At 38.2% G+C, this 72,089-nt stretch overlaps 2 non-coding genes and 1 pseudogene across 2 annotated transcripts; all 3 read right to left on the bottom strand.

Annotated features, from left to right (window-relative positions):
- Positions 1-51,324: 51,324 nt before the first annotated feature.
- On the bottom strand, positions 51,325-51,398 carry TRNAV-CAC (transfer RNA valine (anticodon CAC)). The gene has a single exon. It is a non-coding gene; the product is annotated as a tRNA-Val (tRNA).
- Positions 51,399-51,664: 266 nt separating this feature from the next.
- TRNAG-CCC (transfer RNA glycine (anticodon CCC)) lies at positions 51,665-51,735 on the bottom strand. Its single transcript has one exon. It is a non-coding gene; the product is annotated as a tRNA-Gly (tRNA).
- Positions 51,736-68,603: 16,868 nt separating this feature from the next.
- Positions 68,604-69,768, bottom strand: LOC149182266 (uncharacterized; annotated as a pseudogene).
- Positions 69,769-72,089: the final 2,321 nt, after the last annotated feature.

Raw genomic sequence — 72,089 nt, 5'->3', positions numbered from 1 at the left:
TGTTTTTGATCCAGAGCGTAATTGTTGAATCCCTTTTACATGATTTCTAACAATGTTTTTGAATAAACAGAGCGGAGTCATCTTTGATGCCAATTCATACTGTATTTTGAAAAATATCTCTATATGATTATCATTCAATAACAACTGCAGTGAATCAGACAACATAATTTTTGTTAAGTATTCTATGCAATAATGAGATAATTTCTACCTTGATAACTATGGAAAACAAAGATACAATAACACAATTTCAAAGAAACTATTAGATTTTTGTTGAAAATACAAGTATAGTTATTCTAGCAGCAGACTTACAATTGCATTGTCCTCTGTAGTTTCACCATCTTTTATATTGAGTTCAAGTTCCTTGTTATTTTGTTGGAAGCCTATTACTATTGCTCCTATTGAACCAATTGCATATGTATCACTTGAGACAACAAAACTATGTATTGTTGTATCTGGATCCAGTCTGTGTTTTTTGCAAACCTATGTAATTGATTCAATTGTAGTTTTTTCCTGTAACACTATGCAAAATTTTGTGTCTACTCATTTGTAAATACCCTTGTTTCTTATCACAAAATATCTATTTCGAACATTGTTTCCAATAGTAAACATGTTTTCAAAACACTCTATAATATTGTTCCTCATGTTCACTATGATAATCAGTTGATCGTGGCTATCAACAAAATCAACATGGAGAAGTCACGCCTTTGCAAGAGAGTTAGGACTTTTAGTTTGTGTTGGCCCATAAATAACCAATATATCGCCTTCAAAAGTGATTTCATATGCTCCTAAGAATATTTCAATGATTGACAAGGATGTTGCTCCCATTGTTTTTTCTCTATTAATATGCAAAGTCAAAACAATATGCTTAACAAAAATGACATTGATTTAATACAAACATGTCATTTGACTATACAAATATTAAGTGCAGCACAAACCTACCCTTTTGGGATACTCATCTTCCACCATTTTTTCTTCCAATAATTATTTGCTAGACCTAGATGTTTCCATGATATTGTTCCAAATGACTAGACTAATCATTGCCAAAAAATGAAAACACAAGTCATCAAGTCTGAGACAAGTGTATAAAGAACATTTAAAATAGTGTATTCTGTAAAATAATACATTATACATACATGTATTCTGTTTTTATAGTACTATTAGCCATTGTTGGTGGTTATGTAGTAAATTTGCATAAGTTACAATAAAGAAAATGTTTTATAGATTTCATTGACAAATATACATATAGTTCATTTCTGGAAATGTGTTATTAAGAATTAGTATGGCCACATTTTGTTTTTTAATCAAAATAAGTTGCACAAGAAATAATGAAATATGAACTAGAATCTAAATAAAGTAATATTATTCAATATATGGAGCAAAATTCAACAAAGTGAAAACAAAAATACGTAAATTGCATGTTAAACATGACATAAAAAATTACAATTATACAAGACAAACTGAAAAAATTTATGTTGATGTTTCGAAGACTTACCAAAATTTGATATTTGCATGTTTTTGTTTTTTCCTTGTTTTGCATAATTTCTTTGTTTTTCAGAGTTTGAAAATCAAGGCATATGTCAAAGGTGCATATTTTCAAATGTGACAAATATTGTGATAAGTCAACAATGAAATTGTAGAATAATATGAACATTGGAAAAATGACTCAAGGCGACAACAATCATATGGTAAGAAAAATTATATGATGTTATGTCCAATAAGCATGGAAGACATGGAAAGAAACAACACTAGCTGAAAGGTTTGTCCAAAAGTGATCTAGTATTGAGCTATAGTCAGTGGTTGGTTTTTTTGTATGAAAATTGAAGTCATTATTTTGCATAAATGAAAGTAGCCTTTTTTGTTGATGGTTGCTTTGTAGCATTTCCAAATTTAAATCACCAACAAACACAATTGGGTAGTTGTTGCATGTGTGCTCTAAAATGAATTTGATGAAATTAATTATTTCTTCAATGTTTGCATTTGGTGCAATATATACATTTGCAACTATAATGGTTTTTTTTTCAACATGGAATGTTGCAATTGTTGATTCAATTTGGTCTTTTGTATAAGTGAAATGATTCTCAACCACAATATTTTTTCTGTAGTATGTGAGAATTCCATGTAAATGGTATAAATGTATGTAGTCATATTTTCTTGACAATAATGGATTCGATGGAGGTGATTTTGATTTTATTTCTTGGAAACAAAGAATTTCAGCAGTCATTAAATCATAATCAACAATGATATCTTCGAAATGCAAGGAAAAACTACGATTGTTCAATGAACATATGATCAAATTGTCAATTGTTTTATTTTGATATATGCTGTTGAAAATAATACTGAGAGGGGGGGGGGGGTGAATCAGTATTATCAGATCAATAAAACTTTTTCAATTTCATGCTCAGAAACATATACGCGACTTCAGTTAAGTGACCCCGCGTGTACAAGCGACTGTGTCTAAAGACACTAGCGTATATTCAGAGATCTTATGATTCAGTTAGCTTATCTTCAGTAAATGCATCAGAACATTATTAACCATATTAACAGTAAACAGGTGCAGTATAACATAACAGATCATCACACATAAGGCACACACATGAACACCATGATATAAGGTGGAAACCCAATGTGGGTGAAAACCACCTGCTGCAATTTGTTTCTATCTTCCTTTAATAAGAAACTTCTTTTACAATGTACTGGTGCAGTCCTTTACCAGCACGCAGGCTACAACCTGCAGAGGGCTACAACCCTCATATTTCTTGTACTAGCCGATCCATTTACTAGTAAGTAGGTGCCAACCCTACAGAAGGATACAACCTTCACTCGTTTTCCAGCTGCTCCTGGAAGGGAGCTACAACCCCCTTTGCTCTTGTACTGGCTGATATATTTACCAGTACGTAGGTGCCGGCCTACAATTTTCCCGGGACCACGTTTCATACATTTTCATACTGGATCCATGAAACAATCACCATTGTAGAACAACCTGCATCATCAATCTCTGAATCACCCAATACTGAATCACTGAAACCCTGTCAAGAACACAGACAACATAATAACAACCAGATCCAACTCCATCTTCATACTTCACATTGTATACGCCACTTTGACGAACCCAACCTGCGTGTATATGCTCTTTTACCAAAGGCAACCCGCGTACAGATCTGTAAATTCAAACTTAAAACTCCGCAGCTATATCAGTCATCAAAACAGACCCAGATCATAACAATAAACATGCGTCAATAGATCTAGTCTATTCACAGTCAAACCATATGAAGATAATCATTCCAAGCCTTGAGATCTCATTCCATCGTTCATCATCCTCCACATGAGTGAAACCTTGGTTCAGATCACCAACCCATAACCAGCATTTGGATCTCACACTTCCTCAGATCTTCATCACTCACACACTCCATATCTTTTCCCAATGATCTTCTCCTTATATAGCCTTAGGCCCTTCACAATACCACGGGCCAAAACCATAGCAACACAATACCATCAACCTCGAAAATAGAGATCAACACGTCCGTCGAGACACCAAGGTCCAAAACCATAGGCAAAACTTCCAAGGAATAACCGCCACGGACCAAAGATAAGTTTTCCACATACACGCTCTTTTACTGAAGCCAACCTGCGTGTACACGCGACTTGGGCTTAACGAACCTACGTGTATGAACTTTCTTGGCATGCTGTACTAAGATCTGTCCTCTGATTAAGTTGCCATCACATGTACCAACCTCTGAGCACCTGTACCAACCTCTGAGTGAGTTGCCATCAAGGACAACACTTGAATCATAATGCCAACAATCTCCCCCTTTGGACTTGATGGAAACCACCACACCAAGTCACTCTCCCCCTTTGACATCAAGGGCAAAGGGCGGACCAAGATATTCTCTTCTTTGGTATACCTTCTGCTGTCCATACTCCCCTGAGTACCTGCTGAAATCTCCAAATGTGCTCCCCCTTTGTGTATGCCAAAGTGTACCAATCTATCCATCCTGCTTTTGCTGAATTGTGTTGTTCATGCTCCCCTTGACTGTAGGCAAGATCTGCAAAAGATGTTCTTCAAGAAGAACAAAGACTTATATATTATAGAAGACCTTCCTATCACCAAAAGACTTAATACATACATTCATCACCCAATCTAGTGGGGATATACCAATATTGACTCATCCACCTAACCATGTGGAGATACATTAAGAGTTTACTCATGATAATACATGAACATTACATCATTCATCCCAGGCATAGTGGGGAAACCAACATAGGCCGTTACATGACCTTGACATCATAAAAGAGATACATGACATAGTGATGAAATATTTAGACCAAGACTTATGAAGGCCATCATGATCTGTACCATAAACATCAGCCTGCAATACCATTCCTTTGATCGAACAGGAAGATTTAGCTTCATAGACTTTATCAACAACTTCTAACCATAATGCCAACAATGCATTATTTGAAGTATATGCTCCCCCTGAGCAAGTATTAAAACATTTCCAGACATCCTCAGCAGACTGTAACTGTTAACCAATAGAGCATATACTGGACTGGATCATATCAGACCCCTTTTCTGAGTCTGTCCCTACTGCTTTTTCACAAACTGACATATACGCGACTTTGCAGTGTGAAACTCGCGTATATACGCGGCTATACTTCATGAAACTTGCGTATGAGAATTAGAACACTGAAGTTTTACACCTTCAGCTCCCCCTGAGTCTGTTATGTCTATGCTATGCTGAGTACCCTGTGCTGTGCCACATTTTTCTGACTGAACTTCCTTCTTCTTCCATATCTTCAAGCATGTTGATGATTTCTTCTTATCATGAGCTTTGTTCCTGCAATCCTTTGCTCTATGTCCAAACTTGTTACATGCATAGCATCTTACATGTTTCATATTCCTCCTATAGCAATCAGCAGCTTTGTGGCCAAACATATTGCAAGAAAAGCAATATCCATTAAAGTACCTTGAATGTAATGATTTTTCTGCATGATGGTCTTGAAACCTTCTTCTTCTACATATGGCTGCAACATGTCCAAGATTATGACATACATAACATTCAACATTATTCATGGGAGGAGTAAAAGATTTTCTTTGGGGAGCCTCTTTCCTTGTTTGTTGATGGAGTTTTCCTTTCATCTCCTTGATGAGCCTTTCAGACTTTGCATTAGAGTTTCTTGTCTTACTTTGTGAACCAGATTCACCTTCAATAGACTCATGAAATCCAAGTCCAGTTTTGATAGCAGGGGACCTTTGACTACTAAGAATATCATCCAAGACTTTAGAGCTATCTTGAAATCGTAAAAGCTTATCCTTTTCTTCTAATTTACTTTTCAAGATATTTACCTCAACTTGATGTTGTTCTTCTTTTTCCAGACATTGCTTCTTCAAGGTCTCTTCAGCTTTCCTTCCTTCATCCAACTGATGCCTTAGTTCGAGGATCTCGTTCTCTTGCTCTTTATTCAGCGCTAGCAGCATTTGTCGAATTCTGGATTCACATTCCAACTGATCTTTTAATATGATGATTTCTTCTTTGAGGGCATTCTCCCTTTTGCTAGGTAGATCTATGATTTGATCTGGTGCTTCATTTGCTTGTCCATCTTCAATCTGAGGTGATTCAGGATCTGAGTACTTGCTTCCACTCAATGGCAGGTTGTCATTGTTCCTTTGAGCTGTCTTCTTCTTCTGACGTGCTTTCTTCCCCATTGCTCTACGAATCTCCTTCAAGCGATCAAGCTTCTCTGAAGGACCTGGCTTTGATACCAATTGTTGAAAATAATACTGAGAGGGGGGGGGGTGAATCAGTATTATCAGATCAATAAAAAATTTTCAATTTCATGCTCAGAAACATATACGCGACTTCAGTTAAGTGACCCCGCGTGTACACGCGACTGTGTCTAAAGAAACTAGCGTATATTCAGAGATCTTATGATTCAGTTAGCTTATCTTCAGTAAATGCATCAGAACATTATTAACCATATTAATAGTAAACAGGTGCAGTATAACAGAATAGATCATCACACATAAGGCACACACATGAACACCATGATATAAGGTGGAAACCCAATGTGGGTGAAAACCACCTGCTGCAATTTGTTTCTATCTTCCTTTAATAAGAAACTTCTTTTACAATGTACTAGTGCAGTCCTTTACCAGCACGCAGGCTACAACCTGCAGAGGGCTACAACCCTCATAGTTCTTGTACTAGCCGATCCATTTACTAGTAAGTAGGTGCCAACCCTACAGAAGGATACAACCTTCACTCGTTTTCCAGCTGCTCCTGGAAGGGAGCTACAACCCCCTTTGCTCTTGTACTGGCTGATATATTTACCAGTACGTAGGTGCCGGCCTACAATTTTCCCGGGACCACGTTTCATACATTTTCATACTGGATCCATGAAACAATCACCATTGTAGAACAACCTGCATCATCAATCTCTGAATCACCCAATACTGAATCACTGAAACCCTGTCAAGAACACAGACAACATAATAACAACCAGATCCAACTCCATCTTCATACTTCACATTGTATACGCCACTTTGACGAATCCAACCTGCGTGTATACGCTCTTTTACCAAAGGCAACCCGTGTACAGATCTGTAAATTCAAACTTAAAACTCCGCAGCTATATCATTCATCAAAACAGACCCAGATCATAACAATAAAGATGCGTCAATAGATCTAGTCTATTCACAGTCAAACCATATGAAGATAATCATTCCAAGCCTTGAGATCTCGTTCCATCGTTCATCATCCTCCACATGAGTGAAACCTTGGTTCAGATCACCAACCCATAACCAGCATTTGGATCTCACACTTCCTCAGATCTTCATCACTCACACACTCCATATCTTTACCTAATGATCTTCTCCTTATATAGCCTTAGGCCCTTCACAATACCACGGGCCAAAACCATAGCAACACAATACCATCAACCTAGAAACTAGAGATCAACACGTCCGTCGAGACACCAAGGTCCAAAACCATAGGCACAACTTCCAAGGAATAACCGCCACGAACCAAAGATAAGTTTTCCACGTACACGCTCTTTTACTGAAGCCAACCTGCGTGTACACGCGACTTGGGCTTAACGAACCTGCGTGTATGAACTTTCTTGGCATGCTGTACTAAGATCTGTCCTCTGATTAAGTTGCCATCACCTGTACCAACCTCTGAGCACCTGTACCAACCTCTGAGTGAGTTGCCATCAAGGACAACACTTGAATCATAATGCCAACATATGCTATATCCAAGCACATAAGAGGCATTTGGTCTAAGTCTATTTAGCTCAATAACAAGTTTATCATTGAGGGAAAAGTTACTATTTTCCCATTTCTTTAATAAATACAAGGAATTAATATCTTTGACACAAGAAAGTGCAGTATAAACAAGTCCATGTTGCCTAACTCCTTTTAGGTCAAAAGCCAATTTGCCCATTGTTAACTCTTGTTAACATGCCAGTTGAACATGAAATTGTTCTCTTGTAAAACTAATTTTGTTGTCTCATTCATTATTCCTACAAACTCTAGTAACAGGTGTCCACGTATACATTATTCCATCCTTGTACAAATGTGCCATTTTTCCCATTGAATAGTGCCAACAGCTGGATCAGCAAATTCAATCTAAATTGCACCATTTTCAAATGTCATTGACACTCTATAAATTTATTCAACACCATTCACCAATTCATCCTGAATATTGTAATTTACGTCAATTAGTTCAATAAGCATATTTTCTTTGAGCACAATAGAAGATGGCAACTGCATTTTGATCTATTTATTGCGATTTATATTTGTTGATTCAATTGTTCTATCATATGCATTTAATATAATTGCTTCTTTGTTGATGAGAGACAACATTCTTTCATTATGTTCATGTACATTCTTGTTTAAATAAAACAGGTATGGAAAAGTTGGATCATTTGGTGTCGATCTATAACAATATTTGTTCAAGAATGAAAAATCATCATCAATATGTGAACATGTCCTGATTCTATTTAAGATGGATAAAAAAATTTAATGTCTTGTCGCATTACTTGTTTTAGTTCATAAGTTTTCACATTTTCTTTCCAAAAGTTGTAAGAATCACTAGTTACTTTAAGATGCAGTTGTTCAAATATCCAACAATCATGTACAAGTTGTGCTTGACATAGGTCACCATAGAATATTATGTCAAGGTTCCCAAACAGGGAAGCTAGAGTATGCATAATTTCACGGAGTCACTTGTCAATGTTATAAAGCAATCGAGACCCAATTAATGAAGCCTCATCTATCAACATAAATTTAAGTTGTTTGTATTCTTTGCTCAATACATCGAGTGTGTTAGAAGCCAATGGAACCATGTGACATGGTGAAAGTGGAAAATGCAAAGTTGAATGGATTGTAACACCATGTGCAATATATGCAGCTTTTCCAGTAAATGCAAGTATTATACCTTTTTTTTTCAAAGGGTCACTTTGTAAGTCTTTGTTATAAAGACGTACCAGTGCATGGTAAAGTGCTTATGTAGTGAATGTCTTTCCTGTACCTGCACCTCCAGTGATGAACAAATAGAAACACTTACCAGGATTATTATTTTTCCATAGAACTATTTGTTTGATTATTAATTTTTTCTCTTGATTTAATTGTCTCATAATTTCATGGTATGCCAATGTGTCCAAAACAAAGGGATGCTTAATGAATTCATTATTTTTTTAATATTTAGTTTGAGTGTTTTTGAATTGAATTTTCTCTTGCAAATATTGTTGAATGCCATATTTTTCATTAGAAAAAGCCCTATTGTTAGTTTCTAATGGCAAGTGAAGCATAAATATCTCGACACTTTAGGATGCAATTGTAGTGGAAGAAGCTTCAATATCACCCCATGTTGTGACTAAACGGTAAAATTGTTTTTCTGTGACATTGATAATGTTTTTATGCAAAAATTATGGTTTAACCCATGTTTCTTCATTTTTCTTTAATTTGTATTCAAACTCCCTGCATGGGATGTAAAGCATCATCCTTTCTCTTTTGTTACATAGTATTTTGTCACACCTCCTGAACTTCCCTGTGACATAACCCGAAGTGCCAGAAACATGACCATTATGCAGTGTAATCATTCATATATGCAGTTCAGATCCTTCCTAATACATTGATTAGAAAATGACTTGAGCTTTCCCTGAAAGAAATAGCTCTAAAACCCTAATTTGAGAATCATCACGCTTATGAGACTAAAAACAACGATGATCCCATGTTGCACTACACTTGACCCGCGATGGCATCACTCTGTTCACTTATACCCAAGATGATCCCAAAAAGGGAGTTTTCCCAAAGAGGATGAGAATCTTTGTGATCTAGAAGCTTCTACAACGATGAGCTGGAGGTTGTTTGGCATAGATGAGATTGAATTCTCCCAACGTGGCCTCTTGGTCTTATCCCTATGAGCTACCTCCTTGAGATAAGGGCCTACTCATATCTTTGGAGTGATCCTAAGTCCCTTTCCCAGCATATATATTCATCCTCTCCCATTCCCAAATGGTTGGTCTATGCCTATTTGCACCCTTATGCTAATATTGTGCATATATGATACTCATTTGGCTTGGAGAAGGAGTGCTTGTAGAGCTTAGATTGGACTTGGATATTCATTCAAGGAGAGCCTATCAACATAAAGGCTTGGTTGTATGCTTCCCTTTATTTTCTATTAATATATAATGACTTCTGGTTCATTTTCCCTAAATGTGTATGCTCATGTATCAATTAGCTTAACATTCCTTGATCAGTTAAGTAGGTTACTTTTGAATATGATATTTCTATTTGCATGCCTTGTTGTGTCTTGATCTCTTGTGCAAATGCATAAATGTTGTGAGCAGTGGGAACGAGCTTGTGACACAAGTGATTCAAGGTCTTCAACGAAGGAGATTGAGATAGCATCAAAACGAGGTAGGCCATCTTATTCGTCTCTCTTTTCAATTGTAACTTAGGAAAGTGTCTGGTAGATTGTCACTTCGGTTGCTAGACCCACTCATTGGGCTAGAGGGATCATCTTTGTCCACAGAGAGGATTTACCTAGACAACAAAATGGCGACTTTGCTGGGGAGAGCTATAACCCTTTCCACTCAATCCTTCACCTTGTTTTTGTGATGAGTTTGACCAATTGTCCATTCCCGGACTTGTTTGCTTCTCTATAACTATTTTTACTTTCTGGTAATTGCTTGAAGGTTCTTATTTTGTGCTGCTCTTGAAGATTTTTTGGTTTTATCTCATCTTTCTCAACCATCACAGTTTTCTCCCTCATAGTTGCGATGACATTGCGGATGTTTTGATAACATACGCGATTATCACTAGTTTTTCCTTGACAGGTGCAATGATCCCAGAATTAAAAAAAAAAAAAAGGTTTTTCTTCTTGATTTCAGTATTTTTCCTTCTAGCAGTGGTTTGTCAGTGTGATTATAGTGTCATTATCTTGCTTGACATGTTTTTTTGACTGCAATTGCCTCTTGATTTGGTTTAAGTGTGTTTGAAGCTTGATTTGCTTTCTAGGGTTCCTAGGGTTTCTAGGTCACCCTTCATTCACTCATTGGTCTTCTCTTCAGAGATCAATTACCTTTGTTCAAAGAGTTCTTTTGCGTTTGGACATCTTTTGCAAGTCACTTTTGGTTCTTTGGTATAAAGTTGTTTTCATTAGTGTTGAATCAAGTAGATGCTTTGAAAGTCACTTTAGTTTTGTTTGGCAAGCAATAGATTAAAAAATAGTTTGTTTCCATTGAACTGAAAGGAAGTATTTGATTTGAATTTTGTGTTTCTAAAAGAGAAAGTGAAATTGTTTATCTTTTAAGTAGTTTTCAAAGCATTTTTTGCATTCAAAATCATTAATGTGAAAGAGATTTTCATGATTATTGAGTTGTTTGCATTTTATTTTTCTTTTTTGCACTAGTTTGCATTGATTTCATCTTTAGTGAAAAGAAAAAGATTTTCATTTCTATGGCATTGCATTTGTTAGTAGAATGAAATATTAGATTTCATTTTATTGCATTGAAAAGTTTGTATTGATGCTTTTGGATTGTTTGATGCATTGATTGGTTGTTTCTCTTCCTTTGTTAGAATAGCCTTCATTGAATGAAGAGTTTCATTTTCATCATTTAGTTGCATTCTAGGAACAGGTGACATCGTTGAGCCCTTGAAACTGAAACTTAATTCAAAGATAAACTTAAAATTTACCTCAATGAATCTAAGGAGCATTTGAAACATTAACGTTCATATTTAGTGGTCTAGGATAGAGACGTGTTTCGATGTCTATAAACCTTAGCAGTTGGTGTTGGCAATAATCTTGCATTAGACAAGCATTATCATGGACTTGTGCTCCCCATACCATCAAGTATATAAAGGGAGACCCTCATAGGTTGCAAACCTTTATCCATAAGAAGCCGAGTTTTCCGCCATGTGAACGTGATGCATTGAACACAACATTCGGGGAGATTTCCTACACGTACGCCAAGTCCTTAGTAAATTTATTTACTGAGGTGTATATATTGTAGTCACGGTTACTTGGTACTTGTTATCACCCCAAGAAACTCTCCTAGGTTGTAGCTCGAAGATGCTCGGGAACATTACAAACTCAACTTAATGTTGGAAATGGATTAATGGAAGATATGATGCTTGTTCAAGCCAAATAACCACTTCTACTTTGCTTGACTCCAAACATGCGTGAACACCCCCAGACTACAAGGCTTTAGACCACCAATTACTCACAGTTTAAGGATTGGGTGAATATGGAGAACACTGACCACACCAACAGATGCACAGGACCCTATGATGGTCGGTTGCAACCAGTAAAGAGGTCTGCAAATCTAATTCCTTAGTGTATAGACATGATGACAACTCTCTGTCACTAAGTGAAAAGAAACCTGAATCACACATTCACTAATACATACAAGAATTTAACACAGAGGTAGGATGACAGCTCTTCTAATGCCAAACATCAAGTGTTCAGGAAAACTGCATATCAGGCATGGCCTAGAACAGAAGAAAAATGGAAAGTGAGCAATTAACAGAAAAAGAAGCTTGTATTAGCTAAAAATGAAGATGAGACGGTGCAAGTATCAAAGCAGTTACAGTCTTCAGAAGTTGAAACTTACATCAAAGCAACAACCATCAACCCTGATTACATTTGGTTTTTGGGTATATATAGAGTTTCATTACAGAGGCACTAGACCATTCTAGGTATGAGGGGTCATAATTGACCACCAACCGCTTTAACTGCCTGATGGAGTCTCTGGTGCAATCTGCCTGCTTCAGTGAACGAATTTGATCTTCTCGAGTGCTCTGATGTCCTTCTCGGGAAGGTGGAGTGTTGTATGGATGAAATTCCATAACTGTTAAATGCATTTATCTGCTCGAGGCTCGTCCTTTTCCTTCTCGACCATCCTCCCTGATGAATGTGATTGTTGAGGAGCTACTACACCGAGTACAGGTAACTGGCCACCTTCGTCCTTCGGGCGCATGGGACAGTTCCAGGACGTGGATAGTCATGACGAATGGAGGAGGAAGATCGGTCGTTAGATTGGGTAGATCGACAACGGTGAGTGCTTGGAAAGGACTACTGGGAGATATGTAAGCGAAGTGGGTGAAGGTCGTTGGATCATGGGCAGATGGATCCAACAGTCATCAGGCGTCGAAGGTGTGTAGAGGTTATCAGGCGGGAAAAGCGGTTTTGAGCGGTAAGCGGTATTGTTCGCACAACTATTGAGGGTCGGGAAGTAATCATACAAGCACGAGCGATCCCACTCGGAGGGTGATGCATGGTAGTAGAGGGGTGGGAAAACCACTTTTCATCTCGCTTTATCGCGTGATTATTTTGCAGGCATAGGAGAAGAAATCGACGTCCGATCGCGGTGGAGACGATCAGACGGTGGGGACTCAATCGAGCAGGTTCTTCATTGAATGCAGCGGGGACCGTTGGATCGAGGTACATTGATCGATGGTTATGATTATGGCGGAGGGTTTGTGAAGGTGGGTGGTCGTGTGGGCGCGGGTTCATAGGTTTAAGTGCTCGGGGCTTAAGAAAATGGGGTTTTATATGTTTTTTTTTTAACAAAAGGGTGTAGGATATGGGGATGAAAGGAGAGTGCAAGAGGTAATGGAGAGGGTGAGAATGACCGGTAGAGGCCTCCTTTTAGCAAAACCAAGGACTGAGCTCACTTCTACTCCTCGAATATCAACAACCTGTAGCAGAGCTAACACTGGCTCCTTTTGGGGATGAGATCCTCTCTGTGAGGTCTCAAGAACTTGCAGATCAATGCCTTTCCTATGAAAACCAATTAGAAAAATTTCCTAGTGTTACATTGGTCATGGAGTCTAACTGAGCTTACACTAAAGCTGATAAAACAACATATCTACAATTTTAAGGCCAAAATACCTTAGACAACATAAATTTTCAGAAAACGCCCATTAACTGGGCCATCAAAAACTATCTCCCCTTCCATACTTTGCAGTATGAAGGTATTGCTCCCTTGGATCTGAGAAATGATAAAAGGCCCTCTCCAGAAAGCATCAAACTTCCCATGGTTGCCTTTCTTCTCTTTCAGTGCATCCCACTTTAGAACCAAGTCTCCAACCTGAAAATTATCTGTTTTGGCTCTTCTGTCAAAAATTTCCTTGATCTTCTTTTGATATGCTGTAGACTTCTCCACCAGCTGTTCTCTGATCTGATGTACCTCTGCTAAATCAGTGATCCTCTTTGCCATGTCTTCTTCTTCATTCTTCTCTTCTTGTAGAAATTTTTCCGCTGGGATAGTCAACTGTATTTGGAATACAGCTTCAGTGCCATATACCAACTTAAAAGGAGAATTCCCTGTGGATTTTTTGGTGGTCACTCTATCAACCCACAGTGCATATTTGAGCTTATAATCCCAATTTTTCTTATTGTCTTCCAATAGCTTTTTAATTATCCTTATCAGGATTTTGTTGGAAGATTCTGCTAGACCGTTGCCTTGAGGGCAATATGAGGTGGAATGAACCAGCTTAATGCCCATTGAGTCACACATGTCCACCAATTCTTTTGCCCTAAAGGCTGCTGCATTGTCTGTGATCAATTTGTGTGGACAACCAAATCTAGTGAAAATATGCTCTGTCAAAAACTTCATGACCACATTATGATCAGCCTTTCTGGTAGGGATTGCTTCAATCCACTTAGTGAAGTAATCCGTGGCTATTAATATCCATCTGTGTTGGCCACTGGAATGTGGATTGATTTCTCCGATGAAATCCAAGCCCCACTGCTGAAAAGGATCATTTGCATGTATTGGTTTCAAGGGCAGGGACTTCAATTGTTGTTTCCCTTCAAATCTTTGGCACCTATCATAGGATTTAACAAATAAAAAGACATCAGCAAACAAGGTGGGCCAATAGTACCCAGCTTTGAGGATTTTATGGGTTGTAGTTTTCCAATAATGGTGACCTCCACATATGCTGGAATGGAACTGTTGCATGACTTCAATGGATTGTTCTTTGTCCAGACACCTCAACAGCATTCCAGAGGGGTCCCTCCAATAGAGCAGAATTTCATAGATGCAATATTTTGGTGCCCTGAGCTTAACAGTTCTGGCTTGGCTTGAACTATGGCCTGGATGAATTTCCAGCTTCAGCAAAAATCGAGCTATTGCATAGTACCAATCACAAGAAGCTAGATTTTCTGCCAATGATTGATTTCTTTCTGGTTCTACTGCTTCTTCTTCTTCTATCTGACCATTTTCTGAAATTGTTCCCATGAGATTTATGTCCAGTGTTCTGCAATGCTCTTCAACCAATAATTTGGCAAGGCCCTGACCTCTGACAAGCTTGGTGGGCTTCAATTCTATATTAAATTCAATTAACTTTGCAATCCATTTAGCCCTTCTTCCATCAGCATCATGCTGCATTAGCACATCTTTTATTGAAGCAGAGGGTACATATGCAATTATCTTGGAATGCAGAATGTAAATTCTGAAAGCCTTCAAAGATTTGATAAGAGCATATGCTTGTTTTTCAATGATATCATACTTCAGCTCAGCATCCCTTAATGTTTTGCTGAAGAATGCCACTGGATGCTCTGAGCCTTCTTCATCTGCTTGCAATAAAACTGCTGCAAGGGTGTCTTCAGAGGAAAATGAAAATATATGGAACTCCTTGTTGTAATTTGGACTATTTAAAGTAGGAGCTTCCATAATAGCTTTCTTAATGGACTCAAAGGATCTTCTTGCTGCATCAGTCCATTTGATCTCCAACCCCTTTCTCAACATGGAGGTAATATGCTTTACCAGTTCTACAAAATTCAGGATGAACCTCCTTAAAAAATTTATCTTGCCCAGAAAGGACTGAATGTCTTTCTTTGATCTCAGGACAGACAAGGTCTGTATCGCTCTTACTCTTTCTAGGTCAATTCGGACACCTGTAGCAGAAACAACATGTCCTAACAACTTGCCTTCTTCTAAAGCAAACTGTGACTTTTTAGGATTGACTGAAATCCCAAACTTTTTGCACTTCAGGAACACCCTTTTAAATGATGCAAATGGTCATGACAGCTGCTGGAGTATACTGTTATATCATCTAGGTAGATAAGGATAAACTTATCCTTCTCTCCCACAAATGTTATATCCATAGCTCTCTGAAAGGTGGCTCCAGCATTCATCAGCCCAAAAGGCATCTTAGAGTACATAAAAGTGCCCCAAGGAGTGGTGAATGCAATCTTTTCTTGGTCATCTGGATGTACGGCAACCTGATTATATCCTGAAAATCCATCCAGGAAAGACATCACTTTGGCCCCTGAGACTTTCTGCAGCAAATTCTCCATCTCGAGCAGAGGATAGTTGTCTTTTTTAGAGCATTTGTTCAAGTTTCTGAAATCAACGCATAACCTGATTTCTCCACTTTTCTTCCTCACCACTACTAGGTTAGCTACCCATTTGGAATATCTGAGAGGAACTATGATTTTGGCAGCCCGTAACTTCTTTATTTCTTTTTCAATCAGAGGAAGGAGCAAAGGATTTATGGGCCTCAATTTCTACTTAAAAGGGATGGTGTCTTTCTCTAAAGGAATTTTATGCTTGATGATCTTTTTGTCATATGTTTTCAGGTCACTATATTCCCAGGCAAAGACATCAGCAAATTGCTTCATTAAATTGAAGTATTCAACACTTTGGGCTGCAGATAGATGGGTGGACAGATTTATGTATCTTGGTTGATCTAAACTCCCTATATTATGCTTACAGACTGCAGATTGGTCTTCTTTTTGGGCAGCCTTGTAAGGCACATCATTCTGGTTGAACAGCTTTTCTAAAGGAACTAGACCCTTAGGTATATGATTATTGGGCAGTTGGACAATGCTATCTTTACCAATTTTGTTTCTAAGCTGGGACTAGGGATTTTCTTCCAAGGCTTCATTCTCTTGGTCAATTTGTATTTCAGAAAATTCATTAATGACTTACAGAAACCTATTCACTTCATCATCATCTTCGAAGACTTTCCAATGCTGGATATTATCAGGTAAGGATGGTCTGTATTTCATTTGAACTTCATAAACTAGTCTGGGAGGCATGTGAGGAATAAACATGCTAGCAGACACAACAAGGGAATCGGCAAGCTGATTTTTCACTCTAGGGATGTATGAGATACAAAAGTTATCAAAAGAACCTTTAGGTCTCCATACCTCATCTCTGTATGCTTTCAGCCTTGGGTGCTTTGCTTGCAATGTTTTATTCACTTGCTGAATGATAAGATCAGCATCTCCAAACACCTTTATGTTCCTGATTCCTCTGTCTTTAGCTGCATTGAGACCCAATATAAGAGTTTAATACTCTGCTATATTTTTGATGACTTGAAAAGCCAACTTAAAAGACAGATGTGTGCTTTCCTATTATGGAGATATCAGCACCACCCCTGCTCCTGCGATTTCCCTAGAACATGCTCCATCAAAGGACATTTCCCAAACCATACTTCCTTGCTCTTCCTCGGCCTAATTCACTGGTTTCTTGATCTGCATGGAGGCCCTCTGTGATTCTTCAATTTGGAGAATACAAGCTCCAAATTCAGTTTCAACAACATATATGGGATGATTAGAAGGATTCTTCTCATCACTGATGATGCAGGCCAGCTGTGCTTCTCTGTACAATCTCCTGCTTTCCCCTCCAAAGACTGGGACAGTGGCATAGGATAATTCATTCTGTAATGTCCCACCTAGTCTCTTAATCCATCCTCTAGACAACAACATGCCTGTTATAGCTCCAAATCTCACTCTTATGGTTTGTGATGCTGCACTTATGGCCTAGGGCAACCCCTCCTTCCAGACCTGGTCCAACAATTTAAAAAACAGTGTTTTATTCCCTATACGCGACTTTGCCCTGTGTTAAACGCGTGTACACGCGGGTCTGTCATACCCAACCCGCGTGTATCTATTAAAACACTTAAAAAAAATATAATTTCCTCTTTTTCGGGCGGTGATCGCGGGTTTACCTGCTGGATCACCTGTTAGTGCCCGTGGCCCAACTGTTCCCAACCAACTCCTAACTAAAAAACTACTTTGGAGAGGGTATAAAAAGACATCAAAGGGAAGGCCAAGGGGAGAGAGAAAGGAGAGCAAGATTATTATGCTGAGATTTTTCCCTTAGACCAGGTCTGAAGTCCTTGGTGCATTCTGCACTTCCCCCATTTTGCATAGGAGACCCTTGTTTCCATGTGTATTGGTGATCATTCATCCTTGACATCATCATTGAGTAAGACTTGGAAGGAGCTCTTGTTGGAGGCTGGAGGCTGGAACGAATCTGGGAGGAAGCTTGCTTGGAGCCTGCTGAAGGTGTTCAGGTGATATCTTTCCGATATATGTACTTTATTTGCCTTTATATATAAAGAAACACGTCTTTGTTCCCGAATAATCTTTCTTTATGCTTATGAGATTCTTGTGTTGAATTCTTATGAAAGTGGTTACTTAAAGATTTTTTATAACTAACTTTATAGCATAAAGATGATTTATATATAAACTTCTATACATGTACTGTTGTATTCTTTGATTTGTTTGTCTTGCAGGTCAAAGAAAGAAGAAGGGAACTCCAAGAAGGGTTTGCACCCTAACGGTCTTCTCGAACGTAGGACCTTAGGTATGTACCCTAAACATTAGAATTTGCTTAAAAGTAAAAAAGATGGCTGTGTGTGTGTGTTTCTTTGTATAAGCAATTTTCAGTCTGGTAGAGTCTTAGCCCAAAGGACCCTAGGGGTATTTTCCCTTCAACCAGAATTGGCGACTCCGCTGGGGACAACACTCTTGTTGTTCCTAGTTTGGGTAGTCCTCAAGCCAATCAAGGCTCAGTCCCTCTGCTTGTTGGTTCTGACTGTCTGATATTTTCTTGAACTCCAAGCTTTTCCAGTTTTTCAGTTTGTGTTTTTTATTTTTCTTGAAACACTTCATATACGCACTTTTTCTGGATTACAGAAGCGTATATACGCAAGTTTCACTAAGTAAACCCGCGTATACGCAGGTTTCCTTAGTTACAGTCGCGTGTACACGCATTCTGCAAGTAATTGCAGGCGCGTATATTCCATAATTTTCAAGATTTATAATTTTTCTTTTGGCTGAATGTCTGTCTGGTGGTTTGGGTCAGTTTAAAGCAGTCAATTCCCAGTGACAGTTCTCTGTTTAACAGGGGGCATCTTGTTTCGAACTCTCTCTAGTTATAAGGAGTGCTAGTCTTGTTTTTCGTTGATTGCAAGCATCATTGATTTTTGACACACAAGGTTTCTGTTTAAGAATCTTGATTGCTCTGTTTCGGCAGAGTGGGAAGATTGTCTTCAAATCTTTGTGTCCATTTTGTTTTCATGACATTTATGTTTGCTTAACGAGATCATTTTTATGACCATTTACTCCTTTGTATCGGGAAATTTGTTTGTTACCAGTTTCTTGAAACTTGTCTTTTGATTTCTTGGACTTTCATTGCTGCTTTTGATTGTCAAAAGCGATTTCGAACACATTTTATTTTTGTTGAGTTCTCATCATTTCATTGGTGTCAATTCACAAAAGTGTTTGGTTGCTTGTTTATCAATCATTGGTGTCAGTATTTTTGAGAGTTTTTCCTTTGAAAAAGACTTTTTGGTTTGATTGAAAGAAAATCTTTTGAAAGTTTTTGAGTTTCGCTTTCTTAAACTTGCTTCTCATCTGATTTCCTTTTTTGCGAAGTGAAAGTGCTTTGTTTTTTATCTTAAAACTTGTTTTTATTGTTTGGACGAAATGATTAGTAACAAATCATCTTCTATCTAAGCATTTCAGTGGCAAGACAAAATTTGGTAAAGCAGCAACTTTCCTTCTTTGTTTTTAGAGTAGTCTTTGAATCGTGCATCCACATTTAGTTCTTGCATTAGGGAAAGATTTGCATCTCTTTTTAGGCATATTTAGTTTTGTTAGTTTTTGTGAGTGTGGAGTCTGAAAAGAAAAAGAAATTTTTTTTTGTTTATATTACAAGTGCCTTCTGAACCTCATAGAAATTGCTATTCATCGAAAACAAAAGTGCATGTGCATGTAGCTAGGTTTTATTAATTTCTTTTGCGTCCATAAAACACCACAAGTTTCACCTCCATTACCTTTGACTTAAAGAACAGCCTAATAAAATCAAGCGCTTAATTAAAATCCACTAGAACTTTTTGTTTTAGTTATTACACCAACAAGTTTAGGATTTTAGGGCCTTGGATTAGGCGAGTGGAGAGTTAACTCTCCAAGGCCACACAAAACGTCAAACATAAGAGTCTGATTAAAGAGAGTAAATCCAATAGCGTTAGGGAGACCAGGAAAGCTCCGGATCTGGGAGTTAAGCACGAGGGTCTGTGAAGACAGGGAAGAGAGATACCCCCTCTCCTACTTGTCCGAACTTACCTCACGACTGTTCCGCCTGGCTTCTGCGACGAGTTGGTACCCATAGTTGCCTCTCCTAGGGATCTGCATAGGTGGCTGCGGAGGGGAATCCCGTGGCACCTGAGGTCGACGTTGTATCACTCTCGACAGTACTTCCGGAGGGCACCCTTGCGAAGCTTGGGGGCTTGCACCGGCGCAGACTGTTGTTAGGAGGTCAGCGTAACTTCCTCTGATACCTTCGCTGATAGGACTGGGCCCTCATCATCCCAGACTATCCTCGGAAGGCCCTTTGATTCACTTTCTCGTATTTTGGTGTCCGGTCTCAATCACCCGGAGCGGAAATACTTGAAAGTTGTTTGACTGGCTGTATCTTTAGGAACTTTATACTGTGTGCTCTGTGCTCCTAGTCGGCTTAGCTTTTAATTTTTTTGAGTCTTTAGTTAGATCTTAACAAAAAAATTCAAAGTGGCTGACCGGTCTCCAAGACGGTCTCGAAGACTTCGTGGTCTCTCGCCACCTAGTTTAGAGCCTTCTCCTAGAAGGCGCAGAGGGAATACTACCGGTAGGGTCCGTCCCACGCCGGCTGACGCATCGGGGATTGATCCTCCTCTCGGGGATATTAGCGGCCAAGCAAGGCCTGGTACTTTTGAACAAGAGAGGGACGCTTCAGTCTTTTCTCAAGTTCGCTTTCAAGCGGAGGATAACGTAGAGGTAGAAGAACTTTCAGAATCATTAGTGATTCCAAATTCTCCACTACCATCTAGTTACCCAGACGTATTGCAATACGTTGGGCCTCCATTATATAGACCAGCGAGTCCAGGTTACGCTACGCGCTTACCATTTATGATCACTACTGGAAGCATGGCTTCCACGAGTGCTGCGACTATGCAAACCCCAACATCGGTGCAAGGGGGAGGAACCATTTCCATCCCCTCCGCTTCCTTGTTTGGATCGTTTGCTAGCACATCTTTGGTTGGGTCTACCTCCATTCCGTCCACAAGTGGAAATGCCCAAACCAATGCTTTTAGTACTGGTTCCTTCCTTTTTGGCACCCAATCACAGGGTATTCCGTCAGTTCCGTTCAGTGCCGCTACGTCCATGATGGGCGGATCGGCTTCATTTCAGGGTTTTCCTTTTGGAAGTGGTCATATTCCACATTCCAACCCAATGGTAGGATCCATGCCTTTTTCTTCAATAGGACAAAGCAGCAATCCTTTCCAAGGTTGGAATAACCCTGGGGCCAGTAACGCAGGAACTGCGAATCCATTCATTGGCCAACAAGGAAGTAGGCCGTATTCCACGGTTAGCATGTTTCAAAGTATTCCTCCCCTCGCTTCGGCTTGGAACCCATATCAGGGGTTATCGACTCCTTACAATTCTTTAGGAGGAAACTTTGCAAGCTATGGAGCTTATACGGCAGGAGTTGGTCAAACTCCGAATTTTGCTGGGCCACAAGGCTTGCCCTTTGGTTCAGCTGGTTCTACTGGTCACTTGGGGCAGCCTGGTGCCTCTCAAATCCCAGGACAATCTTTTCAGAACTTGGGGAGTTCTGCCCAGTCTGGGTGGAATCCCCTAGGTCCTCCTAGGCTTCCATTTCTGGCAACGTTAAACTTGCCAGATCTCACTAAGCTAACGAACGACCCTATCAGATACAATCCGGCCTGGCCTCCGGTCCCAACCAAACTCCCTTCGGACATCCCAAAATTCGAAGGGAAGAGTGGTGAAGATCCGGGCGATCATGTAACCACATTCCATTTGTGGTGCTCATCTAACTCCCTCATCGAAGATTCGGTTAGGTTGAGACTTTTTCAGCGCACCTTGACTGGTAATGCGGCTAAATGGTACATAGAGTTGCCAGGGGGCAGCTTTACATCGTTCGCAGACTTAGCTAATATCTTCTTGAATCACTTTCAGTTGCCTGTCCGCTATGATGCCGGAACTGAACTTCTGGCTACCTTTCGTCAAGATAAGGCAACCCACATTTCTGATCACATACAGGAATGGAGACGGAGAAAAAGGCTCATTAAAGCCGAAATCCCTCCGGAGTACCGTCTAGAGTGGTTTTTGAAGTCTTTGCAACCTGAGATCTCCAAGGATGTCTCCATGTCTGGGGTCTATTCTGAGGAGCAAGCCATTTTCAGGGCCCAGCAATTAGAACTGATCTACTCTCAGTCTGGGATCCTCCAAAAGTACTTGCCAGATGCTCCCGGATCTAAGGTTGATTTAGCTAAGCCAAAGCCAGGTCCGCATGCGGATGGTATCGTGGGGTCTGTAGACTCGACTACAGTGAACTTGTTGAATCAATTGCAGCAGTTGTCATTACAAACTGCTCCTAACAACCAAGTCACAATGTCTAATCCTCCTGCTTCCCAAAATTCTTCCATTAACGCCGTCCAATCCGATAACCCCAAAGGAAATCAAAATTCCAATGGGAAAAAGAAAGGACGTGGTAAAAAGAAGAACTCGGATGGGAAGCCCGATGCAAATAAATCCGGCAACAACGCTGGTGGTGGTAAGGGTGAGTCGAGAAAGAAAGTCAAGTTTCCTTGCAAGTTATGCAGTGGAGACCATCTAACTCATCTTTGCCCTAGAATCGAAGACGCTCAGCGCTTGTTAGCACAGCAAGGGACTTCTAGTTCGCAAGCTGTGTTGACTAACCCGTTTCCCCAAGGGCAGCAACTTCTTGCTGGCGCAAATTCGAATCCTGGGACCTCCTCAGGGGGCAACCAGGAAGGGGAAAAAGCATCAAATGTTTTTATGATGGGTTCAAACGTTAACGTGACTACTCGGTCACGTGATTATGGTGAAGCCGAAACATCTAAGGATAAAACGGTTCCCGGAAGTAATGACCTTCATATTGAGCGACCTCCTGTTGAGACTGTACCTAGGATACCGAAAGGTTCCGCCAAACGCGCGACAATTAACCCCAATGCTAGAGCTGCTCAAAATTACTCCATTGTGGAGGATTTGGCTCAAAGCCCATGTGCTATGTCCGCTTTGGAAGTTCTCCAGTCGTGTCCGTCTCAGAGAAGTGCTTTACTCTCCGCCATTGGAGCAGTCGATCCAGCTAACTCTCTAGTGCTCTCTTTTGACATGTCAAGTGTCAAAAAGAGACTCCCTCATCATATGGCTTTTCAGGTAAAGTCAACATACCGGAAAATCAATATTTTTCGCACCGTTATAGATGAAGGAGCTTCCACATGCGTCATGTCCATGTCATGTTGGAAGGCTATTGGTTCACCTTCGGCTGTTCCTTCACCAACCGTCTTAACTGCATTTGATGGCCATTCTCACAAGCCGCATGGGATTATCCCGGCCTTTCCTATATGTGTTGGAGGGAAGGTCGTTAATATTGAAGTGGAAGTCGTAGATGCTAACCTAGATTATAATCTCCTATTAGGAAGGAACTGGGTGTACGAGATGGAAGCCGTTGTATCGACTCTGTTTCGTGTCATTTGCTTTCCTCATGAGGGGAAAATCGTTAAGGTTGATCAATTGGACTATTCTCCAATCGATCCTCAAGCAACCTCCGACTCTACTGTTCCTTTGGTGGATAACCCTCGCCCGCCGACTGAGAATTTAGGAGTAGGGATGTATTCCTCATTGATGGGTACGTTTGATCTTCCCTCTCCTTTTGCAAGAATCAATGCTATTTCATCATCCAAGGAGTCTTCTCGAGAAGAGTTCTTCCGAACTCATCATTTTTCCGACCCTTGGACCTTGCCTTCACCTACGACCACATTAGTTGAACGGCAAGTTAATGGAATGGCGTTTCCTATATCTGCAGCTGAGCTTAGATATCAGGCTATCGTAGACTCTGCAGATAACCATTCTACTCCTTTTTCCGAAGAGGAGTTAGATGGTCATGTGGCCCCCGCTTGGAGCTTTGATTCTAACTCTGCCTTGGACTGCTTAGATTCGGTTCTACCTTCTGAAGAAGCAATCCTCGAAATTATGATGGGTATAGATCGACCTTGGGAAGATTTACACCATCGCTCATATTTTCTTCCTCCATTGCAAGAAGTAGAATCTAGATTCTCCGAGCTCGTTGGTAGTGATGTTTGTACGGTGTCGAACCCTTTGGCTCCAACACACGTGCGTGCCGAAGGTAATATGTCGGTAATCTCAAAAACGATACCTATAAACATCTCTAAGGATCCTAACATCATCGAGAATATCTTCATCGGAAGTGAGTGTTCCCCTGAAGAAATTCAAATTTACACCGACCTATTCAAGGAATATCGTGATGTATTTGCTTGGTCTTATGAGGAAATGCCCGGCATTGATCCTTCTATAGTCCAACATGAGATCAAGACGTACGAAAACGCAAAACCGATTCGTCAAAGGCTTCGGCCGGTTAACCCTAGGAAAGCAGCGGCTATCAAAGCTGAGGTTGAGAAGCTGCTAAGGGCGGGTTTTATATACCCTGTTCCTCTTACGGATTGGGTTTCGAATCCAGTCCCTGTGGACAAAAAGCAAGGAACAATCCGCGTATGCATCGATTTTAGGGACTTAAACAAGGCTTGTCCAAAAGACAATTACCCCACGCCATTTATTGATCAAATTATTGACGAGTGTGCGGGTAATGCGATTTTCTCCTTTATGGATGGTTTCTCAGGTTATAATCAAATCTCTATTCGTCCTGAGGATCAGCATAAGACTGCCTTCATATGTCCCTGGGGTACCTTTGCATATCGAAAGATGCCCTTCGGTCTTAAAAATGCTGGAGCCACCTTTCAGCGGGCCATGTCTTACGCTTTCCACGACATCAAACATATCATCGAGGCATACTTAGATGATCTCGCTGCTCGTTCTCGAAAGAGAACTGATCATCCTAGTCATCTTCGATTAGTCTTTGAGCGATGTCGTTTTTACAAAATCCGGTTGAATCCTAATAAGTGCGTTTTCGCGGTTACATCAGGTCGGTTGTTAGGGTTTATAGTTTCCAATGAAGGGATTCGAGTTGATCCCTTCAAGGTTGAGGCAATAGTTCAGTTGCCTCCCCCGTCTTCAATTCGTCAACTTCAAAGTCTTCAAGGGAAGGCCAATTTCTTAAGAAGGTTTATAGCAAACTATGCCGAGATCACTAAAGGGTTCATGCGTTTGCTACGGAAAGGAGTTCCATTCCTGTGGGACGACTTTGCGCAGCGGTCGTTTGATGCTTTGAAAAAGGCATTAGTCTCTGCCCCGCTTTTGAGTCCACCGGATTACGGTAGAGACTTCCTTTTATATCTCGCTGCAGCAGAATCTACCATTGGTATGGTTCTAGTTCAGGAAGACGATGCTCTTGTCGAGCACGTGATTTATTATTTGAGCCGAGGCTTGATAGGCCCTGAACTCCGCTATTCTCCAGTTGAGAAGTTGGCCTTGGCAGCAGTCCATGCTGTCCAGAGGCTCCGTCATTACATTTTGCTACGCAAAACTTTTGTCTTAGCGGCGGTCAATCCATTTCAATTTGTCCTCAGTAGGCGAGTGATTGGGGGCAAATATAATAGATGGATAGTCATTTTACAAGAATTCGACCTCGAGTTCTTGTCCGCCAAGTCTAAGAAATCTATGGTCTTCGCGGAGCTAATTTCTGAGCTTCCTTGTGGAGAGGATGTTGTTTATGAGGAAAGTTTACCCGACGAACATATATTCCTCATCTCTTCACAAGACCCTTGGTATGGAGATATCATTGTTTATCTCCAGACTTCGAAGTTTCCCTCTACTTCCTCCAAGGATGAACGTCGCAAGTTACGTCACCTGGCTAAAAACTATGTTATCATTGGTGACACTTTATACCGTCGAGGGGTTGATTCAATTCTTCGACGTTGTTTAACCTTAGAGGAAGCAGAGTCTGTTCTTAATGATTGCCACAGTGGAGCTTGTGGTGGTCATCTATCCGGGCTTGCTACAGCCCAGCGCATCTTACGTGCCGGCTACTTTTGGCCTTCACTCTTTAAGGACTGTGTGGAAGCGGTAAAACGCTGTCACCCGTGTCAAATTTTTACTCGCAAGATGCGCGCGCATCCAGCTCCCCTTTTTCCCGTTGTCACCGTCGGTCCCTTCACTAAGTGGGGTATTGATTTTACGACTTGTAATCCGCCTTCAGCGGCAAATCACAAGTACATTATCGTGGCTGTAGACTACTTCACGAAGTGGGCTGAAGCCATGCCTACTTATAAGAACGACAGTGACACGGCCGCTTTGTTTCTTTTTAATCAAGTTATCTCAAGATTCGGTATCCCAAGAGAGATTGTCACTGACCATGGCAGTCATTTCCAAAATCAGCTAATGTCCGAATTGGCTTTTAAATTAGGTTTCCGTCAAGAGCATTCGTCTCCTTACTATCCTCAGGCCAATGGACAGGTCGAGGCGGTCAATAAAACTCTTAAGACGATACTCCAACGGACAATCGATAAAAATCGGTCCAATTGGCACATTATGTTGTATCCGGCTCTTTGGGCATACCGAACCTCCGTCAAAACGGCTACTGGTTTTACTCCTTTTCAGTTGGTTTACGGGATGGAATCTATCTTTCCGGTCGAATGTGAAATTCCATCTCTGAAATTGGCTGTCGAGCTTCTTCCTGAGACTTCGAGTCTCGAGGAGCGCCTAGTTCACCTGGAACATCTCGATGAGCAGCGTCGAGATGCCGCCACGATGAATGAGGCCCATAAGAAAAGGGTCAAAACTCAGTATGATAAGTCTGTCCGTCCTCGTGTCTTTTCTGAAGGTGACCTTGTCTTGGTCTATGACCAAGATAAGGACGCCTTGGGGGCAGGCAAATTTAAGCCTATGTGGTACGGTCCTTTCATTATCAAACGAGTCTTAGAAAAAGGATCGTATGAGTTAATTGATTTCGAAGGAAACAAGCTGGCGGAGCCCCGAAATGGGCTCTATTTAAAGAAGTATTTTGCTTAGTTTTACCAGGCAATGACTTCTTTGTATTTTATGTATATTTGTACATATCTTATCGAGCGTTTTCTGATATCAGCACTTTTTGGTCTGCTTTGGCAGGTGTTGATGGATGATTTGGTTTATTTTGGATTCGCCGATGGTGCTAGTCGGCACACTCGGAATCTTGCTTCCGCAGCTTGGGTACTTTATTACCCAACTGGTCAGTTGATAATATCGAGAGGCGTGTGTATCGGTCCTGCTTCAAACAATATGGCCGAGTATACAGCTGTTATCAATTTATTATCCGAGGCAATCTTTTATGGGATCGACTCGTTGGTAGTGTATCTTGATTCTCAATTGATAGTGTCTCAGTTAAATAACATTTATCGGGTTAGAGATCCATCATTATATCGCCAATATTTAAGGGTGAGGTTGTTGCAAAGATCATTTATTTACATTAATTATTTGCACATTCCAAGATCTCAAAATTGGTTAGCTGATTCTATCGCTAATCAAGCATTAGACTGGCATATCAATCATTCATCATCATAAAATCATGCATCAAAAAGTCAAACTGTATATATATATATATATATCGCAAAGCGTCTCGAGTGTACATATGTGTGTCCAAAAATATACAAAATTGGGACTCAAATGCCCATAATCATGTCAGGCATATCTAATGCCTCGGCTCTGGATGAGCAGCTAAATAACTAACTATAGCATTGGCCACGCGCCGAAAAACGCGAACCCAGTCACGTGGCATCCCAACCACATGACGCTGCATATCTGGAGGAAGGTCCTCTATCTCGGCCATCGGTACTTGATAGCTCAATCTCGCCAAGTGTCGCTGGACGTTGGCGAGGGTCCTTTCCGCATCCGCAGCCGCCTCTTCGGCTCCTCGGCCATGCCGTCCGTGCCGTGGGAATCCATCTGGTCGCACAGGCCCAATGTCTGGAACATGATCATCATATCAGTCATTTGGATCTCATCAAAAAAAAATATTTTTCAAAGTTCATCATTATGCTTGAAAAATCCTAAAAATCATAAAATCATAAAAATCAAAAAAAATCTTACCGATCTCGCCCCATGCTGCGTCTGGTGGTAACAATAGGTCAGGATCTCCTCGGAAATCCAGTCCAGCATAGGGGTAGTCGTCTATGGCGATGATCTGTTGCTCCCACCAAGCAAAAAAGTCATCGTCGAATGCATTCCTGGGCACTTCCCCACCCCCCAGACGTTTCATCAAGTCAGCCCACCGGCCCATGCGTGGATCACGTGGACTACTGATGGGAACTGCTACCCTGGGGCGGAGTGCGGGAACCTTCTCGAAGAAAAACGTGCATAAAATGGTTCCGTACCCAAAGTTCTTGGTCTGTCCCTTCCTGATAGAAGCAAGCTGCTCCTTCATGTTGGCAAGTAGAGGAGTACACCAGTCAAACACCGTGGTGAGACAGTCCACTGCTACGCTCATGTTTACCCGTGATGCCTGATGTAGCGAAGATGACCCGTTCACTCGAGCTATGGTGAACAGGATTATCCGCAGTGACAAACTCGCCACGTGTGGGATCGAGATCTGACTCCCGACCTTCCGATGACCTGGGCAGTAAAGTTGTACATAGTCGTCTACGCTGAGACTATTCCGGGTCCTGCCCCGGGAGTGGACTACCTCTCCCCTTCGGGAAAGGCCCGTGATGAAATATATATCTTCCACTTCTATCCTGAGTGGCATCTGATCAATCATAAAAGCTTCTTCCTCGACATCCCAATAATCAATAAGTCTCTCGAGCAGACGCACATTTGCTTTCATATTCGGCAACTTGAAGAATTTTAACAATCCGCATCCCCGTAAGGCATCTAATGCCTCATCATTGTCCATAACTTCATTATCTACAGCTGAGTGCTCTCTTTCACGCCATGTGAGAGTCATCCTGGAAGAAAAAATCATTTTCATCCATTAGTTTTTTGTGTAGAAATTTTTCGCTGCGCACACGCGGTTTACCCTATACACAGTCGCGTGTAGGGCCGTCGTATACGCGATTTATATACATCCAACCCGCGTGTATGCCGCAGAGCAATTTTTTGCAAAAATCTAACGGTGAAACATTAATTAAACTTCCTAAAAACTATCACAATTGATTGCAAGACAAGTTTAGTGCTTACCTGGAAGTTTTCGGCAAGTTTGAACGGTTGAATAAGTCACGGGGAAAGTTTGCTCCTTTTGCTCCACAATTTGCTCTCCAAGTCAAACGGTGAAAATGGTAAGTCCAAAATTTCTTTTTATAAGTTTTGAAAATGCAAAATTTTTTCAAAATTTTATTTTGTTTGGTTTCATGTCACTTTTAACTTGGGAGCTTGGAATGTCGAGATTGAGTTGTTTTTCAGGACATTTTGGACATTTTTCGACGGTTCGAGACGGTTCCATGACTGCTGACCCGTCATGGCAGGTATCGTGTTCTCACTGGCATATAGGTTAGGGACACCATTTTTCCGTTGCATTATGCATACTAGCCTCCATTTGACCGATACATCTGTCGTAGGGTCGATCCCATCATGTTATGGTTCGCAAGCCATTTTCACTCGCCGATTCTTTAAATCATGACATGACGGTAGAGCCATCCTTTTACATGGGCATCCTAGTTAGCACCTCACTGACATTTGTTGCCCATGCTGCTTCGTTTTGAGTAGGCTCGGGAGTCCTCTGTAGTCCCGCCATGACTTATGCGTTGAAGACTCATTCTTCTTTGCTTCTTCGCTTCGTTCTGGCCTTATACCCTAGAGGCTCCTATATGTGTTGAGTTGTACTTCTGCATTGCATGTTGACCATTTGCACCTTTTGGCCTATAGCCGGCTTCACTTGGACTCGTGTTTAAGCCCACTTTTGACCATGACGTCTGCAAAAATCAACCTTGCATCCCCTTGACCTCTGCAGCTTGACATACCCAGATCCGTGGAAGGAACATACCTCTGAGTGTCAATGACCAGTTTTTCACCTCTTTGCATTGAGCATAGGAACGTTCCTTTCCCAGGAACTAGAGCATCTGTTTCACCGACACTCGTTCTTTCCACTGTACCATAGCATTCTTTTATTCTTTTTCCGGCTTATCAGAAAAAGACAAAAAAATTAAATATTCCAAAAAGAGCGGGAACAGGGACATTATTTCCATTTATTGTTGGCAGCTAGAGTCAGTCGTGTCGCCCTTGAACAAAGCACTCAAAACAAAGTCTCCTCCGCTTGGGTGGGATTTAGTTTGACTTAGGTAAGCCATAACCTTGTTATCGAGTCAGTTCTCCCCCGATTGGTTATCTCTTCCAATCATATGGAGGGTTCGTTCGTGCCTCCTGCATGACGAACTTATACAGATTCATTATATGCTGCCACATAGTCACATTGAGTCGTGCTTTTGTTCAAGGGAAGTTAGCCTGAGTCGGCCTTTCTGCGGTGTCTCTTGACTCATTTTTCAGTCGGCCATCCCTGGTTGTCAGTGTCATGTCTATCATCACATCAGTTATATTGGTCCTTCACTCGTGCCGGTTTGAGAAGGTCCCCATTGACTTCTTGCTGGCGGGTCTTGTCCTTATCGACGACGACACATTGCTCTGAGGGCAGACCTAGAGACCGCACCCTGGCCCTATTTTCATTATTGATAGGTCACCTTGTGCTCAGCATCGATCAGTATCATGGGTCTTTGACTGAGTGGTTTCCCTTGTGTTCGACATCAGCATACATTATCACACATTGGGATTCGTGCAGTACCTTGGTTTCCATTTGACCCTATTGGTGGATACCTCGCCTCTGTGTCAGCTTTCATTATTGGTTGGTTCAGAGGGTTTCTGCCGTGCGCTAGCCACATCTTGTGTACGCCGGAAACGTACTTCGGTTGGGTTACTACATCTTTTTCGTCCGATTCCTTCCACATTATTGGCCTACGGGTTACACTCGCGCTAGATTGATGGAGGATGCCTTAATGCCTTCCTTCTAGCGGATCTTTCCCTATCGACTCCGACTCATTACTCTGGGGCAAAGATCTAGAGTCCATTTGGCAGTACCTTGGGGTTTGCAGTCATTAGTGGCAGATTCCTCGCTATCGACAGTGGGAAACCATCATTGTCTCCTGATTGATAGATTCTTACAGGTGTTCGACTTCAGCTCATCTATTCACACTTGTTAGATTGTACTAGGTACCTTGACGCTCATTATCATTATCGGTGAGTAGTCTCGCGTTTGTTAACGGTATACATCAATGACCGGTAATCAAACGATTTCTCACATGGTCGACTTCAGATCATTTATTCCCATGGTGTAGAAATGTACCACAGCGGTCGGTGAAGACCTCAGGTTGTATCAGCATTCATTGGTTCACTTGACAGTTGCTCCTGTTGCTGCTAGTTGATACCACTCCACCTTATATGTTGCAGTCAGTCATGGCGACATTCTATATGCTGGCACCTGAGTTTGCAGTGTAGTACCATCCTATTCCATCATGTTCAGTTGGTACCTTATGGGATCAGTCTTTGATTTCAGTGATCCGTTGCATCTTTCAGCATCATTGACAGTTTTATATGTGACATTCAGACATGTACTTACTCATTATGATCAGATGATCCATTATGTATTTTACAGTCATTTATACTTGTATACTTAGTGGATCCGCTTGTACTTGATATGCGGACATGCTTTACTTTTCCTGAGCATGGGTATGCCCGCCTCAGACAGTGTTTCTTTCTGATCTCCTTTCGGTGGCTTGGCAGGCTGAATTCTGGTGAAGTCCTCCTCGGTTTTTCGGAAGAGTTCCTTTCCTTGTACTTACTTAATGTATTTCGGCCATCATGTTCCCCTTCTGACCTCATACATTAGGGGGCATCTGTTATAGCTCCAAATCTCACTCTTATGGTTTGTGATGCTGCACTTATGGCCTAGGGCAACCCCTCCTTCCAGACCTGGTCCAACAATTTAAAAAACAGTGTTTTATTCCCTATACGCGACTTTTCCCTGTGTTAAACGCGTGTACACGCGGGTCTGTCATACCCAACCCGCGTGTATCTATTAAAACACTTAAAAAAAATATAATTTCCTCTTTTTCGGGCGGTGATCGTGGGTTTACCTGCTGGATCACCTGTTAGTGCCCGTGGCCCAACTGTTCCCAACCAACTCCTAACTAAAAAACTACTTTGGAGAGGGTATAAAAAGACATCAAAGGGAAGGCCAAGGGGAGAGAGAAAGGAGAGCAAGATTATTATGCTGAGATTTTTCCCTTAGACCAGGTCTGAAGTCCTTGGTGCATTCTGCACTTCCCCCATTTTGCATAGGAGACCCTTGTTTCCATGTGTATTGGTGATCATTCATCCTTGACATCATCATTGAGTAAGACTTGGAAGGAGCTCTTGTTGGAGGCTGGAGGCTGGAACGAATCCGGGAGGAAGCTTGCTTGGAGCCTGCTGAAGGTGTTCAGGTGATATCTTTCCGATATATGTACTTTATTTGCCTTTATATATAAAGAAACACGTCTTTGTTCCCGAATAATCTTTCTTTATGCTTATGAGATTCTTATGTTGAATTCTTATGAAAGTGGTTACTTAAAGATTTTTTATAACTAACTTTATAGCATAAAGATGATTTATATATAAACTTCTATACATGTACTGTTGTATTCTTTGATTTGTTTGTCTTGCAGGTCAAAGAAAGAAGAAGGGAACTCCAAGAAGGGTTTGCACCCTAACGGTCTTCTCGAACGTAGGACCTTAGGTATGTACCCTAAACATTAGAATTTGCTTAAAAGTAAAAAAGATGGATGTGTGTGTGTGTTTCTTTGTATAAGCAATTTTCAGTCTGGTAGAGTCTTAGCCCAAAGGACCCTAGGGGTATTTTCCCTTCAACCAATGCCAAACTTGGGAGGGACATCTGCTACCACAATATCCATCATCATGCTCTTCATGGGAAACTGAGTTAGGGTAATGGTCAGGTCTTTGATTAATCCTAGACATTTTACCTTTCTTAAATCAAATGAGAATAAGTCATGATATGGTCTAGTGATATCAAGGCCTAACTCCTCCATGATAGCTTTAGGCATCAAATTGTGGCTCGCCCCTATGTCTAGCAGGCAATTGTGGAGGATTTTGTCATGAATGGTCAAGGAGACATAAAATGATGGAGAATTATCATCAGCAGGTTCAGTCATCGGGCTAAGCACAACTACAAGCTTATCATCTTGCAAATTGACATAGTCAGTGGAGGTTTGTGTGGCTTTCAGCTCAAGAGCCTCAAGGATAGGCTTTCTAAAAACTTCACTCTTCACTAGTTCTATCAGAGGTACAGATATTTTTAACTTCTGGACTTCTGACTCAAAACTGAAAGGGGAAGGGGACTTATCAGGACCTCTTACCTCTTGAGCTGGTGCTTTGAGGATGACTGGATCAACTGCTGGTCTCTTTTTTCTGACATTTTGTTGCTCTGTCTGGACAACAGCTCTTTAGGCAGGATTCTCCTTGACATTGTTTGCTTTTGACCTCAGATTATACCTTTGCTGTTCACCAGTCTGTAGAACAGCCTCTCTGTCCCACTCTTGACTGGTTTGGTCCTGTAGAAATGATTCTTCATAAGCAGCCAATGTCAAAAAGGTAGCGCTGCCTTTATCTTCCATGCAATGTATTTCATCCTCTCCTTCAAATTTCTCTTCCTCCATGACTATATTCTAGAAAGGAGCCTTAACCTTTTGTTCTCCACTTGCTTCTTTACCCCTTTGAATGATTTGCAACTGTTCATTTTCTCTTTTGAATGGATTTGGATTTCTTGGAGAAAATGTGTTTTGAAACCTTGCTTTCCCAGAATTCTGCTCAACTTTCAGCTTAGATATCTCAGCAGCCAATGACTCTATCATTTTAGTGATTTTATCTAGCTTGGGTTCTGAGGATGAAAGAGAGGAAGAAGAAGCCTCACCTCTCTACCTCCTTCTATCAGCATGACTTTTAAGCTTTTCTGCAGCCATAATATTTGATTCCACCTCCAGTGCTGCATCTTGCATATCAACTAGAGTGGCACATCTTCTTTCTCTCAAAAGCAGGCAGAAATCAGAGTCAAAAGCATTAGCATAAGTGAGTTTGGCAGAGGTGGGGGTAGGATTTACTTTAGCTGGTATCTTACTATACATACGGTTAAATCTTTTATTAAAATCAGGCAATGATTCCCCATTTTCCTTTTTTAGGTTTCCAAACTCTGTATGGTAATAAAGCAGATCTTTCCTATCTCCCCGTTGTTTCAGGAATGCATCATCCAATGCTTCAATGTCTGCTATGGACCTATGGTGCAATTCTTTGAACCACTTTCTAGCCTCACCATCAAGGCTCTGGACAAACACTCTCATCCACACATCATCCTCACTGATATCAAGGTTATCAGCATAACTATAGAAAGATTCAAGGTGTTCTTCAGTTGTTACTCCCTCTGTACCAGTGAATTTGGGCATATATTTCTGATATTCTCGTGCAGGCATGGCATTCAAAGGAACGGGAAAGTCCAGGGGTCCATACCTAGCAGCTATGATTATTTCCATCTTTGTGGGAGCTTGCTGGCCTGCCATGACTAGGATATGTGGAAGGATACTGGCAGATTGAATGGTAGGAAGTAATGAAAATGATGACAGACACAAAGGAATATGATGGATTGTATGGGAGGATTTCTTTGGACTGAGATCTAACGGGGAACTGACTGAACAAGGAGCTTTATGAATCTCTGAAGGTATTTCTTTACTAACAATGCTAGGCTCAAAATCTTCAAACTGTATATCCTCAGCTATAATATTTTCTTTCAGAGATGCATAAGATTTCTTAGGCTTACCTAATCCTGATGCTCCTTTCTATGATGTTTTCCCTCGCTTAGCAATCTTCTTAGGGTCAGGCACTAGGTCAGCTAGTGATTTCTGAGGATTTTTCCGGGTATGCCTCACAAACTGAGCTAGAACTGTAATTGGAGTTGTCGCCAGGTAGGTTCTCCAGTAGAGTCGCCAGATAGATGATTACAACCAGAAATGTGTCCAAACTTTGTCCATCATCAAAGCATGGAATTGTGTCGTTCTCCCAGGGAAGCTAAGCTTCAATCTCCTCTCCCCGGCAACGGTTCCAATTAATGTTATCACCCCAAGAAACTCTCCTAGGTTGTAGCTCGGAGATGCTCGGGAACATTACAAACTCAAATTAATGTTGTAAATGGATGAATGGAAGAGATGATACTTGTTCAAGCCAGATAACCACTTCTACTTTGCTTGACTCCAGACATGTGTGAACACCCCCAGACTACAAGGCTTTAGACCACCAATTACTCACAGTTTAAGGATTGGGTGAATATGGAGAACACTAAGCACACCAGCAGATGCACAGGACCCTGTGATGGCCGGCTGCAACCAGTAAAGAGGTCTGAAAATCTAATTCCTTAGTGTACAGACAGGATGATAGCTCTCTGTCACTACGTGAAAAGAAACCTGAATCACACATTCACTGATACATACAAGACTTTAACACAGAGGTAGGATGATAGCTCCTATAATGCAAAACATCAAGAGTTCAGGAAAACTGCATATCAGGCACAACCTAGAACAGAAGAAAAATGGAAAGTGAGCAATTAACAGCAAAAGAAGCTTGTATTATCTGAAAATGAAGACGAGATTCTGCAAGTATCAAAGCAGTTACAGTCTTTAGAAGTTGAACCTTACATCAAAACAACAACCATTAACCCTGATTACATCTAGTTTTTGGGTATATATAGAGTTTCATTACAAATGCACTAGACCATTCTAGGTATGAGGGGTCATAATTGACCACCAACCGCTTTAACTGCCTGATGGAGTCTCTGGTGCAATCTGCCTACTTCAGTGAACGAATTTGATCTTCTCGGGTGCTCTGTTGTCCTTCTCGGGCAGGTGGAGTGTTGTATGGATGAAATTCCATAACTGTTAAATGCATTTGTCTGCTCAAGGCTTGTCCTTTTCCTTCTCAGCCATGCTCCCTAATGAATGTGGTTGTTGAGGAGCTACTACGTCGAGTACAGGTAACTAGCCACTTTCGTCCTTCGGGTGCATGGGACAGTTCCAGGACTTGGATAGTCAGGACGAATGGAGGAGGAAGATCAACTGTTAGATTGGGCAGATCGATGACAGGAAGTGCTTGGCAAGGAGTACTAGGAGGTATGGAAGCGAAGTGGGTGAAGGCCGTTGGATCATGGGCAGACAGATCCAACGGTCATCAGGCGTCGAAGGTGCGCGGAGGTTATTGGGTGGGAAAAGCAGTTTTGAGTAGTAAGCGGTATTTCTCGCATCGCTATTGAGAGTCGGGCGGTAATCGTACAAGGGTGAGAAATCCCACTCGGAGGGCAACACGTGGCAGCAAAGGGGTGTGAAAACCACTTTTCATCATGCGTTATCACGCGATTGTTTTGCGGGCACAGGGGAAGCGATCACCGTCCGATCGCAGTGGAGACGATCAGATGGTGAGGACTCAATCGAGCAGGTTCTTCATTGAATGCAGTGGGGACCATTGGGTCGGGGTACATTGATCGACAGTTATGATTATGGCGAAGGGTTTGTGAAGGTGGGTGGTCGTGTGGGTGCGAGTTCATAGGTTTAAGTGCCTGGGGCTTAAGAAAATGGGGTTTTATATGTTTGCTTTTTCTTAACGAAAGGGCATAGGATATGGGGATGAAAGGAGAGTGAAAGAGGTAAAGGAGAGGGTGAGAATGACCAGTAGAGGCCTCCTTTTAGCAAAACAAAGTATTGAGCTCACTTCTGCTCCTCGAATATCAGCAACCTGTAGCAGAGCTAACAATACTCCTTTTTTCCTAGAGTCACCTGAGTAGTCATTTTGATCTTTTATGACTCCTTAAATTTGAAAAGATCATCGAGCACTTGTCCTTTCAAGCTCACTAAACCATCGAAAGTGACTAGAGTCACCTTTTCGTCCTTTTCTTGACTCTTAAAATATGAAAAGGAAAAGTTTTTGTTTCTAAAAATAACTTCCCATGATAACATGTCAAACCCATGCAGTTGCTTCTTGGCCCAATCTTGAGTAAATCATTGTAAATTTTATTTTTAATCAGCCCTCAATGAATCTCCTTTCCTTTTCTGCTCTTGAGAGAAAGTCATCGTGGTTGAACCATTGAGTTCACCCCAAAGTTCCCCTTCGTTGTCTGATACTGAAGGGTCCTCCCAAGGAGTTCATTCGGAGCTTCCTTAGTCACTTGAAGATCAAGGTTTTGAACTTGGGATTATTCCAAGTATCCAACCCCTGTCTTCTCATCCACCACCATCATATTCCTGGTCACCTCAAGAATCTGATCCTGAGACCCCTGATAATCCTATACAGACCCCTAAGAGTTCGCAGACCCCTGAGAGTCCACAAAGGCTTGTTATTTATCTACCGAATCCATTATTCGATATTTTTGTGATATCTCCTCAACGTCCTTACAGTCCTTACAACTGGCCTGCTGTTCCTTTGGAGTTATCTCCTTATACATCAAGATCAAGGTTTTGAACTTGGGATTATTCCAAGTATCCAACCCCTTTCTTCTCATCCACCACCATCATATTCATGGTCACCTCAAGAATATGATCCTGAGACCCCTGATAATCCTATACAGACCCCTAAGTGTTCGCAGACCCCTGAGAGTCCACAATGGCTTGTTGTTTATCTACCGAATCCATTATTCAATCTTTTTGTGATATCTCCTCAGCGTCCTTACAGTCCTTACAACTGGCCTGGTGTTCCTTTGGAGTTATCTCCTTATACATCTTGAATTCCTCCTTGCCAATTGTTTCCACCCATGGATTCAGAAGGTGAGATCCCAACCTCTTCTCCGGGTCATTTAGAAGTTTCCTCTACTCATACTCCTCATGTCTTTGATTAACAAGGATATGAATTTCCTCCAGAAGGCCTTCCTTTTATAGGAAGAGTTCCATCTCACACACTTCCTGAAACCAGTGGGCCTATGTTTCCACTTGGTTATACAACCCTAGCCCAGTTAGTTTCAAGAACTCCTAGTGCTTCATCTTTGTATCAAAATCCCATTTGGTCTTCAAATGATATGCCTATATCCGGTCTGTTTAATCCAAATGCGACCTGTCAAATTTATATACAAATCATTGTCACGTCAGTTCCTGTTCAACCTACGATTCCATCACAACCTACATCATCGTTTCAACTGTCCCTTCCGGTACAACCAACAATTTCAAATTAGGTTTCCATTATTTCTTCCACCCCTCCGTCAAGTGGACAGAATGTACCACCACCTTGGGGGGGGGGGGAATCTGAACGTTCCTCTTGTGTCAGTTGAAACCCATGTGAGTGGATTACAAACTCACATGGTTGGAGTCAATCAACATTATTCTAGTGTTATTCCTAACCTTGTTGGTCCATCCGGGTTGGATAATATCCAGTATCAGTAGCCTTATACGACTCAGAGTCTACTCCAATAGCCTTATGTCCCATATGGTTCACAAGCCCTGGTCAATCTGTCTTATACTCCACAAGAAGGAGCTTATGTATAGCCTGGTCAATCTATTATTCCTAGTGGATATGGTCAGATTCAATTCGGAAATTACCAATACCCTCAAGGTATATCCTAAGGAAATGTCCAACAACCCTTGCAATAGCAAGGGCAACCCTTGCAGCAGCAAGGGAAACCTTTGCAATAGCAGGGGCAACCTTTGCAGTAGTCTCAACAGCCTTTGCAACAACAAACTCAATTTGTTCAGAAGCCTACTCAACCTTTGTACTCGCAAGGCCAACCTTTGCAGGATCAAGCTTCATATGCGTATCAAAAACGCTAGCCCTTGCAAGCACAAGGTCAACCCTTGCAGCAACAGGTCCAATCTCTTCAGGTCCAGGGTCAACAGGTCCAACAACCTTACAATCTGTATGCCGCGTATAATTCTTATCAACGGCCTGTGGTAGGTCAATATCAAACCTACCCTGGACCAAATCCACCTTATGGTCAAGGTAACCCTTAGTGGGGGAAAAATAAAATCCCGTATGGTCAAAATCCTCCGCTGTGGGGCAGAATCCTTACCAGCAAGGTTGGAAACTGCAGTTCATACCTCCTCAAAGGCCCTACATGCCTCCGACCTCATAGTCAGCCTCACCTCCAACTTGCTTCTATGAAGACCCACAAAACAAAAATATGTGTACATTAAAAAATCACACCGTTGGAAACTCATAATACTCGTAACATTAGTCTCAAAAGTTCTCCAACATTGTTGAAAGTTGAATTTTGGTGTCAATTCTTTTTTGTTTTTGTTTTTCTATTTGGCAACTATCTGAGACTATAATCTCTCATTGGTTAAACTATAAGTTTTATCCCAATAAATTTAGTGTTTTAAAAACAAAGTAATAAAAGCAATGTGTCGTATGACAATGGACTGAATGCAAAAGGAATGAGAAAACTCGCATACGCGGGATGGAACTATGAACTACAAATTTAATAGTCTAATAGAGCTTATTTATTTATTTCATATATCTATTGGTCAAGGGCCTTGTGGAAACGGGAAGATTGGTCAACTTCCGACGTTGCAAGGATTGGTCAACTTCCGACGTTGCAAGTTTTCTTCACCACCTAGATATTTATGCCAATATAACTTGACTTCCTGGCTATTTAAAATACCACGATAATGAGTTTTCATTGAGACATTGTTCATGATTCTACTAAAATAGAAACATGCATTAACTTCTGACATCGCAAAATTTAGAAAGTTAATAATTAACACACCCTTGTGTCTATGCGTCACGTCCGACTAAGGTCAAAGTTATTTTCTTCCCGAGATAGATGTTTATATCAATAGAACTTTGACCCCCTTGACTATAAAAAACAACACAATATGTAGTTGAAGCCTCCACCTTGCTCACGATCCCTCTGAAAATGAAAAGTTCCCTATACTCCCAAATTCCAACTTTCGTAGTAAATTCTAGGAACTTTAACCACTACAGAAAATCATGGAATTGAGATCGGCAGACAATTTAAAACCAGAACATATGGAATCGTGGTCGGTACCTTGCTCATAGGACTTCAACAAATGCAAACATGGGCCAACCTATGAGCTAGTTTTCGTTAGTCACTACTGCTTTACTCCTACAACATTGCATCCAAACTATCGAAACTCGAGTCGAAAATTTATTTAACACTTATGGCCCATTAAACCAGAGTTTTCTCACAGAGAAAACTCAAAATATTACGAGATTTTCGTCATTAGAATCCAACAATCTACTTACCCAAACAATTGTTATTCTCTAAATTATAAAGTCTCACCTAAAAATTTTGTGAAACAGTGAACCATTAGAATTCCAAGTTATGCAACACAATGATTAAACTAAAAAATAATGTTCATGCATTTCCTTGACAAATTTTCGTCGAGGAGGTTGGCAAACGTGCATCCTGCCACAACCAAACACCTTCAACATTCAACACAAAAAGTTTACTTCTCACATCCGTCAAAGTAAAAAATAAAAAAACTCACTTGGTAACAATGAAAACTTGACAACGAGGAATTATGTCGCACAGAAAACACAGGCACGAAAATAGGAAATCTAGCCTCAATGAGTGCCACAACACCAAGAAAAAAAATAAAACAACCACTTTGAACACTCCACTTATCGATAATCGAGTAACAATAATAATAAATTATCCACCAACACTCTTAAAACGAAATTTACACCACTAAAACTCAAAGCATCGCAAATTAACTCCCAATTATATTCAAGTTACTTTACTTCTGCCAAAAAAATATTATTGTAATTTCTAGAATTAAAAATATTATTGTAATTTCTAGAATTGTCGTTCTTATAATACTATTATAATGTTATTATTATAACAATCAACAATGCCCATCATCGCAAATGCCATTGTAATGTGACTATAATATGGTTGTGCAAAGCTTCCAAGATGATAAAGTAGTTAACCTAATGTTTAGGTCACACATTTTACTTTTCATGTTTTTCAATCAAAAGTTGGAAATAGTCGAAGAGAATCACTCGTGAGGTCTTAAATAGTGGAAAAGAATAAACACCGTGACCTTTGTGTTGCATGCATTCACCACCCCGAGGATTTGAATTGAACTAAAACTCATCATGTACTAACAATATTGGTAAATATCAGACCACGAAAGTGTATGGAGGTTAGATATAGTAATTGACGGTAACTGGAATTTATTAGGAGCAGCATGAACCAGGTGAATGCAGGTGCTATAGGTGGAAAGGGGAGCGTCGGATCATGATCTTGAGAAATCTTACCGAGGGTGTTTACTGCGGATTCAGTGTGGCTACATCTGAAACTGGAATTAGGGTTGCTGAAGAAATTATATTTTTAAATTTGAAAAACAAATTTATAACAATTACCACCCTGACAAAGTGAATATCAAATATTCCAATTCTTCACCGAATTTATAATTTCGTATTTATGTATTTTTTCGTTCCTTTGTAATAGATTCATTTGGTGCCATCATTTTTTTTTAGTGAAATTGTAGAGTTTTGATTTAAATAGTTTTGATTGAAAAAAAATAAAATTGAAGGCCTTATCGTTAGCAAGGCTGCATCCAAATGCAATTCTGTCATAGTTTAGAGGCTAAACTCATAAAGTTTCACTTAGCAAAATGGCATTGAAATGCAATTTTCTCATAATTTAGAGACTAAATTTATAGAAAATAACCCACTTTAATAATAACTTATCTAATATTAATCTCAACACCTGTAGCAAAGACTTAATTTAATTTAATCTAAATTTATTTTGATATCATTATCTGAAATAATCAATATCTTTATAACTATTAAATATCAAAATTAAAAAACATATTTCATAATTAGACTTAAATTTACATTTTTGTTATAAACATATTAAAAAATAAAATTACAAAATCAAAAAATTATTTTAAAATATATATATATATATATATATATATATATATATATATATATATATATATATAATTGATGTTCCTCCTTTAAATTCAACCATATTTTTTAGTTTCATAATATAAAAATCTTTTAAACAAAACTAATTTTCACAATATTTTATTTATATATAAAAAACTCAAATAAAAAAACATAAAATATTAATTTTACAAAAAGAATTTAAAATTTTATATTTTTACTAAATATTAAATTTAAAATAATATAAATTATTAAATTATTCTTCAAATTTTATTAAAATTTAACAATGAAATTATCTCTTCAATCTTATCTTTTTGGTTAATGTTTAAAATTACGTAAATTCTTGAACAACTTTTAAAACCTCTAACAAATAAGTTAGGGTTTATACAACTAAAAACCTCATGAAGAATAAAATCCACACAAACCAACTAATATATATCTCATAGCAAAGTAAAAAATATATAAAGAATATAAGTATGGTTTGTTTTATAATTTATATTAATTATTGTTAATTAGTTAAAACATAAAAAATATAAATATGGTTTATTTTATAATATATGTTAATTAGTTAAACTTAAAGGATTTATATTTAATATTAATATTAAAGTTTGTAACTTTATAACTTATTACTTAATTTAATAAGAAGATGATACATTAATAAATTATAACTTAATAAATTAATAATAAGAATAAATTTATATTAATAAGTTTCATATTTTATATAAAATAAAATGTTTTCTTATTTATTTTAATCTTATTAAGGAAGCAAATTCATGATTTTAGTGTTATTAAAGAAGCAAAGTCATGATGATGGGTTAGTTTTAAAAATAGTTGGTAAGATCACAATTTCATTTATGATTTTGTATAAATCAAAATTTTAAAGTATTTGGTTGTTGTTATTCTAAAACAACAATAACAACATAATAACAATAATAATCCTTAAGGGATAGCTCAATAGATTGAGTTCCTATTGCTAAGTACTTTGTAAAGTAGGAGATCACAAGGTCAAATCTCCTCGACATCCTTGGCGTTAGGCCTGATCAAATAAGTCGATGGGTAGATCCTTTCGGGTGGATCTAACTGAATTATTATCCGTGGATGTAGCGGTCACTCAGTGACTGTGAACCACAATAATAATAATAATAATAATAATAATAATATATTATTATTATTATTTAATTTTAAAGTTATGATGAAGATGTATGACCTTTTTAATGTTTATAAAATAAGATATTTGCTCAAAAAAAAAAAATTATTTTCATAAATTTGAATTTATAAGTTTTTGAAAAAGTATAAATAATAATTTATTAAATAATAATGACGATATAAAACAAGTTTTATTAAATGATATTAATAATTATAATGAGATTAATATTGGTTGTCTCAATATGAAATATTGGACCATGGTCAATGATGGTCGAACACCAAAATGTGTCTCAATATAAAAATCAACCATGGTCCAACGTCGCATTGTGAGAAAGATTGTGTCAATATGAAAATCAATCAGGTCAACGATGGTTGATCATTCTCAACCATGGTCATTCATTCTAACAAATATTTTTTCATGGTCCAATTTTTCATTGTGACAACCATGGTCAACCATTGTCCAACATCGCATTGTGACAAAGATTGTCTCAAGCTGAAAATCAACCATGGATAACCATGGTCCAACATTGCATTGTGACAAGTATTGTTTGGATGTGAAAATCAATCATGGTCCAACATGGCATTATGATAAATATTGTGTCAATATGAGAATAAACCATGGTCAACGATGTTTATTTAAGAGTTTATAGTATTTATTTTAGGGTTTATAATATTAATCAGTTGGGCTTAATATTATTTCCTTGGTTTTATAATTCCCTGATTTTTTAGTATTAATCTCTTAGGTTTATTATTTTTTGGGTTTATAATATTAATCCCTTGAGTTTATTAATCTAAGGGTTCATATTCTAGGGTGTAATATTATTCATAGGGTTTATAATCTTAATCCTAGGGTTTAATATAAATCCCTTGAGCCTATAATCATGGTCAAGAATGGTCCAATGTCAAATTGCGACAAGGATTATCTCAATATGAAAATCAACCATGGTCAACCATTGTCAACTATTGTCAATCATGGTCAACGATGGTCCAACGTCGCATTTGTAGAAGTTCTTGTAGATTCACAAGCTCATGTAATCAGCTAAAACAAGAGACAATAATCTACTTCTAATTTCAGCCAGCGGAAGCCAATAGATCGATAAAAATAGTAATTGACAAGAGGAAGATAAGCAATGGCTAATAACACAACAAGTGTTCAGGGAAAGCCTCGACTAAAAACCCCCACTATCTGTATTGCATTAAATCAGAAATCCAACATGATAATACAATGCTTGTTCTCACAGGAACAATCCCAACACTTAGTATGATCAATCTCCCTACTCAAAAGCAATCTCAAGCCAACCTATAGCCTCTTCTGCTGCTCTCCAAGCCCCCGATTCCTTTCCTATCGCTGAATATCCCATATTAATGGGAATCCAGTGCTTCCAAAACTATGCAATTCAAACTAGGTCCAGTTCCTGATTGCATGGATGATCTATACAACTCAGTAAATCATATAATTGATAGTACACTCTCCCTGCACTCTAGTCTCAACTGGGTCTTTCTCATAATCGACATGCTTGAGTTTCTGATGAGGGAATCTTCAGATAACTAGAGGGACACTTGTGGATGCACTAGTGCACCAACTGACTATTAACTCTCTATTAGTTCCAAAAATAGTTTGGAACTAATTTAACTAAACATAACTCAGTAAAATGAGTTATCTAATTACAACTCACAATTAAGCTCATCCTGGACCCCTAAAACTTAGGGAGAACATATACATGACTCCCAAAATACTTCCAACTCAAAATTCCTAAGTTAACTAAGTTAGCTTAACTTAGTTAACTATTACAAGTTGCTATGAGTAAAGAATTACAATTTTAATTCACAATTTAATTCAAGGACAAATTAAATTCGAATTTCTCGATTCTATTTTTAACATTTCTTGTTGCTATTTTCAACAGAATTAAGACAAAAATATTCTCAATATGAAAATAAACCATGGCCAATCATTTTCAACCATGTTCAACAATGTTCCAACATTGCATTGTGACAAATCTTGTCTCAATACGAAAATCAATCATGGTCAACCATGGTGAACTATTGTTCAACGTCGTATTGTGACAAATATTGTCCCAATAAATCAACCATGGTCAACCACATTTATTTTAGTGTTTATAATATTTATCATAGGGTTTATATAGCTTGGTTTCTAATATGTATCTTAAGGTTTATCGTAGGATTTTCTCAATATGAAAATAATCATGGTCAACCATGGTCCAATGTTGGATTGTGACAAAGATTGTCTTAATATGAAAATCAACCATGGTCCAACATCACATTCCAACAAAGATTGTCTCAACATTTAAATCAATTATAATCAATCATTTTTAACCATGGTCCAATGTCGCATTGTGACAAGGAGTGTCTCAATATGAAAATTAACCATGATCAACCATGTTCCAGCTTCACATTGTGAAAAAGATCTTCTCAATAAGAAAATCAACCATGGTCAACCATGGCTAATCATGGTCAACCGTGGTCAATAACCATGGTCAAAGTGTGACAAATATTGTCTCTTGGTCCAACATCATATTGTGACAACCATGCTCATCCATGGTCTACCATGGGCCAACATTGCATTGTCACAAAGATTGTCTCACTATGAAAATGTACCATGGTCAACCATGGTAAACCATTGTCCAATGTCGTATTGTGACAAAGTTTGTTGGCAACATGAAAATCAATCATGATCAACCATAGTAGAATGTCGCATTGTGACAAACATTGTGTCAATATGAAAATTAACTATGGTCAATCATGTTTATTTTATGGCTTATAATATTATTTTAGGGCTTATAATATTATTTTAGTATTAATCCTTTTAGTTTATTATTCAGTTGGGTTTATAATATTTACCTTAGGATTTATATACATTGGGTTTAAAATATTAATCCCTTGGGTTTAAGATTATTCCCCTGATTTTACAATACCTTGGGGTTTTAGAATTAATCCCTTGGGTTTATAATATCAATCCCTTGGGTTTATCAATGTAAGGGTTCATATTCCTAGGGTAATATTGCTCATTAGGTTTATAATATTAATCCTAGGGTTTAATATAAATATATTGGGTTTATAATATTGGTCAACCATGCAGAAATATGGTCCAATGTCACAGTGTAACAAAGATTGTCTCAATATGAAAATCAACCATGGTAAAATGCCACATTGTGACAAAGATTGTCTCAATATGAAAATCAACCATGGTAAAGCATTGTCAACCATGTTTATTTTAGGGTTTATGGTATTTAACTTAGGGTTTATATACCTAGAAAAATCATGGTCACATTGTGACAAAGATTGCATCTTCGTCCAACGTCACATTGTCACAACCATGGTCATCCATGGTCTATCATCGCATTGTGACAAAGGTTGTGCCAATATGAAACTCATCCATGGTCAATCATTTTTCGATGTCACATTGTGACAAAGGTTGTCTCAATATGAAAATCAATCACGGTCAACCATAGTCCAAAGTTGAATTGTGACGAAGATTGTCTCAATATGAAAATCAACTATGGGCAACCATTGTCAACCATTTACTAATGTCACATTGTGACAAACATTGTCTCAATATGAAAATCAATCATGGTTGACCATAGTCCAACGTTGCATTGTCACAAAGATTGTGTCAATATGAAAATCAACCGTGGTCAACCATGTTTATTTTAGGGTTTATAAATTTATCATAGGGTTTATATACCTTGATTTTATAATGTTTATCCCTTTAGTTTAATATTATTCCGTTGGGTTTTTAGTATTGATACCTTGGGTTTATTATTCGTTTGGGTTTAGTAATATCAATCCCTTTGGTTTATTAATCTAAGGGTTCATATTCCTAGGGTATAATATTATTCATGAGGTTTATAATATTAATGTTAGGTTTTAATATAAATACCTTGGGTTTATAGTTATGGTCAACCATGTGCAACCATGGTCCAATATCACATTATGTCAAAGATTGTCTCAATATGAAAATCAATCATGGTCAACCATGGTCAAATATCGCATTGTGAAAAAGTTTATCTCAATATGAAAATCGACCATGGTAAAACATGGTCAACCATGTTTATTTTGGTTGAACCATACTCAACCATGATCAACCATATTAATTTTAGGGTTTAAACCCAAGGGATTAATTATTATTCATTAAAAAAATATATTTAATTAATTAATATTTTTAGTATTGTTATTTAATTAAATTATTTAATGTTATTTTATTATTCAATATTTTTTTACAATTATTTAATATTTTTAATTATTTAATATTTAAAATTATTTAATAAAAATATTAATATATAGCAATAATCTTAAACGTAATCATTATTATTTAGTAATAACAATACATATTTAAAAGGATTATAACCATATTTAATAAAATTTAATTATTTTGTTAATAATAATAATAATAATAATATTTTTATTGTGATAATTTTTTCAATATTATTTTTATTATTATATCTTTATCAATGGCTTATTAATTAAATGTGGTTGTGCTAGTATATTACTCTTTTAGGTTTAATTAGTTCATATTTTGGAATTATTAATTTAGATTTACTATTGTTTACACCTAAAGTAATTAGGTTTTATTTATTTAAATGGTTTTAGGTCATCATTATTCCAGGATTTTAAAAATATCATATTTTATTATTTTAGGTTTATAAAAAAATAGATTTAACAAAAAATAATTTAACATATTAAATATATTGAGTGAGCTTGTATGCCTCTTTTGTGTTAATATCTAGTAAAGGTAAATTGTTAAACAAAATTTGAATTTTAACTAAATTATACATTTCAAATAAGTTGAAGCATGTAGCTTATCTCAACCACATTTATTAATGTGGTTTTGCTAGTTATTATACAATTCTAATATTTAAATAATATCATAGAATTTCAATGTAAAAAATAAGATTTTTTATTAAGGAAAACATATTAATTAGGGTGATAGGTTTTTCTTTTGAATCTGTTCACTGACTATTTAATCTACCATTTTTACTAATTTGTGACATTTGTCCAATAACTCTAGCTTCACAATCGAGTGACATTTGTCCTTACACCTACAATTTCCCCTCACTCCATTACTAAATTTGTTTACTAATGCATCAGGGTTTCTCTTTTTGTTTTTACCAGGATTCAGCCCTGCAGGCATGCAAACTATTCATATTGTCTCGTCTCAATGGCTATTAGTTGGTTATGGTGTCTTTACTCTCTTTAGGGCAGGTCATTTCTGACAATTTTCTTTTCAGGATGTGTTAACCTATGGGTTGCTAACGATTTTTCCACGGCCTTAAAATTTGTTTTAATGATTATACTCATGTAGAGTCAATTTTCATGACAAGAAAAGGTTTTGTCCTGCCCTACTGAAGTACAGTCCTCCTTTGTACAATATGCATTTTTTATTTCATAGGTTTCCCAGTTTATTTAGAATTCTTAGCCCTCGAATCATTTGTGACTCAGTTTTTTTCAACTCGTGTTTCATTACCCCCGTTGTTGCAGGCTCCTTGGATTCCTGGAATGGATTCACCTGTAAGCCAATTTCTTCCATTCAATGTTACTACGGTGGCTCCAACTCCAGGTTCCAAAATTTTCTTTTGATTGTTTATTCTCGTCTTTTCACTCCAGGTCAACATCAAAGAATGGTCGAACCTAGCCCTTCCGCCAACACAAGTGTGAAGCCTTGCTCATTTGGAATATTTAGTATTTTCGACCAGAAATTTACCCTTAGGGTTATGTCCCCAGTTGCAATTTTTGGTTTGTTTCTTGTAGGAAGATATTACGACCACTTGGGCCTCTGCCTGTACTATGTTTTTTTGGGCTCAACAATAATGGTGGTAAATTAATAGATTTTGTTTTCTTTACTGTGAAAGAAATTTTGAAAATTTTGCTACGACTAGTTTACTCTATGGACTGCGCTGTAACTATCTTTCTATAAAACAAATCATTCCTTGGTGAAAACACATTTATTTTGTGTAACAACATTTTTTTTAAGCAACTATTGACAGTCACATTGCAACTAGGAAGAGTATTCTTTCTCACAAAATTTTATCCAACAAATTTTTTTTCATTATTTTTCTTTTTTTGTTAACTATATAGCAACAACCTTTTATTTTATTTTATTTTTTATTTTTATTTTTTTCTCACAACCATTGACATTCATGTTGTAACTAATCAAAGAAACTTTTCTTCCCTAGATAGAATAGTTGGTTTAAATTTTTTTCCAAAACTTTCATATAACTTTTACTACTTTCTCATAAATTTCCTTGTAACTATAATGTGTCGAGGAGTTAGAAAATCACAGTCTCATAATATCAATCTTCTTTGGGATGAGTAAACTCTACACTAAAATCCAAAAACTAAGAGCATGAGAGAGCGTGTGTTTCCTCTTAAGAGATCGCAAGTTCAAGGCCAAAGGGGGTAGATTATGTATGCTTTCGTAGACTTAGTAGTCAAATGATTGTGCAGAGGTGGGTTCCTTATCCCACAAATAAGAAGGTCTCATACACCAATATAGTGTCTAGATTCATACACCAATTTGGTGTGTGGACCTTAAAATTGTATAAATATATATATATATAATAAATATTTTTCATATTACTTTATTAAAATGTGAAAAATGATTTTTAAAATATAAATTATAATTATCTATCTAAATTGGATGTATATAATTATTTTAAAAAGTATATTAATTACACCATAGTTGATATTTGTATATATATTTTTAGGTAATATTAAATGAGATTGGTAAAAAAGGGTAATGTTCTTTGTGTTGTATTGGCTTTCTATGGTTGCAATCAATAACCACTTTGTTTAACTGTTGTATAAAAATATGTTCTTCAAATACTCTATTCAATTTCAATAACCACTTTGTTTAACTCTCGGATAAAAATATGTTTTCTAAATACTCTATTCAATTTCATTGTTCATTAGAGTATTGTTGTTGTGATTCTATGGTTATGGCATGAGTAAAGGATTATTTCATTCAATTTCATTGTTTATTAAAGCATTGTTGTGATTTATGGTATGAGTAAAGAGTGGGTAGAAAGATTAATTATATGGAAATTATGAGAGAGAAGTATATATAATTGAAAGATAAATAATAACAAATTTTATTTGTATTTTTTTAAGATTTTTATATTCATATTTTATATAATATATTGCTAATTATTTAGATGAAGTATATATTGACCATATTCCCTTGAGAATCAATATAAGCCTTCAACTTAAAAAATAAAATAAAAATTCAACAAATCCTAATCACTTTAATTTGAAATAAATCTTCTGCAATTAGGAGAGATTCATTTTCCACGAAGGTAGGAAAGATAGAAATATATTTTCTATATTATTAAATTCATAGAGATGATTTTAGGTTAAAGTTTACTGATCCCGATAAAGATAAAAATCATAATTAATTAATGAACAAATTTAATATTTCCATTATTTAAATCAGTTATAAAAAAAAAAAAATCAAATTTATATTCATTAAACATCACTAATCTCTATATTTTCACTCATTTAATAGATAAGAATTTTAACTATGAATTATTCTCATAATATGTATTTGATATGGCAATGGGCTAGTTCATGATGCATATGATTTCAAAGTATAAAGTAAAAAAAAAAAACATAAATACACTCTAAATTTGATATAATACAATTATTATTTCAAAATAAATTACAATTATTTCAATTTAGCGTTTTTGTGAACAATTGAGTATTATTTACTAGCACAACCACATTAATAAATGTGGTTGATATACCCAATATAAATTAGGTGCAAATAATGGTAATTTCACACGTTTCCTTTCTGTAATAAACTAAAAAGAAACTCCCACTTCCACGTTGTAAGCATCTCACTGTTTATCACACAACCACTGTTTATCATACAACCTGTAGAAATAACCACAAAAACCCAATTGGAAAATTAGAATGACCTGATTGATGAAATAAATTATTTTTAAATTAAATTTTTTATTGAATAATGTATTAATTGAAAAATATTATTTTAAACCAAATTTAATTTCCTTAAAATTCCTAGACCCAATTTCAATATAAACAATGCCTAGCGTTAATTAAATGGTTTAGAAATAGATATATCTGACAGAACGCTGTATGCACCGTTACGTAACCTGTGCGCACACAACCCAATGCGCTGTTATGTCTGAACCTAGGTTCGAACGTTGGACCTATCGAAAGTATATTAGTATTATTTATAATAATCGTCCATTTTTTATATTTTAAAATTTGTTGACAGTAAAGGTTGGCATTGATTTTAGAAATAGACATATCAGACAAAAAGCTGAATACCCCGTTGTGTATAAGACCAGGTTCAAGCTGAATGCACTGTTATGTCTGAGCCCAGGTTCGACCTGGGGACCTATGGAAGATATATTAATATTATTTATTATAATAATAGTCATTGTTTAATATTTTAAATTTTATTGACAACAAAGATTGGCATTGGTGAAATAGACAAAAAGCGCTGAATGCACCGTTACGTATAAGACGAGGTTCAAGGTGAGCGCACAACAAAAGCGACTGCATATTGACATGTCTGAGCCCAGGTTCGAACTGGGGACCTTTAGCGTGTGAGACTAACGTGATAACCAACTACACCACCCAGACAACCTTTGTAAATAATTTTTTCTAGGTATTCTACTTAAATTAGTATTTATATTATCAAATGAAATAAATTGAACCAAATTTCGCACGAAGTGAGGGTTTAAGTGCCAATACAAAGATGGTCAATTCTGGATCCGTACGCCGCCGATCCAATTCTTCTAATCGTCCAAAATAAATAATATTAAACCCGTACATTTGTTAATTAAATTTAGAGTCGCACTGGAGAAATTATGTAGAATACAACTCTAGTTAAATCTTTTTTGCTTCACTGCGCATCCAGGGAATCGAACCCCGGTCAGTACCGTGGGAGGATACTATGATACCACTACACCAGATGCGCAATTGACATTATAACGGCACTGTATTTTGGTACTCTAAGTTCTTCGTGTCTTAACCAATCAACTCAGATCATTTCATTTCATTGTATATTCTTCATTCACTTTATCCATATTTTCATTCAAATTTAAAATTCAATGCAGAGTTTCTTACTTTGAGAGTGGAAGGCACTCGCCTGCCCTCTCCGTGGGCCTATTTTCGTCTTCCACAGTTTCATTCAAACTTCTGTGTGCAACCTTCTCTAAAGTTTCTCTCGATATAAAATTTAATGATCAATACGTGTTGCCAAATTAGATGTGTTGGGCTGATTTGTCTTCCTAAGGTCTCGAAAATTCAAACAAATCTCTAGATTAGAATTTGGTTATATTGAATGTGTAGTTTTTGTTTTTTGAATAAGAAAAAAACCATCCTACTCTCATTAAAACAAATATAGTTAAAATTTCAGGAATATTCATATTTTTAAGTCCTTGTAGCTATGTCTCTCTTTTTGTTCGTCAAAATGAGAGTTAAAGATTTCACAAAAGATCGATGTTCTACGCTCTTTGTTGCTTACTATTCTACTGAATGTCGTTCTATCCTTGTACATTTTTGTCAGAAAAAACTATAATTGTTCTGTTCTAAAAAAATCCTTCCAAAACCAGAGATAAATAAAAAATAATAGTTCTAATACTAAGGAGCAAGACAAGATCTGTAGAAATAACATTCAATTCCAAACTATCATATTTTTATACTCCCCATGTGGAAAAGGAATCCATTTTCAAAAGATAAATAGTATATCTTTCTCTGTAAGCAATAACATTTTTCTTTTGAAAGGTAGTCTACCACTTGATTTTGTTCTTTATAGACATGTGTGATTGTTAAGCTCTCAAACGTCCGCATCATAGATCTAATGAGCTACATCTAGTATGTAAGGGAAGGTAGCTCAAAATTATATCTCAACTACACCTAATCGATGGTCACCTTGAAGTCGCTAAAGACTTTTAAAACCTCTATAGCAAGCGAATTTGCACAAAGTAATGCCCCACCATAGAGTAATAAGTTTTTTTTCTGTTGTTAGTCCATGTCCCACTGAACCAACTGAAATGATAGCAACTACCTAGCGATAATACTAAATACGCCCCACCGCCGCAAACCCCATTTTGTGATGCCCCGTCAAAAAATACTACAAGAAAGTGTGTCCATACCTCCTTAATTAAAAAATGTCTCCTAGGAGGCCCCTGCAACTTTGGTCCAATCTCCAGAAAGTATGAAGTAATCCTTATACATGTGCCTTTAATATCTCGATACACTTTCTTAGCTCTTCTTCCCTTTTCTTCCTTATCTCTTGCCCTACATTTCTTTCCTCTAGGGTTTCTTCTTTTTCTTCACCTTCTTCCTGCTCATCCACTGGGTCTTCTTGATGGTTGTCTTTATGTCTCTTTTTCTCACCATCCTTCTTCTACTACTCTTTCTTCTGCTTGAGTTGGGCTGCTTTGGCTTCCAAGCTTATACTCCCTTGGGAATTTTAAGCCCACTCATCCTCTTTCTCTTGTTGTTCACTTGGTCCTAACTCACTGGTAGCATTGTACTAGTTTCTGACTTTATCCTCATGATTATTCTTGGTATGAACAGAGGACCAATTGAAACCTGCTTTCTTACAATGTGTCACCACAATCCCCTTTTGGGCTTACCTACGGTGATCTAAATCCATGAAGAATAATCATTTCATCTCTTCATCTTATGCTTCATCCGCTTTGAACTTCTTGAGGATGTATGCTCCAATAGTCAAAGGGAATGTGGGCCAAAGCTTTTTCTTACCTTTGACCATTGTTTTAGAAAACCCTATAGTCAACTGATAGCAAACATCTTGCAAGAGTAGCTTTTCTATCACAAATTTTGGGAGAGCATGAGGGTGCTTATAGGAGCCAAACAATCTGATGAAGGTGCCTTATTCAATGGGAAACCAATCTACTACTTTAATGATCAGTTCCTTAGCCATATTAGCATGCAAGGAGCATCTTCTCTAAAGAGTATCTAGTACAAAGGAGCAATAAATGAATCCGAAGTAGTCTCATGCATATTCTTGTAGCCTGGATCCCAAAATATTTTATAACAAATGTGAACACGCTCTAACATCTTAAGGGTCTAGTTTTGTCTCCATCCCTCAACATGACACCTTAAACACACTACATCGAGGAGGTATGATGCCATGTAGAACTCTGATGGTTAGTCCTTAGGGTTCTTTGTTGCTTATATGTTTGATTTCAAAGTTGATGCCATAATACTTGCACAATTGAAAATAGTCCCTCTGGTATCTACCATGTACATGATAGGGACCCAGGTTCCCAAAAAAAGTGTCAATATCTGGCATGCCATATAATTTGTTCATCATTGTTGCCATGAGTTGATAAACTCTTCAAAGTCCCTTCGTTCTATACACCTAGTCTACCTTGACTTTGAAATTGGAGGGTTCTTGCCACCAAGACTTTAGAATTTCTTTGGTTGATAGCTTGAAGTCTGACAACCACCTAGTGTTGAAGGATTCTTCTTTCTCTGTTATCTTATAGTGGGCAACAATATCGGTGGCAGTGAAAGAAGTGAAAGCTTCACTTGTGTGCCTACTTATAACCCAACGTTTTACATCAGCGTTATGTTATATCCATTTAATGGTCTCTACACATGGGAACACTGGTGGATGCACAACTACTTTATGGAGATAAGAACTCTTGATATTGATATATACTCTAAATTCCTCTTGGTCCTGGGGAATGTCTCTCTTCAAGAACATTGAATAGGTGTTGCACCACTAGAGCTTGGTGCTCTTATTAATATTACATGATGTGTCTCTGTAGGTTGGTGGCAGAGGTGGGCTTTCTACAATTTCTTGGATACTACTTTCTGCACTCTTGTGAGACACTTTGACTACTGGAGGTGCCATCTCTCCAGAGAAAGATGATATTGATATACAATCCAAATCGATGTCACCTAGAATTTTGAACAGGCAATCCCAAGATGAAAGCGATGACATAAATAATATTGGCCAGAGCAATAATTATAAACCAAGTTTTATAATGTGATGGGTAGGACAACTAACTTGAGTCAGAAACTGGTTTAAGGGAAGGTCATAGGGTCACAATTTATGGAGGTCAGTAAGTCATAAGTCGGGAAGTCGCTAAGTCACAATATTGCTAGGTCACAGAATTGCGGATAAATATATGGTGCAACTTTGCGACGTTGTGACTTAGGGCTCTTTAGGAGAGTGACAAGTCCAAATGGTTAAACAGTTTCTTGGGTGCCTAGGTCGTTGGGTCATGAGATAAAGGCGATCTTGTTTTTTAGAAGTGCAATCTATCTTCTCTTAGTAGCTGGGTGGTGAAGTCGCGACTTGAGATGGAAAAGGAGGATTCTAGGTTTGGATGCAAAATTCATAAGGGCACAAGGTATCAAGGGCGATTGAAGAGTGAGGCAATGATCTTCAAATATGATGTGGGACACCAGAAATATGGTATTGAGTGAATGAATGGAGGATTGGAGAGTTTAGGATGATTCTTTCCTTGAAATGGTACATTGAGATGAGTAAATCCTAGTTAAAATGAACTGTGCAGGGTCATGTGGAGAAAGAAGAAAAATGGCATAACTAATAATTGTAGGGTAGGCAAAGAGTCGCTTACCTAAAGAGAAGGAGTCCCACACCTGCCAAGTAGCCAAAACAATCTTCTTTAAGTGCTTCAATAAGACGATGAATGAAAAAATTAGGGCATGATTTTATATAGAAAAGGTTGCAAGTGTGCGTTAAGATAAGGAGGGTCGCAAGATAAGGAGGGTCGCGGGTGAGAATCCCTCGTACAATAGGACCTAGAAATTATGTGACCATGTGAATAAATGTCCTAATGAGGTCTAAGTCGCAAATCATGCTAGGTTGCAAGGGAGAAGGCCAAGAATAAGGCGACTATGCGGCGTTGGGACTTGAGCCTTAATGAGTAGTACAAATCGTGAGGTCACAAGGTCGTGGAGTCGTTGAATTTAATATGTCCATATTTATGCATTCTGGTGAATTTGTGACTCAACGATTTGGGTAAAATGAGATGTGATTGAAAGGGTCACAAGTCGCATCGTTTAAGTTGAATATAGGGTCTCCAAATCTAACTTGTGACTTTGGGAGAAACCTAAGCTAGAAACCTGTAGACTGAAATTTTCCCAAGTGCTAGAGGTAAACCTGACTCAGTACTGAGGGTGTGAAACCTCAATAGGACATAGATGAAGTTAAAATTTTAGTGATAACGGGGTGCTCAAAAAATTTTAGGTGGGTCAAATTTTAAGGTTGTTGTAGTGACTACAACACTTTGTTATGAAAATGACAAAGGAGAGGAACTGAAAAAGTGTGTATTCCTTCTACACCCTTTACAGCTTCCAAACCAATTTTGATTTTATTCCCATTACCAGCCTCCCATCTCATATTTCCAAAATGCCATTGTTTGTCTTCATTATGCTCCTCCATATATATGATTCTGCCTTCTTCTTCAAAGCCCCCTCTTTGATCCAATCCCCAAGCTGTCTATTTTTTAAATATTTCCCTTTTATGACCTATTGCTAGATGTCTTCACCTTTTAAATCTCTCCATAGGTTCTTGACAAGTAAATCCTTTCTAAAAAAAATTGTGTCCTAAATTCTCCACCCTCCATCATTATCATGTTTCAACAATTCTTCTAAATGAACTAGGTGAATCTTCTTCGTAGAACCAAGCCCTGCCCAAAGGAACCTAACTATAATAGAGTCTATTCTCTTTATTATGTCTTTAGGAAGATATAACAAATGCATCCAATATATAGATATACCCTAGAGGACCAACTTGATGAAAATTAATATCCCTCGCAATGTGAGCCATTTGTGTGACCAAAGTGACATCTTGAGCTTAAATTTTATGATCAACCACTCCCATTCCTTAATATTATACCTATTTGGTTTCAAATAGAAACCCAAGTATTTGAAGCCTTCTTCCAAAGAGATCGAAACCAGATCAAATATTTTTGCTATGTCCTTAATCATTGTCTTCCCCTTCTTTGTTGAGATTAGTATAGATTTCCCTTTGTTCATAAGGAGGCTCAAGGCTTCTCCAAAACTGGTAAGTATTTGATGATATGATATACACACCAAGACAAAGACCTTCCCAATAAAAAGAACATCATCAATGAACATTGTATGAGTTATATATTCTTCGTAATCTTGCAATCAAAGGTAATGTCTTTAGTTCATGCTTTGCAGTTCCCTCCACTTAGATCATCAATCATCAGAAGAAACAGGAGAGGGGACAATGCACAACCCTATCTAAGACCTCATGATGCCTTAAAGAAACCTATTAGGATCCCATTAATCATAATAGAAAATTTCACTAATGTAATGCATGCCATAATACAATATACCACCAAGACTCCAAGACCGATCTTATGAAGGACCAACCTTAAAAACTCCCAGTCCACACTATAATATGCTTTAATCAAATCAATCCTCATTAAACACACCTCCAACTGGCGCGATTTAATAGAATGAATACATTCTTGTTTTAAATCCACAACGTCATAGATTTTTCTGTTGTCTAAAAAGATAAATTATTTCAGAGTAATAAACTTAGATAGGGTGGCTTTTATACGATTTGTAATTAGTTTTTAGATCATTTTATATATAGGCCTATTATCACAAAAGAAGATGGCTTAGACACTTTGAGGATTAGAGAAATGAATGATGCATTTAATCATCCCATAATCGAACAATGTTGTCACAATTCATCTACCATTTCCAAAAGTCCATTGTCCATAATGTCCAAAAAGTGTAGAAAAGGTTCTATAGACCATGCATTTGGATCGAGGCTATTTTCCTTGGCCAGTGATTTCAATACCTCGTGTACTTCTTCCTTGGTAATCGGCCTCTCCAACTGTTTACTTTCTTTAGGATCAACCATGCTAGGAAACAAGTTAATGAGATGCCCATGTGTGTCAAAATTATCCCCTTCTATCTCTTTGTATTGTTGGCTGAAAAATGACACCGCCTCTCACTGAATTTCATTTTGAGTTGTGAGTATATGCCCCTCACCATCTCTAATATTCTAAATAGAATTTCCCTTTTTCCTTTTTGAAGCCTTTTTATGGAAAAACCAAGAATTCATGTCCCCATCCTTAACGCAAATAACTCAGCTTTTTAAACCCCATTCCTCCTCTTGTAGCTTCAAAATTTGTTCCTTTCTCTCTTCAAGTTTCTGTAGCCTCTATTTTGTTGTTTCTGAAAATATTCTGAAAGCATCCGGTCACTTAAAGCTTAGATCCTTTTATCCAAATCATTCAGCTTTGTGATAAGACCTTCTTCTTCCTCCTTTCCTAGAGTCTAATTTGTTTCTTTAATAATCTCAGTTTGTGTCTAAAAAACTTCATACTTGATTCCTATTGATATATATACCACTTTTTCCATATACTAGACCAAATCCTTGAAATCTTTTTCTTCTAACCATGAATGGTTAAACTTAAAAGGATAATATTTTCAGTCACAAACCCTAGTCCATTTAATAAAAATTGGTTTATGGTCTAAAATTAAGGAGTTATGAATCCATGACTGCAAATTTTTCATACAACCAATTGTGCACAAAAAATTGTCCAACCTCTTAGATATTCCTTCTCTCCCTACTTTCCCATTCCACATGTAGGCCTCTTCGTGAAAGGGATGGTATCCTATAATAATTATTGTGCAAAATACTCCTTAAAATAACCTCACATCATATCCTCTTTACCTTTGTAATCTAAGACCTTGTCAACACGCATCATAATTGTAAACACCCCACTTATCTTAGTGAAGTGTCCCCTAAATTTACCAATTTCCCTAGCACAATTAAAGAGATGGTATAATTTTTCTTTTTCTTTTATTGAGTTTCTTCCAGTTGGACTTCAAGTTCCAATACCACTTTTTTGGGAATTTTGTTAAACAAAATTTGGCACAACCTTCTTTCACCTTACTGTCTTACAATTCTACTTATAACCATGCAATTACTTAGATCTCTTTATAAGGGACCCTTTTACAATTCTACTTATATATGCATTAGTCATAGTTCACCTAATTACACCGAAGGTGTCCCTATATAGAATTGGTTGGGAAAATACTATTCACTCTAGCTAATGAGAGCCCTTCATTTTCATCATTCTAGCCAATAACAACCCTTCATTTTCGTAAAGACTTCATCCAAACAATTTTGAACACATGGCGATAGCGATGGAGTCAGTGTCATTGCAATGAATTTTCTCGGGTTCTTTTCATTAATGGCCACCATCCATCGACAAGGACGAGACTTCTACATTGTCAGTGACTCGAAGCAAGCACGGTGAAAACGGTAGAGGTATTTCAATCGGGCTGAAATAGAGAGGGTTTCGTTTGTTCACTGGGAGTAGCCTCGATCACTAGCTTCAACGCCCAGGACTAATAATGCCAAGTTAATTAATGGAGATAGCGTGTGATTTTTTTTTTAGCAATTCGAGCAACAACGAGATGAATTTTTCTTTATTGTTTTGGTTGTTGGTGGTGTGCAATGGCCGCTTATTCTATGTTACAGAATATAGTCTATGATATCGATCCCAGTGGAACCATGGACAACATGAAGGCCCTCTTGGTTGTGATCAACAAGGCCTTCAGCAACGCGACCTCAGAGGTGTCAAGATTCATCTTGAAAGAGGAAATTACCTCATCAGTGAACCTATGCACCGTCTAAGTGAGAGGCCGAAATCCTTTGCACCGTCTTTGCATCTTCCATCCCCAAATGTGCACAAATGTAGTGTAGTGTGGTGCCTATTTCAAGAATGCTTGAAGATCACCCGCGACCCAAGAAAATGGGAACAAAAACCAAAATATAAAGCGGAATATAAAGCAAGCAATTCTGTGGTGAAATTACTTTACTTAAATATTGGATATAAATGAAATAAATCACGAAAAACCCAGAAATAGAAGAATTTCGACTATCAAGGTGTGCTCGCTGAGCGGGTGCTATCAAGGTGTTCTTGTTGTGGGGTTGCATGCTTCTGGTGTGGATTGCTTCTTTCATTCAACCTTCACCCATGGGGAACCTTGCTGATGAAATTAATAAGGGTTTGTTTACCACCAGTTGGATCCCCTTAATCAAAGCCACTACTAGCACCAACATCAAGAAACCATTCAAAAGTTCCATAGGATTCCCCATCTGCGGCTAATACATCATAGCAAGCCAAACATAGAGACACACTTGCTGCTATTCTTCTCTGCCAGTCATGCTTCTGTAAAATGCCCAACAAACCCACATTGTAGAGAAAAATTTGCCACAGATAAAAAATTGTTGTCATGGAGAATATCCAATTGACTCAAGCCTTTAAGAAGTTCGCTCAACGAGGAGAATAAAAGGTGTGTACATACAACATATTAAATGCAAGATTTTCCAAAATATGAACTCTTCCTTTTGAAGAATTCTTTTACTAGAGTTGTCTTATGATGTAGGAGCATGTGACTTGGAGGGAAAAATCTTCAAACTTATTCAAAAAATCCAAAAAAATCTACAAGCAAAGGAGTGGGGTCCTTTAGCCATCAATTTTCATGCTTTTCTATTTTAGGATAGAGATAGAATCTAGGACTAAGATCATATTGTTGCATGGATAAGCATTGTTGCATTGTTGCATGGATAAGATGTAATAAAGGTTCTCGAGGGGGATGTCTCGCAGAACTGTTAGTCACAATAAACAAGCTTCTATTTTAGAAATTGGTCGCTAAAATAAAACCAGTAGATATGAATTGGCATGCTATTGTAAAGGGATAAGGACGAGTGGGCTTTATATCTTATTATTTCTATAAAAGAAAGAACAGGACATCTCTGGGGAGGAGTTGATCCCAGAGACGTGGTGACCTCTGAAAATCATTTATGTGCCTCTGAATTCTGTTTATCTGTTTACTAGCATTTATGCATGTATCAGTTTTGATTCTTTTGTTCTGAGCCTTATTAATGGTGATTCAACCTTTCTTTTCCAATTAACACTTAGATTAAGCATGTTGGGTTGTTTTCCCTTTCATATCAGTGTGCCTATTCCTCTTACATGCATTGTTGAGTTCTGCGGCAGAACCTCTGGTTTACACAGGAAAATGGCGAAAAACTTAGCCGAGATGAAGTTCCAGACCTGAAATCATATTAAATCTGGCTCATATCCATATCGGGTCCAAACCATTATCACATCGCAGAACCTCAATGGAGCAAGAAGGACCTTTGAGATCACCGAAGTCCAAAGCTTCGATAGCTCAGAACCGAAATACTATAAAGGAGGGTGAATAAGTTGTCAGGTCCGCACGGCTTATCGGATCGCAAGACCCAAGCAGGAGGAGTTTGGAAAGAGGTTTTGGAATCTTCGATAGCGATTTCTGATAACACTACGTGTTACCGCATCAGGGGAAAGAACATTGAAAGGTCGATAGTTAACCGTCGATAGTGTTATCTGCGTATAACACATTTCTTTGAAATCTTACGCCGATAGTGTAATTCTTTGGAATTAACACTATGACCATTTATAAGTCGCGATAGTGTTTTAAAGAGTGGATAGTGTTATTCTGTTCCTTTGGAACAAAAGCCTGTTGACTGTGTATTTTGTGTTTAAGACACATTTTCCTTAGTTTATAACAACGATAGTGTATTATTATAGTTCCTATGGAATTATAGTTTGGATAGAGGAAAACAGGCCTATGGTGTGATTTGTGTCTGATAACGAGGGTTGGAGATGATCAAAAGGGAAACTCATGAAGCAGTCAGTCTAAAAATAGATGACTTATACACCACTAGAAGAAGAAGGAGAAATTCAGTCAGAGTTAGAAGAAATTATATCAAGTTTTGGCCACTTGTCCATATCACCTGCACCCAGGGCACCATTAGTGGCATCAGAGCAACCTATTGACACTAAATTGAATTTCAGAAGTAGGAGAAGGAAAGTTAATATGGCTTTCAGAGTTGGAAGAGGACGAGGACGTAGTGGAAGAGGACGACCTTATGCAAATCCTGAAGTGGTGAAATATGTGGAACAGATGCAAGCTAGATTGGATGCATTAACTAGCGGAAGAAATATAGATGATGGAGATGTTAGTGAGCCTGAGGTTGAAGCTGCAGAGGAGGAAGCTATAGCAGTTACTCTTGAGATGAGATTCTTCTAGCCAGTGTTGAGATACACAGTTAGGCCAAAGACTGAGGTTTCAATATATGAAGGAGGACTTAATCCAGAAGAATTGATAGATTGGATTAATGGAATGGAGAAATTCTTTGACTATGAAGAAACAGAAGATGAGAAGAAAGTAAAGTTTGCTGTCACCAAGCTAAAAGGCCATACAATGCTTTGGTGGGATGGTGTGTAGGCAGAAAGGAAGAGACTGGGCAAGCAACCAATCAAAAATTGGAGTAGGATGGTAGCAAAGCTAAGAGGTAAGTTTCTACCAAGTAATTATCAGCAAACCTTGTTCATACAGATGCAAAATCTTAGACAGAGGTCTTTGACAGTGAAAGAATACACAGAGGAATTCTACAAGGTAAGCATAAGAGCTAGAGAAGCTCAGGATATAGATGAGAAGGTGGCTAGATATGTGAATGGTCTTAGGATGGACATTCAAGATGAGATAAGTATACTGTCTCCTAAAATAGTAGAAGAAGATTATCAGATGGCACTGAGAGTTAAAGAAAAATTCACGAGGAAGTAGTCTGCCAGAGCGAGAGGTACTTTCCGAGGAAGGGGAAGTCAAGGTGGTAGAGGAAGATCTACAACACCTAAAGATGGAGCTAGCAATAGCTCAACCCAACATGCACCCATAGGAGGTGATGCAAGAGGTAGAGGGAGTTTTTCTAGAGGAAGAGGAAGAGAAGTAAGATGTTACAGATGTAACAAACTAGGACATAGAGCTTTTGAGTGCCCAGAGAAAGCAGAAACAAATAAGAGGAATGCCATTGTTGCTCAAGCTGAGGGAGAAGCAACAACAACAGCAGTGACAAAAGAAGAAAATATACTAGAGAGAGGAGAATCTTTGGTAGTTAATAAAGTTTTGCTCAAGCTAGCAAAGGAGATAGTTGAACCATCACAAAGAAAGACTTTGTTCAGAACAATATGTAAGGTCCAAGGGAAATGTTGTCAAGTGATCATTGATAGTGGCAACACTGATAATTTGGTCTCTACAGAAGTGGTGGAGAAATTGAAGCTAAAGACAATGAAACATCCAACACCTTACAAGGTGTCATGGTTACAAAAGGGACATCAACTATTAGTGAATGAACAGTGTGAAGTGGAGTTTCAGTTTGGCAAGTATAAAGATGAAATTGTATGTGATGTGATGCCAATGGATGTGTGTCACATATTGCTTGGAAGACCTTGGAAATATGACAGAGGAGCTACGCGTGATGGGAAAAGAAACACCTACAAGTTTGGAAAGGATTGTGTCAATCATACGTTGTATCCTCTGCAAGAAGAAGATGCATCATGAAAGAACACTGATCCAAAAACTCTGTTATTAGGAGGAAAGGAATACTTGAAGTAGATTGAAGAGAATGAGGTAAATTTTGCTATAATTTGCAAGCCCAATGTAATTATGACTTCTACTAAAGTTTCTGATTTACCCATTGAAATTCAAGAAATCTTGGAGAAATATTGTGATATTATTGTTGATTATTTGCCTAATGAGTTATCACCCATTAGAAGAATTAGCCATCATATAGATTTGATTCCTGGAGAAAGTCTACCTAACAAAGCAGCGTATAGAATGACTCCTACAGAAAATGAAGAAGTTAGGAAGCAGGTGCAAGAATTTCTTAAGAAAGGGCTGATCAGAGAAAGCTTGAGTCCTTGTGCAGTACCAACAGTGTTGAGTCCAAAAAAAGATGGATGCTAGAGAATGTGTACAGATTCAAGAGACATCAATAAAATCAAAATTAGGTACAGATTTCCTTTACCTAGAATTGAAGATTTAATGGATTGTTTGAGTGGAGCAAAGTGTTTTTCAAAACTAGATCTTAAAAGTGGGTATCATCAGATAAGGATAAGAGAAGGGGATGAGTGGAAAACCGCTTTTAAGACAAATGAGGGATTGTATGAGTGGAGAGTAATGTCTTTTGGGTTTTCAAATGCACCAAGTACATCTATGAGACTCATGAATGAAGTTCTTAAAGAGTTCATTGGTAAATTTGTAATAGTATATCTGGACAATATATTAGTTTACAGTAGATCCAAGGAGGAGCACATGAGACATTTGAATTATGTCTTACAAAGGCTACAACAGGAGAAATTATTATTGAATTTTAAGAAGTGTTCATTCATGAAAGGAGAGCTAGTGTACTTGAGTTTTGTTATTTCTACTGAAGGACTGAATATGGATCCAAAGAAGATCAAGGCAATCATGGAGTGGCCTTCACCTAAAAGTGTCTTTGAGGTAAGAATTTTTCATGGTGTTGCTAGTTTTTATAAAAAATTCATAAAGAATTTTAGTAAGATCAATGCACATATTATTGAGACCATAAAGAAGGATAAACAACCATTTAGATGGACTGCTGAAGCAGAAAAGCATTTCCAGCTATTGAAGAAGAAGATCACTGAAAAGCCTATTTTGGTTCTACCTGATTTTAGTAAACCTTTCCAAGTGAAGTGTGATGCCAGCAGAGAAGATATTGGAGGTGTATTAAGTCAGGAAGACAGACCTATAGCTTATTTTAGTGAAAAGCTGAATAATTCAAAGAAGAAGTATTCTTGTTATGACAAGGAGTTTTATGCAGTTGTGTAGTCATTGAAGAAATGGAGGCATTATCTAATGTCAAAAGAGTTCATACTTTATTCAGATAATCATGCACTATAGTATATTATGCAGCAACCAAAGCTTAACCAGAAACATACCAAATGGGTAGAGTATCTTCAAGGTTTCTATTTTGTCTTGAAGCATATAAATGGCCAATCAACAAAGTTGCAGATGCCTTAAGTAGGAGGAATGTATTATTTCAAGAGAGTCAAATCCAAGTGTTGGATTTTGATTTTCTTAAAGAATTGTATGAAACAGATCCAGATTTTAAAGAGGCATTTGAAGCTTGTAAAAATCCTGTTTTGGTGGATAGAAGTAAATTGTTGGATTACTTCTTACAAGATGGACTGTTGTTTAAGAAAAATCAGTTGTGCATACCAAACTGTTCTATGAGGGAGAACTTAATCAAAGAAAAGCATAGTGGAGGACTTGCAAGACATTTTGGTGTAGAGAAGACTTATGAGCAGCTGAAAAGATTTTATTTCTCGCCGAAAATGAAATCTAAAGTGGAGAAGTATGTGAAAACTTGCAAAGTCTGTCAATATGCAAAGAGAAGAAGCCAAAACACAGGTTTGTATGTCCCATTACCAATTCCAAATAGGCCTTGGGATATGGTAAGTATGGATTTTGTTTTGGGCTTACCAAAGACTCAAAGAGGTAATGATTCAATTTTTGTTGTCATGGATAGATTTTAAAAAAAGGAACACTTTATTCCATGTCATAAAACTAGTGATGCTTCTCACATTGCTAATTTGTTTTTTAAGGAGGTTGTAAGATTGCATGGGTTGCCTAAGAGTATTGTCTCAGACAGTGATTCCAAATTTGTTGGCAATTTCTGGAGGACATTATGGAAGAAGTTGGGAACTAAACTAAGTTTCAGCTCTGCCTATCATCCACAAACTAATGGACAGATTGAAGTTGTGAATAGGAGTTTGGGCAATCTTTTGAGGAGTCTTACTACATAACATGCAAAACAGTGGGATCAAGTGTTGGCACAAGATGAATATGCATATAATGACTCACCCAATAGGAGTACAGGACAGAGTCCATTCCATATTGTTTATGGAATGCATCCAAGAGGAGTATCTGATTTAAGAAAATTAGGAAAAGAAGAGATGAGAAGTGCAGAGGGTGAAGATTTTTCTTCAGAAATGCAAGCAATACATGAACAAGTGAAACAACAACTGCAGGATAGCAACATCAAGTACAAAACCAGAGCAGACATGAGAAGAAGAGAGGTGAACTTTGAAGTTGGAGATTTGGTTTTAGCACACCTCAGAAAGGAAAGGTTTCCAAAGAGGGAGTATAAAAAATTGAAGTTCAAGAAAATTGGACCGTGCAAAGTACTGAGGAAATTTTCTACAAATGCCTATGAGATTGAATTACCCCCTGATGTTGAAATATCACCAATTTTCAATGTTACTTACCTGTACAAGTATGAAGGTGAAACTGCAAATGATACAAAAAAGGATCAAGAGACCTAACATATTGACTGGGTAAAACAGTTACCCACAGCAAAGGAATTGCAGCCAGAAAGAATTCTAGACAAGAAGGTGTTTAAGAAAACAAGGGGATGAGAGTACTTCCAGTATTTGGTAAAATGGAAGGATCAGCCAATCGCTGAAGCCACTTGGGTTACATAAGACATACTATAGAAACTGGGCAGTTCTGTAGATGAGCTCATGGACAAGAGCCCATGAAGAATTTTTTCCTCAGGAGTCTGATGCAGGAGCATGTGACTTGGAAGGAAAAATCTTCAAACTTATTCCAAAAATCCAAAAAAATCTATAGGCAAAGGAGTGGGGTCCTTTAGCCATCAATTTCCATGCTTTTCTAGTTTAGGATAGGGATAGAATCTAGGAATAAGATCATGTTGTTGCATGGATAAGCATTGTTGCATTGTTTCATGGATAAGCTGTAATAAAGGTTCTCGAGGGGGATGTCTTACAGAACTGTTAGTCATAATAAACAAGTTTCTATTTTAGAAACTAGTTGCTAAAATAAAACTAGTAGATATGAATTGGCATGCTATTGTAAAGGGATAAGGACGAGTGGGCTTTATCTCTTATTATTTCTATAAAAGAAAGAACAGGACATCTCTAGGGAGGAGTCGATCCCAGAGACATGGTGACCTCTGAAAATCATTTCTGTGCCTCTGAATTCTGTTTATCTGTTTACTAGTGTTTATGTATGTATCAATTTTGTTTCTTTTGTTCTGAGTCTTATTAATGGTGATTTAGCCTTTGTTTTCCAATTAACATTTAGATTAAGCCTGTTGGGGTGTTTTTTCTTTCATATCGGGGTGCCTGTTCCTCTTACATACATTATTGAGTTTCACGGTGGAACCTCTGGTTTACACAGGAAAATGGCAGAAAACTTAGCCGAGATGAAGTTCCGGACCTGAAATCATATTAAATTTGGCTCATACCCATATCGGGTCTGAACCATTATCACGTCGCAGAACCTCAGTGGAGTGGGAAGGACCTTTGAGATCGCCGAAGTCCGAAGCTCCGATAGCTCGGACCCGAAATACTATAAAGGAGGGTGGATAAGTCTTCGGGTCCGCATGGCTTATTGAATCGTAAGACCCAAGCGGGAGGAGTTTGGCAAGAGGTTTTGGAATCACCGATATCAATTTCCGATAACACTACGTGTTATCGCATCGGGGGAAAGAACATTGAAAGGCCAATAGTTAACAGTCGATAGTGTTATCTGTGTATAACACATTTCTTTGAAATCTTGCGTTGATAGTGTTATTCCATTCCTTTGGAACAAAAGCCCGCCGACTGCGTATTTTGCGTTTAAGACGCATTTTTCTTAATTTACAACAACGATTGTGTATTATTATAGTTCCTATGGAATTATAGTTCCGATAGAGGAAAACAGGCCTATGGTGTGATTTGTGTCTGATAACGAGGGTTGGAGATGATCAAAAGGGAAACTCATGAAGCAGTCAGTCTAACAATAGATGGATGATACACCACCAGAAGCAGAAGGAGAAATTCAGTCAAAGTTAGAATAAATTATATCAGGTTTCCACTGCTTGTCCATATTGCCTGCACCCAGGCCACCATCTTACCTTCTCTGCCTAACCCAACGACCCCCACGACTTGAGGATCTTTACTTTGCTGCTGCAATGAAACTTTTTTCTCCAAAGCTCTTACCTTTTAATGCAAACCACACCAATATCCAGCCTTTTCAATTGTTGGACACCTAATCCTCTATGGGTTGGTGTAGAATGTGAATAGCCATGAGAGTCCAAGAGACCTTGGGATGTGGAACCTAATGGTCTCATGAATGCACTATAAATGTATGTCATTATCAATAATAGACACACACTCATGTTTAACATTCATCTTTTGTGTTTTCCACGTATGTGTCTAACATGGTATCAGAGCAGGTGCTATCCCACCCTACTCATATTTGAGCCACTTGTTTTATGAAATTTCTATGTAGGTCAGTTCTGCCATCAATTATGCATTTCATGAATGTTTTCTCAGCTAAATTCTAGGTGCAATCTCTGCTCACATTTGTGTTTAGGAATATTCTACACGTAGTAACGCTTAATCATGCCTCCTTTAGCACTTTGCTAGCACTACCTATCTAGTAGCTATGTCGCTTCTCTCTCACTGAAATCAGGTCTGACACTATTTCTAACGTCTCTGCCATACTCCTATTCACCTGGCCTCTGCCATTATTCTCTACTTTCTGCATCGAATAGTTTGGTAAGCTGCTCCAGGCACTGTAATGAAGTGAGCGTGGACTGTGCATTTCCTGGAGTATGTGGGTGTTGAAGATTACACTCTGTTGGTGTGACTGTGTATTATCTCTATAGTGCGGATTACACTGCCTCCTCAACCAAAACCCGTGTCTATCTCACACCACCACTGAACTGTCTCACACCTTACCACCGTGGTATCTGTGCAGGAGCATATGCATAAGGAGTTCCATAAGGTTGAAGCGGGCAGAGTGATTAATTGATGGTATAGAAGAAAGAATTCAGAGCCTGCCCACTTCCTGCATGTGTGTTTTCTCTACAAATGTCGGTTGGTCCTTGGCAGGGACATCTACATGTACGGGGGTGACAGTGCATTCTTACTTGTCTCTTGGGAAGAATTTGTCTCGCAAAAAAATCTGAGCATTAATAGCCATAGCACTTTTAGCATGTGGTGGCTGATATGATGCAGGTTTTGGTGTAGAGGAAGTTTTAGCATGGGGTGGTTGATATGCTGCAGGTTTTGGTGCAGCGACAACAATATTTGGAACTTGATTTGAGGTTTTGGAGGTTGCATTAGTTGTCCCATTAGTTGTCTCAATCCGCAAATTTTCCTTTACTTTCTCTACTAACTCTGGAAGATCTCCATATATCGTGGACTCTGCTGGGCGCCACTCTGCCTGATATAGTTTGTCAAACATCTTCTTGAAGTATAGTGATCCATTATAAGAAAATATCTTGATCCCATTGTCCACTTGCAACCGGGGAGCCATTGTTGCTATCATAAAATATCGTCCATCAGGCGACCATTCACTTGTGACTGACCATTCAACCTTTGAACTTCCAAGCAAATTTTTTAGCAGAACAATCCCAAAATGCCATTTTGCCAGGTAAATTACCAAAACCTGCTATGCATAAAAGTTTTCCATGAGGGTTCCATCTGAGTGTATTGTAAGGGCCTGTTCCAAAATCAAAGAGAGGATTGCACTTTTTTTCGAACAATGTTGCTCTTGCAGGCATGAATCCGTAAACCACTACAAATTCAGTTCCTGAAGGAGACCACTTAACATCATGGACAGGTCCCTCCTTACGGAGAGGCACAAGCCCTTCATGACTCCCATCAGTCGTCAAGTAATGTAATCTGGACTCCCCATAGTAACTTTGATTGCTTTTGTCAACATCAGACTGTGCAATAACCAACAATCCAGTCGATCCATGGTTCCAAATTAACTGGACATTGGAACACTGAAAAAAAAAACTCCGTCAAGCTACAGGCTGGGCTAGGCCAACATCCTCTCGCTTAAATATCTGAATGCTGGTTGGTATTCCCTTTGATTCGGGAATATATGCCGCAAAATATGTTGGAGGAGCTGTAGCAAGTTGCAAACCAACTATTCTAGGAAGGTGGATCTTATTCACAATTCCTTTAGCAAAGTTTTTCGAATCAAAAACATGAATCTCATTGGTTTCCATTCGACAAGCAACTGCCTCATCTTCACTGAATTGGAATGAAGGCCAATTGGTTTTAGATATATTTGGAAATCATCATCTTCCTCACCATGTGACTTCCTTAATGCTTCTTTGTTCTCTTCAACTCCATCATTGATGTGTACTAGTTAAACCAATGGTGATTCATTGAAACCAATAAAGCTAGCCACTGCTACAGATGCAAGTTCTGCATAAAGATTAATAGATTTCTCATACACCTGTTGTTGATAATAGGTATAGACCAGTGGCATCTTAGACTGAAAGTTTCCACCTTCTACTCAGCAAAATTTCAGAAAGAAATAAGGCAGACACACTCCATTGGCTACACTGTATTTCCTATTCTACTGCCATTGGCTTATATGCTCAGATTGAAGTATCGACATAGTATATTGAAGTTGGTATTGAAGTTTTTTTAATCAATTTTCAATCTAATCATGAAGGTATAAAGTTCAAAATTAAAAGCAGTATTTTCTGGAGGAGAGTTTAGTCATTTCCTGCCATTAGAACTATTACACTTTGATTTTAATAGTGGTGCACTTGTTATGGCTCTAATTTGTGGTTTCTCAAAACTCTGATACAATCTACTGTTGAAGACATAATTAAAATCAGCAAGAACACTCTTTGTGATATTAAAACATGTCTACAAAATACACAGGAAAAAATAGACTTTTTGGAGCTTGAATATTAGCTTCAGCAAGCAGAATTACAGCAGTGGAGTCATAATTCTCAACTTGTCTCTATTCAAAACATTGAAACAAACACCCTTAAGCAGCAAATCAATAATGTTGTAGTTGATTTAGATCCATTTCCCAATGAAGCAACAAAATTGCATGCTTAAGCAGAAGTTCAATTTGCACTTCCCAAGCCCATCATCAGACCTTGGGAAGAGCTTGTCCACAACAAGCACAAAACTGGTCTTGGATATGACAAGGATGTGTCCTTTCATATTCCAGATTACTCAAAGCCCATCCAATTTCAGAGTGCTGGATTCCTTCATGACAATTCACCTTCAACTGTTCTAGATTCTGCTCCTCTTCCACAACAACAACAACAGATTGTGAAATGCCAACACTGTGACTGAGTTGGCCATATGAAAGATCACTGTTTTGATCTTCATCCATGTAAGCACTGTCATAAAACCAGTCATTCTTCAAACAGATGCTTCAAAAACAAACCTCCTGTAAGAACAAATATTCTTCTTGGATGGATTGTTTCTTGGCAATGGGCATCAACAGCCAAGAAGATATTCCAGTCATATGTCAGAACTTGTTCTAGAGTATTGAACAATCTTGCAGTTGAATTTTCTCCATCATCTCACCTTGTATCTGACAGGGGGGGAAATGATGGTCATCTACAAGCTTCAAAGCCACATCAAGCAAGCCTGAGCCACAACCTGCCATATGAGATTCAGAGTTGTAGCATGAGACAAACATGCCTTTGAGCATGCCTTTAGTCAGTGATACCTCTTCAAAGAATTGGGGACACTTCCTCTAGTAGAAGACTTCAGCTTCTTTCCAGTTTTGGAAGAGTTCCAGGAATTGCATTAAACATTCCAGAGTTGTTGGTCATCCTTAAACCATCACAGGTTGAGACCTTTCTTTTTAGGTTAAGGTTCTCCCTTTTATGCTGGGTGAGACCTCCATTATTGGTTGAAGGATTCCCTCTTCAAAACATCAGGAGTACTTCCTCTAGTAGAAGACCTAAGCTTCATGCCAGACTTGGAAGAGTTCTGGGAACTACACTAAGCGTTCCAGTGTTAGTGGTCATCCTTAAACCACCTCCCTCATACCAACATTTCAGAGAACACATTCAGCCTAGTGCTGCCATGCATTTTTGCACATTTTGTATTATAACTCTTTTCTTGGACTCATACATAACACTTCGGATTAAGGGGGGGAATGTTGGACACCTAATCCTCTATGGGTTGGTGTAGAATGTGAACAACCATGAGAGTCCAAGAGACCTTGGGATGTGGAACCCAACGGTTACACGAATGTACTATAAATGTATATCATTGTCAATAATAAACACACACTCGTGTTTATCATTCATCTTTTGTGTTTGCCATGTATGTGTCTAACATCGATGTTATAACAAAGACTTATTTTTTTAAGTTCTTCCAATATGTTCTCCTAGTGAGATTTGTCAAGCTTCCCACTAAGATCTCTCCCATAGCTTTTCTAATTCAAAAGGCAAACCATTTAAGGCTATTACAAACTCATCTACAATATCTTCAAATTCTAAGAGTGGATCAACCTAGTTGAAGGCATTACGGAAAAAAATCTATTGGGATTGTTATCAATTAAGGTCGTACATGAAAATGAATTTATAAAGCTAGGCATGGGAATGCCCGCCTCAGCTAGGTCATGAAAATA

The sequence above is a fragment of the Pinus tabuliformis genome, chromosome 3_2 (genome assembly GCF_031772625.1).
Source record: "Pinus tabuliformis cultivar Carrire ecotype Pingquan chromosome 3_2, CPIR1, whole genome shotgun sequence".
Lineage (NCBI taxonomy): Eukaryota > Viridiplantae > Streptophyta > Pinopsida > Pinales > Pinaceae > Pinus > Pinus tabuliformis.
The sequence above is the reverse complement of the archived record's forward strand: the minus strand, read 5'-3'. Positions and strand labels throughout refer to the sequence as shown.